A 70,635-nucleotide genomic window follows, 5' to 3' on the forward strand; every position below is an offset into this window, starting at 1 on the left:
CTAAGTAAACCGGTCCAAGTCAGACTACAGTTTCATTGTGAGTTTGAATTATCGCTGTCTGTGGGGCCCATGAAGCGGAAGTTTAATAAGTCCTGAGAAAAGCTCGGTGGGTCACCAGACTGAACCTTGCCTTCAGGTGACTCTTTGGTCATGACTCTGGGCTGAGGTTCAGGTGCTCCACCGCCACGGAGCTGAGGTCAGGAGTTGGCTTGCTTGCGGTCTCTAACTTTTGGTGGGGAAAATTTAGTTTTAAGGAAGTAAAACTTTACCACTGCGCCAGAGATGTTTTGCCCCTTCTAGGTGCTTTTTTAATTTTAATTTTTTTTTAAGAAGGGCTTTGGTTCGCAGTTGTCTTGTCAGGGAACCCCTGAGATTAGCCAGGGGCCACTAAAGGCTGGTGGGCAGAGACCCCTCACCTTCCCCTTTGCAATGAATGATGGGGAAGGGTTAATCTCCTCTTCCGGCAGACTGATTCAAGCAAACAACCACCCACACTTAATAATAATAAAAAAGAAAACCCCTCTTTCTATTTCTACACATGTCCAACTCATCATCCAAACACTGCAATGATTTACATCTCCTTCCAGACTTGCCAAAATGCATGGAGCAAGAGACATTTACCGAAAAAAGACGGCATCTGTTTGGTTACTATTCTCTCTTTATAAATTTTAATAACGATAGACCAACGGAGGATTATAATAGGAAATCCATACAAGTCCAAACATGTAGTGGATGTGGAAGGTATCGGCCATACTGAGCTCCACAGCTACATGCCATTGTTACGATGCTTCTGGTCTTGTATGGTATTTGACTCGATCAACAGCATGGGATCTTTCTGTAGTTAGTCCTGTGTGTGTTCCTCTCCCCAGTCTCAGTAGGAGGGCTGTACTTCATTGCTAAGTGCTCTATAATAGATCTCTTGGTGATTATAATTTCATAAAGAAGCAAAACCTGCAGAAAAAGTGTATCCTGCTGAAACTAACTTGATCCTCTCTTTAGCAATGACGTCTATATTTGTAGTTCACATATATGCCTGTTCAAATACAATATCTTGACAGTTGTTATATTTATGTTGTGTAATAAATGTTGTGCTGGGTTTATACTTTTGTTTTGACTAACTTTTTGTTTAACGTTGTATTTTTATTTTTATTTTTTATTTTTCTCTTCTTGGAGGCACAGTGGGTGGCTTTATGCACAGGCATGGAAAAGTAAAAGACCTTTATTTTATTATTATTATTTTTTGGTTTGTACTGTAACAGCCCGATTCTCTTTCAGAGCTTCTGACAGTTTTTGTCTCTGGCTGCTCGACATTCTGCAGACACCTGCCCTGAATCTCTGTTGTGTAATTGTGCCTCTCTCTTTATTTTCTGTTCTTCTTCTTCTTCTTCTTTTTTTTTAAAATCGTTTTTCTCTGTTGTATCAACCAGGAGTTGGTACCACAGCTCTGCTTGTAACCACGTTAGTCTGATTATGTTTATTGATTTCAATATCAAAACAATAAAACCATTAGCACCCCAGTCTGAATCTTGTTTATTTAACTGACTGAGTGTATGTGAGTTTTCCAACCTGATTTTTATAAATGATTTTTGAATTTTTCGTTGCTTTAAAAGGTATTTTAAGCAAATGAGTTCATAAAGAGTTCAACAAGATATGCAGAAGAGCATTCCTGAGTACACAACAGATCCAATATTACAGCAGCAGAAGACTACAATCAGCATGGGCTCACTAAAATTGCAGCGTAAGTATTTGGTGCAATCAGCATGAAAGCATGGATCTACCCTGTCTTATATCAACAGTGGCGGTGCTGTAATGTTGTAGGGGATACTTTCTTGGTACGCTATGGAATAGAATAGAATTGGAATAGAATTCAACTTTATTGTCATTGCACATGCACAGGTACAGGGCAACGAAATGCAGTTTGCATCCATCCAGAAGTGCTTTAGCCATGATATAGATATATTACAATATATATTAGCAATAATATAGATATGTAAGTATATTACAGAAATGGGTCTATTGTGATATGTTATAATGTACACGGTATGAAGTATGTTATGAATATTCTATAACTATAAGTATGTACAGGCTGTAGTGAGTACAAGCTATGTACAGACTATGAACAGGATATAAATATGAAATAAAAAACTATACAGAAATCTGAGATATACAGTTATACAGAAATGTGAACTATGCAAGTTATAAACAGTTGTAGGATTAAAAATTATTGCATGTACAGAATGATTATTTACACAGAAGTGAAAACTTAAGATCTTCACCAGTGTTTCTGGTTGATTTTTGAGTAATGCCATATTATCTCCTCCACTAGTAGTGCCTGTGAAATGGAGAGACCCCTTTATCCAGCCAAAGAGAACCACTGATAGGAACACTTCTGCTGATGGCTCTAAATGTATTTTTACCACCAACAAATGTCATTGGGAGACTACAACTGAAAGCAGACAGCTGCTTCTACTACATATATAATTTCCTTGATTCTTTTTTAAAAAATACTTTAATATAATTTGATGCCCTACATGTACACCACAGTGGTGTGTGGGATGGCGTTTCTCCCCCTCCCAACCTTTTCATCATGAAAGAAAATGTTTCCCAAAGCAACAATGTGGCTCACTGATGTGTTTATTAGGTTTGGACACATTCAGAAAAGGGCTGCATCTAAACAGGAAGTGCTTATGATTAAGTTCATGGTTTTATTGTCTTTTGTATATAACAGTATCGAAAAAGACCACATTAAAATAGCTCTTCCACTATTGTATTGTACATATTTTGCTGGTTTGCTGCTGTTTAGACAAAGCACAAAGTCTATCAGAAAAAGGGAGACATTTCTGTCTGTGTCTATTCTGTTATCTTGACAGGGTTACTGCTGGGAACACGGGGCAGACATGGGCCTCCTTTTTCCTTTACAGGATTTCCACAAAATTAGCTGGTGTAAAAATGACACAAGACCCCCCCTTTTCAGTACGTACTGTTAATACTAACACTTAGTAGAAAAAGTAATAGTACAGTCTCTATCCATGATGTTGATGATGTTAATAAAAAAAAAGAGTATTTATATTAGTAACAGTCGCGGCTGAATGAATTTTAGTAGCTTTTTTTTTAGTTAAAAATGCCACTTTTGAGTCTCTAAGTATCCTATTTCCTATTTAAGTATTTTTTTTTTTGTTCCATTTTAAGTAACATATTTATTTATTCCACGGATTATTAACATCCGACTACCGTTGGTCCTTCGTCTTTACCTCTTTTGGACCTCCAGCTTGCCATACAAAAACAACAATGGCGTCTTCTGCGGATGTTCACGTCCGAATTTGCGCACAAGAAATTATCAAATATGATCTGGAAATAAAAGCTCTCATTCAGGTAAGCAATGAAGAACGAGCGCCTTGTTTGTCCTTTCATCCTGAGCCATTTCTGAACCGTTGGTAACTCTGGAGAGCTGGCTGAACATGCGCACAACAGGTCTTCAAGTTGAGCTAAGAAGAAGCTAACGTTAACTTTCCGACAGTCAAAAGACACAAAACATTCTTGATTTTGTTTATTTTAATTAGGCAACAAATCATTCCTGAGACAGTTATAATACTTTTGAGTAATAAATCTCTAATTATTCAAATAACCGAGAGAAGAAAATGATCATTTATTATCAAATGTTATTTAAAATTTTTTTTACGACGCACTCTTTGTTTAGTTCTGCGTTCGTGATTACCTAATTAGTAAGGGAAATTAAAATAAGGTAAAACAAATTGTTTTAGAAAATGTAAATAATATGAATATAAAAAATATGTGAAGTTTTTTTTTTTAATGGAGAAAAATGTGCTAAAATGTATACTGTATATCCTGAGCCAGATGGTGGAACGTGAGCTGAGGTGCAGAGACACCTGCCCTATCAAAAAGTGACCGCCAATGTTTCTTTGTCTAATGTCTTTGTTATATTGCTAAATAGCTCTAGTCAACAGGATTTAAAAATGGATTTCATATATAAAGTAATAAAAAATGACATATTTTGCAAGTATTTTTATGGTTCTACATTACATTGCAATCAATCAAGTTCTTTTGGCCATTTAAAGTATCTTTATACAGCTGTTATATTTGTTTAGATTTCTGCTGCCCTCTTGGCCAGATCATCACTGACAGCTGATGTCCATTGGTGAGGGCCAGAATGTAGAACAACCACTAAATCTCTTTTCACCACAGCAGGCAATTACAGTGCCACATCCCCTACTTCCCCTTCCCCTCTCAAGACCCCGAGTTGCTTTGAACTCCACCACTTGGGGGCAGCAGCTCATGTGTAGTGGACACACCATTTCTCTGCCGCAAACTGCTCCACTGCAAGCTGGAGGTCATTGCTCGATTCAACCACCAGAACCACATCAGCAAAAAGAACAGAAACTGTCTTCCAAAAAAACTTGTGAACAGAATCAATGATAAAGGGGCAGAGCTGGTGGAGTCCAGGATTCACAGGGAATGAGTCTGACTTGCTGCCAAGCACTCAGTACACTGTGTACAATGACAAAACACTTTATAACAATGGACCAGATGTCTCATACTCCTAAAGCACAAGCTCCTTTGCTCACACAGAGATATGTGCATTTATGAATTCACATGATATATGTCTTACTCGATGTGATATAATTATAAAATATAACTAATACATTATATTTAACTCAATGTGTGTGTGTTGTCTGTAGGACATCAGGGATTGTCCAGGACCTCAGTCTGCTCTTGTGGAGCTCAATGCTCAGGTCAAAGAGAAATTCAACAAGCTGAGGCTCAGAATTCAGGTCAGGCCTGAGCTACACATCCACCCGGTGCTGCATCTGACAGTTTTGGGTTTTTTTTTGCTTAATATTGGATCTGTGTCATGTGATGCCATGATGTTGTTGTTTTTTTGTTTCTTCCAGGATCTGGAGCAGATGGCCAAAGAGCAGGACAAAGAGTCAGACAGACTGGCCATCCAAACAGAGACCGAGAGCCAATGGAAGCAGATGCTGAGGTGTTTAGACACAGACGCACACAGACACATCTAAAAAAAATAAGCCTGTGCAGCACCAGTCATTTTATTTTCCCATTGAATCACTTGCCTCGTGTCCCAGTGAACATGTTGTTGGTTTCTGTTTTGTTGCGATGATAATGTAAATGGGTAATGCAGACACAAGCGAGCACTTAAGATGGAAAAAAATCTAAAACAGAAACTTTCAGTCTCAAAATTGTTCGCTTTTTCTTGTCTGTTGATTTCAGCAACCAGACAGCGTGGAGAAAAGCTAACCTGGCTTGTAAACTTGCCATAGACAACATGGAGAAGGACGAACTGCTGCATGGTGGGGAAAACCACAACACCAGACAGAGGTAAATGTAGTCTCTGCCAAGGCTCTGCTACAGAGCACTGTACTACGAAGACAGTTCAGTGTACCCCGAGTTTGTTTGCGTTATGTAGATTCTCGTACTTCTACACCTGGTTAGAACTGCTGATATGCAGTCTGAACTTTGATCAGTGTTTTTTGAATACCTGCAGCCAAACAGGAGGAAATTAATGTCACCTGTATTAATTTACCTGGTTTCTGTTTAGCTGTAAAAGGCTGATGGGGTATTATCATTACCCTGCTGGGCAGAGGCATCATACACACCTTGAGAACAAGGCTGCTTAGGATTTTCAAACTGATACCATAGTTTCTGTCAGTAACTTCTATCCTCTACTTCCTGTAGTTATTACCATTACACTGTTTTCTTCCTGTTTTTAAGCCCAGGCCACCAATAATATTTCTGTTTTACACAGATGTGTGTTTATGTTTATGGAGTGTTATCAGATGAATCACAGTATGCCAACTATGTCAAAACAGCTAATCTGATGTACACTGAAATACAGATACACTTGTTAACATCTGTAAAACTATCTTTTGTCTAATGTCTGTGGTTTAAAATGCTTTCATGAACGATTATTAAATAAGATTTCTTTAATTGTTGCTTTTGGTAATTTGGGATTTTAAAAAATTTGATTAAAAACTGGCACAAATGAACCAAAAAAGATAAATGAATATAAAAATAGAGTAGCTAGTTGCACTGGTGGTAGAAACACAAGGTTCTAAACTACTTAATGAGAAAAAGATTCCTTCTAGTCTCCAATAAATCATTTTAATATAATCTAATAATAAATTAGGCATGTCAGGACCCATCTGCAGTACTTCACCTGCTCTGCTCTGTGTGTGTGTTTTTGTCTCAGGAAAGCAACCAAGGAAAATTTAGTGGAAACCAGCAGCAACATCACAGAGAGTCTGATGTCTATCAGCAGGATGATGTCTGAACAGGTGAAGCAGAGTGAGGACACCATTGGTACTCTAGGTAAAAATCTAATTTTATGTTTCAGTCTCCTGTCCACATTTCCTAACCGATCCTCCTAAACCCTTAATGTCTTTAATTCTTCGTCCTCCTTATTCAGCCACCTCATCCAGGACGGTGCAGGAAACCAACGAGGAGTTTAAAAGCATGACAGGAACCATTCACCTGGGCAGGAAGCTCATCCTGAAGTACAACCGGCGGGAGCTGACAGACAAGCTGCTCATCTTCCTTGCACTAGCCCTCTTCTTTGCCACCGTCCTCTACATCCTCAAGAAACGTCTCTTCCCCTTCATTTAGTCGGCCGCCTGGGTCTGTCACCCGCTGGATCTGTTTTTCCTCAAGGACGTGGGGACTGGCTTGGAAGGAGTTACCACAGTGAATTGTAGGAGGTATGAAGTAGAAGCATGAACCACATGGACTCTTAGAAGCAGCACTGAAACTGGACTGTAGCACACAGAGGCGGCGTGAAGTGGGAACGTGTTACTTCTTACATATAATATGCAATATGAAGGGTTGGAAAATATCTGAAGCTCAAGATCCACTTCAGCAGTGAAAGGAGCAAAGTGAGTAAAACTGACATCCAGAGTTTCATAGAAAACATTAAGAAGCCACAGCCTGCCTCGAGTAGATATGGTTATACAATGCATTGTCAAAAGTTTGAACGCATGTTGCAAATGGTCACAGTTGAAGAAGGGATCTGCTGCTTTTTAGCCTTTTCCTTGATGCCTCACACTGCCTCCCTGGTGTTACAGTAAGGACTCCGTTATCTTAATGTGACCATTTCTATCATTCTGGATGATGGGTCTTTTTCAGAAAGCCTGAACTTGAGGAAATTCACGTGTTTACATTGAAATTTACATTAAATTGAAGTAAATACAGAGAGCTTAAAGGTTCAGATGCTCATATTTTCCAAATTGTGTGCAATTTTTGAAATGTTGATACCTTAAAGCACACTGTAGGTTTAATAATGCAATAAGACAGATCAGATCAGAAGCCTGTATGCTCATGTAATATCTCTTTGTCCCCCTTCAGTCCAACGTAAAAGGAAGAAAACAGTCTGTGATTCTGCCCTCATGTCAGTCATGTTGAAAGGTTGGGAGTCAGTGACTAAAGCAAGGTACCACTGGAGGCTCGTTTTAAGCCTCTATTGCTGCAAATAAACAAAATCCATCCAAAGAGGTGATCTGCGTGACAAAATGTTTCAGCTTATGCAAAATATTCACTTCCAAGCGAAGGGCAACCTTATTTGAATTCAGCTGGAGCTTCACTTTTACACAGACTGGAAGAAAAAGGGGGACAGAAAAGTGAGCAACATTGTACGACTTCATCTACTCCTGTTGAGTCATGGTTGGTTTCTGTGCTGTAGTAGTGTCTTCTGACTTAAGCTGTAGAATTAAAGAAAGGCCGGTTGAGAGAAAAAAAAAAAAAAAAAAAAAAAAGTTGCCCTCCTAGAGTCCATTATTCTACATATTTCACCTTTAATTCAGAACTAGTCAGGGTCATGGTTGCAAAATGCACCAACCTTTGTTTTTGTTTACTTTTGTTATAAAGTGCGAATGTGCTCAGGGGAGTGTATCTTTTTATTTTATTTTTTTTAAATTGGTTTACTTCGTGCCTTCCTTCCAGACTACTGAACCAGTAATCCGATGAATGATTGTTGCCCTGAAAGGCGTCAGATTGTGTGACTGTTGAACAAAAGCCCTGTGGGTTTAGTTCATTTAAAAAAAAAAAAAAAAAAAAAATCTCAAGCACCAGCAGATGTCTTAAAACTCAAAATATCACAGTTTGAACTGCAGTGCTGTTAAAAGACTTGTTCAGCAGGATAGGACTGATTTAAACAGATTTGTTCATCAGTATCACTTTATTTTAATAAAATTCAAATAACTGTTCACAGAGTTTGATCATTTAGATACAAAATGTACAACATTCTTGACACCAGGGGTCTGTATGAAATGTGAACATTAAAAATACATTTCTAACACATTGACCAATGAGTGCTTTCCTTTCTGCACACTGCCCCATATCTGTTATCTCCATGGTACACAATATGACTTTCTCCATAAATACAAAAGCAGATTCATAACTCTGTTCCTAAAATGTTGCGATGCTGTGTAAAAGTTCAAATTGAGCAAATGTTTTTCATGAAACAGTAAAGTGTCCCAGTTTAAACACTTGGTATGTTTTCTATGTTCGATACTGAATAAAATATAATGCATTCTAATGTTATTTAGATTTTACACAGCATCACAACTTTTTGGAACTGGGCTTGTAAACAGGATACCGACTTGGAGCCACGAGCTACACTTGACCTACTGATTCCTGGTGTGTGTGTGTGTGTGTGTGTGTGTGTGTGTCTGCTGCTGAGCTGCTATGGTCTACTGTGACATTGAAGTGAGGTAGATAATTGTTCTTCCATCCTTAATGGAGCACAAATGCCCAGCAGATTGAATAAGTTATGATGCATTACTACACTGAATACTTTTAGCCACTACTGCTAGTATTATAGAATTGTGTACTCATTTTCCATCTGTCTATGGAGGAGTGACACTGGATTTCTCAGACACAACTGAACCAGATTCTGTTGTGTTGTCTATATGACTGAGCCTGGTCCTGTCCTCTGGTTTAGCCTCTCTGATTGGTTGCTGCAGGGGTCCCCCAGCAGTGATGGGCCATGGTGCACTGGTGGATAGGGAAGTGCTTTGGTGGAGGGTATCGGATTGGCAGAGGGGGCAGTTTCCGGCAAAGCTGCTGCAAAGCGACCCCCAGTACTGCTCGCATTGTTCACGCAAACGGCGTCCGACCCACGTCCTGACCTCATCTCCGCACTTCAGCAGGAATTTCGTCAGCTCCACGTATGGCCTGGCAGGATGCGAATACATCAGGGTCATCAATAAATACTTGGCTGTTTTGTCCAAATGTACATTTAGAAAAAAATGTCACTTGCAGGAAGTGCCAAAAAAACAACAATAGAATGTCCCAGTTTTATTCATTTTTCCATTTGAGCAATTAATGACACAATTGTGAATGCATTCATTTGTACATACGGCTATATCTATATATCGAAACAATAAAATTGTGGCTGTTAGTAGTTGATTTGTGTGCGTTTCTCACCCGGGGGGAAACAATAGGTGGAACTGCACCAGGTTTTCCACGGTGTGCATGTGATCCCGCAGTACCAGGCAGAGCTGGTGTTTGGTGTAGCACTCCCTCTGAAGCACGCACACCATCTCCTTTATCACTGAACACCGCCGGCTGATGCAGCTGAAACGCTGCCGCAGCCCCAACGCCATGCACCGCAACGTGTCCTTCACAAATGATTTGCCCTGCGAGAAAAAGTAGAACAGTGAGTGGACGATTACAGGGAAACCTATATGATTTTTTCCCCCCCCCCCACAATGTTTTATTGCAACCATGTTTTTATTTGCAATAGTCTTTTCTATCAGACTCAAACACTTCTATTTAGTTTTTCTATTCTATTATTGATTTATTATTTAAGTCAATGTTTGACTTATCATCTTTTCAGTCATCTATAAAGTACTTTGAGTTGGTCTAAGTTCTATGAAAGTGCTACGCAAACAAAAACAATTTATGACAGCCTTAAATCAAGCGGTTTACCTGAAGTACTGTTTAGGAAATACAACCATTTTTATACATAGTCCTTGATTTTTAGAGGCTGAAAAGTAACAATTTTAAAATAAGGATTTTTTTTTTTTTTTTAAATAGTTTGATTAAAATGGTTTGTAGTCACCGACTGTGACGTCTAGAACTGTCGGACATCACCAGATGCTGCATTTCCTCCCTTCAGATGGCATGTCAGTCCTATACTGAAGCCACCTTCAGTTTAAGCTCGTTTGTGGCTCTCTTTAACTTCAGTTTTATCTTCAGAGGCTGAAAACTTGCTTACTTGGCCATTGAACAACATCCCATTTCTTTGCATTGAAGAACTCTTGTGCTTAATTGCTAACGCGACAGCTAATGCAATACTTTTGTTAAATCCCTTGAATTAAAGCTAAAATCTGCATTTGAATGATTTGAAATCTGTGGTGGTGTCCAGAGACCAGAAAACCAAATGCTCTGAATGGGGTCACTGTGAAAAACATTAATTTTCGCTGTGTTGCTGTATGAGCTTTACCTCACAATATAAAGTGCCTCAAGGCAACTGTCTTTGTTATTTGGTGCTATGTAAATAGAACTGTATTGAAAAATAACTTATGACTTACAGAGAAGGGGTGAGGTTAAATAAATGTCCACTTCTTCACACTCCTTTTTAGTATGCAAACTAAATATCTTGCAATTCATTTCACTTCATTTTTGTATACTTTAAAAGGAATATTTTTCCTAAATTACATTCTGTACACTGTTGGCAGTTCTAACAGACGCTTGGGGTAGGCTCTAAAAGCCAGACTATCCTCATCCACTTTTACAGCAGGGAGCGAGAGAAAACAAAAACCAAACCCAAACCACAACATGTTGACAGCCTGGCACAAAAACCGTTTGACCTCTGTGGATGCTCTATATGGATCTTCATGATAGCTGGTGAACTTGCCCAATCGTCAGTGTATTTGTCCAACTGCTCAACTGGAGTAAGGTCATTTGGTGCTGCTAGCGCATAAGTACAGTATGTGAGGAAAAACAAAGTAAGATATAAGAGAGTGGCTGTGCATGTACAAAGACAAATTTGAATCTGCGAGTTAAGCAGTGACGAAAACAGAAAAAAAAAAAAAAACAACAAAACATGTGGCGCTGACCTAAACAAAATTTCAGATTGTCATCTATACCCTCAACAAGTGACCCAGCAATAAGTGGTGCACACTAAGAGAATGGTAAAGGCCTAAATGCTTGACCCCTACATTGAGGGGATCCAGTGGCTCTGTAATGCTGTGGGGGGCTTTTTGCTGGCACGTATTGGGTCTTAGGGATCTGCAAATCTCTACAAAATTCTTCTGGGTGATCATCTCTATCATGTTATGAAACATTTCTACCCCAAAGGGAAGAAGCACTGAAGATGTTTCCTGCAACACTTTATCCTTTAATCCACGACCATCTGTATCAGGTACATTCACTCAGAGATCCTCAAAGAACATCATCTTCTGTTTCTGCTCAAACTGGGGACACATTAGGCCTGCATCATTTTCTCATACATTTCTATTCTAGTAATGTGGACAGGATGTTCCTGTTCTCTCCTTTCACTTCCCCTCTCATGCTGTGCTGTAACTGTGCTGCCATGCATAACGATACACTGCTTCTTATACAACAAGCATTCCTCACAAACGAGCGCAATGATTGAAGGGATTAAATGAAATAAAAACACGTATCCAGATATGCCTTCTCCAACCCTGCCCAGGCAACTTCTGAACTTCCCCTCAGCCTGTCAGTTAGTGCCCCACAGGCGTAACGACACAACTGACTTAATGCGTTTATTTTGAGTGTGAATGAATGGGAGACATACAGGCTTATCCTCACCTGCAAGTTGTAGTGTCCAGCATTGTGCAGCAGAGTAAGACATATGTGGTGCAGCCCTTGGATTTCACAGGAGCTGTTGCTGAAACACTGAAACATCCCACAGCCAACATCACCTGAATTCAACAGGCAACTCTGGATCTCCTCTATGAGACACAGTGAGAGATCAGCATTAACTTTCCAGGTAAATGTGCCAAATAATATAATATTAAAAACAATACACATCCACTGTCAAGCCTCCGACCTTTGGCCCTCACTTTTCAGAAATTAGTATCGTGCCATACTGCAAGTTTTTCATATCAAGCCAACACAAAGGACATGCAGGGCCAGTAATAATAATACTTTTAACTTAAACAGGCAGCTTATGTAGGGGAGAGGAGTGTGTCATGATTTAGTAGATGAATCCTCCATTTGCAAATTCTGATCCCATTTTAATGACTGCTAAATTACTGTGTTTGTTTACTTCCCACAATAATTAATTAAACAAAGCACACCTTTCAGCTTTTCATATATTTTGACACTCATGTTTTTGGAGAGGTATACATTTTTCCATTTCCAAAACAAATAAAAATAATGTATTAAAAACAATTCACTGGGCTACATACTGAACTTAAGATAGAAAAAGTATCGATCCTGTCGAGCTAATATCGATCCAATAGCAACGTTGGTATCGACAGTATCATGTTTGGATCGATCCCCTCAACTCTATCAGAAACCCATCTGTAAGTGTATGGAATGTAAATAAGAGGATTTAGACATTTAAATGTTAAATAGTACTTTTTGATCAGCTTTCCTTACAGATTAGACACAAAAGCACAACCAGAATTCATACATAAGGCACACTGTCGATTTTTGAGAAAATGAAAGGATTTTAGTGAAAGGTTATAGTCCGGCAAATATGGTATACGAGTTATGCAAGGTAGTTTGTTTCGGGTCAGGAGGCTGGGAGACAGAACACAGTTTCACACACTCTTCATTTTGCACTTTATGGCGCTGTTGGTGAAAATACTAGAGCTAGTTGCACGGCGTCAACACGTTAACGAGGTAACCGCTAACGCTAACCGCAACGCTAACGCGTTGACGCCGTGCAGCCCCACGCACTGGGCGATCCGCGGTAACTCGTTAACGGAGATTTGTCGCGTTAATACAGCTATGGCGTTAACCTCGTTTTAACGAGTGTCACGCTGCAACACTAAAATAGTAATCTCCAAATGTTTTTTTTTTTTTTTTTACCGACCAGCGCCTCTTTGATAGCTGCCGCGTCCATCTTGTCGTTAACTGCAGGTGAAGCGATGGGGGAGGGGAGTTGAGATATATCGCCCAGTCCTAGCTAGAAGCATACTTTAACGGCTAAAAGCAAGTGGCAAATCATCCTACCGTTGGTAATAAGAGCTAGAAACATACTTTAACGGGTAAAATGAAGTGGCAAGCCGTCTTGGCTTTATGAATATGAGCTACAAGCATACTCTGATGGGCAAAGTTAAGCGGCAAACCGTGATACTAACTTAACTTTGTGCTGGAATTACTATGACAGCAGAAATGTGCATAAACTACTTACGGTAGGACGTGTTGCCAAAGTAGGATGGTTTGTCAGAACACCGGGAAAGGGATACAGAGGGAATGTGCATGGACAGGGTCGAACCACCGGAGTCGCGCATTGAATTAGTCACCAACAGCACAGGAGGTTAGAGAGGCGCGAGCGGCCAACAGGTTGTCTTACAATGAGATTAAATGTGCAATAAGGGGGAGCAAAAAGTAGCACCCCTCAAGCTCTTTTTTTTTTTTTTAATAAAGGGCCAACAAGGGCCTCAGGCATGCGCGTCATGTAAAGTTTTCTTCAAAACGCAGTTTCCGACGCTTACACGACCTGTGAAAACTTGCATGTGGCGGCTCACCTGTGCTTTGCGAAGAGAGGCGCCTTTTCGTCTGGCTCACTTCTCTCTCCTGAACATCATGCTGGTCGATGGTCAGCACATGACACACCAGCAGCAGAAAAAACACAGTGGAGACAGCGGACGCGTTCACCGGCATGACTGAGGTCGAGTCAGCGTATGTGCGGTGCTCTTTTCTTCTCTTGGTAGAAGTTCGCGCTGATAGAGCTCGAAGCCTTCGAATAACTTTACTCTGTGACGAGGAGATCGAGGCTATATATATATATAGAGCCGCAGGAGACCGGCGCGTTCACGAAGGCTGGAGCTTGGGTCTCCACCAATCACAGCCTAGCGCCGTGACCGCGCAGCACTTGCGCAGCTGAAGGTTTATCATTGATGAGAGTAAAAGAGGAACCTCCACCCCCTCACCCCAGCAGAAGATCCATGAATTTGAAAAGAAACAGATAAAAGTAGTGATTTCGGGGTTGTTGTTTTTTTGGTTTCTTGGTAAAAAAAAATAAATAAAAATAAAATAAAAAATAAAACCACGAAGAAGGACCCACGGAGGAGAGAAATGGGGTCAGGCAGAAATGTGAAGGATCACGTTGAGCGAACACAGAAAAGAAAGTGAATCCCATTCCCATCAGCTCTCTCCAGAAGTGAAAATGTTCTTATAGTGGCCCCTTGTTCCTCCAGAGTCTGCGGGGGTGTGTTTGACGGCTTGCAGCTGCTTTCTTGGCGAGGCGCAGAGACGTGCAATAAGGAATGTGTCAGACGCGCCCGGGCTGCAGCACATGAGAAGAGCACCGCGTTTTTTTCAACTGTGAGGATATCCTACAGTTTTCCTACATCATATTAGCGTGAAACAACTTCTGCGTAAACACGCAGCATTTTTATACTAAACATCCAGGGACACTTTCACACGCGAAATACTTAATCTTTTATAGATCTCACAAAAGCCACTAAGAAGCAGCGCAGGTAGTATGACCCGTTGTCCATGAGGACTGCTGCTGAGACTGCACAGCAGCCCACTCCGCTTTTTAAGACATTGTCCCACATTGTGATGTGCTGATCTATGGCTACATCTTTACTGACAACCAAAGAAAATGAGCAAACAGAAGTAGAAGTACCAGTGCACTGCAATAACTTCTAAAGTAACAGTTTTAGAAGTTCTTTTAATAGAAAGTGAAAATATAGATGTGCACAAAAGAGCTATTGCATAGTCTCCATTTACATTCCCAAGACTTCAAGTCACAACTGATCTAAAGTAAAATAGTAGCTATAGTTAATTCTCCTTCACATCTTTGATACTAAACCTATAACCTGCACAGTTTGTGCATGTTAGGAATATCAGACCACCTTCCAGTAATCGCTTCATATTATTTCACCCTAATGTCACCAAAGAGACTACTGGAGCTGGAGGCAATACTTAATGATTAATTTGAGAATACTTAGATACGTATCTGTGTGAGACTTAGTTACACATTCAAATTATGAACCTTATGCAGGGTTTGGCTGTGAATATAGGCACACATTTGCTGGCAGAATATACATGCCATTCTCTTTGAATTTTGCACCCAACAAGACTAATTAGTGTTTAACTGCAGAGGCTAGTCAGGTTGATAGACTGAATGTTGCCACCTATTATCAAGTTTTTTGTTTGCTTCCCATGAACAACTGGCCAATCAAAATTGGGTCAGCAGAGACTCAACTAATGTTTGATCAACTATTAAAGAACAACTTCAACTTTTTAACACCTTTAAGCCTAGAAGAAGCAACTTTTGAAACTTAGGGAACAAAATAACTGGGTTTGCATCAGAGGTTAGTGAGGGTGGTCTCTGCCTATGCAGTCACCCTTGGATAAACCCACCAAATATTCAACTTGAGGTCAAACCACAACTTTATTGAGATAAACTAAGGTGTCTAGACTTTACATTAAGAGAACAGGCAAGGTCGTCAAATGTCATTTTGACATTGGGGAAAGAGTTAAAGAGAAATAAATCCACCAGCACTATCTGATATCAGTTAGAAAATAGTGCCAGTGCTCATATCATGTAAAATCACTCAATATAGCCAGACCCCCTTTAACACTTTATACCAACAGTAACCATAACCTCGTGTTATTTGAGCAGGAAGGTGGAGGAGAAGTCAAAAAAACCCCAACGTGTAACAGAAAACCTGAAAAGCTGAATACATGCATGAATAGCCTGTCATTCACAGCAGTCATGCCCTTACTTTTAAGCCTTGATACAATTTAAAGAAGTGAGTTTTAGCTGCACATGAATCTGCAGAGTTAACAGACGTGAACCAGTCAGCGTAACTGCAGTGGCACCTTTGCATATGCATGTTTAAGAATGTGTACAGCTCTCTCCTTTTACATTTATTTTTGCAAAAACTTTCAGCTGTCAGGACAGATTTTTTTCCTACAAAATCATCGTGGCCAAATAGATTTGCAATAATTGTAGTAAAGATTAATACTACAATATAAAAATGGATATGGATGGATATGAGATAATCAAGGAGAACCTGTGCAGTCCTGTGTGGATGCAACTTGGTCTAAAATTTGTTGGACAAAGGAAATTATATTCGATTTTATTTACAGTGGCTTGCAAAAGTATTCGGCCCACATTTTGTCACATTACAGTCACAAACATGAATCAATTTTATTGGAATTCCACGTGAAAGACCAATACAAAGTGGTGTACACGTGAGAAGTGGAACGAAAATCATACATGATTCCAAACATTTTTTTTTTTTACAAATAAATAACTGCAAAGTGGGGTGTGCATAATTATTCAGCCCCCTTTGGTCTGAGTGCAGTCAGTTGTCCTTAGACATTGCCTGATGAGTGCTAATGACTAAATAGAGTGCACCTGTGTGTAATCTAATGTCAGTACAAATACAGCTGCTCTGTGGCGGCTTCAGAGGTTGTCTAAGAGAATATTGAAAGCAACAACACCATGAAATCCAAAGAACACACCAGACAGGTCAGGGATAAAGTTATTGAGAAATTCAAAGCAGGCTTAGGCTACAAAAAGATTTCCCAAGCCTTGAACCTCCCACGGAGCACTGTTCAAGCGATCATTCAGAAATGGAAGGAGTATGGCACAACTGTAAACCTACCAAGACAAGGCTGTCCACCTAAACTCACAGGCCGAACAAGGAGAGCGCTGATCAGAAATGCAGCCAAGAGGACCATGGTGACTCTGAACGAGCTGCAGAGATCTACAGCTCAGGTGGGGGAATCTGTCCATAGGACAACTATTAGTCGTGCACTACACAAAGTTGGCCTTTATGGAAGAGTGGCAAGAAGAAAGCAGTTAACAGAAAACCATAAGAAGTCCCGTTTGCAGTTTGCCACAAGCCATGTGGGGGACACAGCAAACGTGAAAAAGGTGCTCTGGTCAGATGAGACCAAAATGGAACTTTTTGGCCAAAATGCAAAACGCTATGTGTGGCAGAAAACTAACACTGCACATCACTGTGAACACACCATCCCCACTGTCAAATATGGTGGTGGCAACATCATGCTCTGGGGGTGCTTCTCTTCAGCAGGGACAGGGAAGCTGGTCAGAGTTGATGGGAAGATGGATGGAGCCAAATACAGGGCAATCTTGGAAGAAAACCTCTTGGAGTCTGCAAAAGACGTGAGACTGGGGAGGAGGTTCACCTTCCAGCAGAACAACGACCCTAAACATAAAGCCAGGGCAACAATGGGATGGTTTAAAACAAACATATCAATGTGTTAGAATGGCCCAGTCAAAGTCCAGATCTAAATCCAATCGAGAATCTGTGGCAAGATCTGAAAACTGCTGTTCACAAACGCTGTCCATCTGATCTGACTGAGCTGGAGCTGTTTTGCAAAGAAGAATGAGCAAGAATTTCAGTCTCTAGATGTGCAAAGCTGGTAGAGACATGCCCTAAAAGACTGGCAGCTGTAATTTCAGCAAAAGGTGGTTCTACAAACTATAGACTCAGGGGGCTGAATAATTACGCACACCCCACCTTTCAGTTATTTATTTGTAAAAAATGTTTGGAATCATGCATGATTTTCGTTCCACTTCTCACATGTACACCACTTTGTATTGGTCTTTCACGTGGAATTCCAATAAAATTCATTCATGTTTGTGGCTGTAATGTGACAAAATGTGAATAAGTTCAAGGGGGCCGAATACTTTTGCAAGCCACTGTATTTATTTTTAACACCACTAGTGGATTTTAAATCAAACAATGAAGATGCTGAATTGCAGACTTGCAACTTTAATTTAAGCAGTTTAACAAAAGTATTTCATTGACTGTTTAGGAACTATGAATATTTTATTACACAGTCAGCCATTCCAGAGGCTCAAAAGTAATCGTTCAGACATACAAACATAACTGAATTGTTTTAAAAGGTTGTTTGAAAATCCTTTGCAGTCATTCCCTGCCTGATGTCTAGATCCAACGGACCAATGTCTTTGTGAAACCAATTATGGACCTAACTGTACGCGCCCACTCATGTGTGTCTGTGCTATGAGCCATAATTTATATTTCTTGTTAAAATATTAAGCAATGAAATTAATTCCTAAAAAAAAAATCAGATGGTACATTTTGAATAAAGACCAGCCTCCGATGTCCTATTTTTCTTTCCTCATCTTGCACTCTATTGGTTGTGGTTAAATGTTTTGACTCGTGTCTTGGAGTTTCATCAGAGTCTCCATACGAGCTAAACAAATACCTCATCCCTCTTACTCTCACTCTACTGCTCAACTACTGGCAGCTTAGCTTCATCTTCACTGCATTCAAGTGGCCTTCAGCAAGACTGACTGAGAAACATTGTGTGTGCGTTGCAGCAGGAGGTCAAGGAAAAAAGCACAGAACATTATTTGTGTGTGTGTGTGTTCATGCAGGGGCCCAGTATAGGAAGACGTCCTCTCACACGGGGTAATATTTGGACATTTGAAGACTATTTTCATAACTTTTCAAGCTGATTCGGCCTCCCACAACTTGTGGTGACCACCCACACAATGACCCTTCACCGCCAACAACAAAAATGCACACTCGCATGTTCAAAACAACACCAGTGCACACACATCGCTGTGCAAATAGTATGTATGCAGGGCTTTCTTGTTCTTGCCCTCTCATGATAAACACGATACATGTCTGTCTCATTGCATACACAAATCAGACTCACTACTAGATGTACTAGACTTTAGGGGTGATATAACTGGTTTTAAATGTCCCAAACCACAATGACTGCATTTTTTAATTTATGTCACTAATGTAGCCATAATATAATTCAAAAAAGTCATATTTTCAGCCAAAGCTTTTATTTTTAATCATTATTGTTTCATCAAAACACCTTAAAGTGAGGTTAGATGTTCCAGTTGGCTCTACATCTCTGTCGCGTTTATCTTCTTTTGCTTTGATTTCTACTAGATATCAATAAGAAAACATGTTTTTTTATGTTCAGTTGAACATCTATAGATGATCACACGTATCACAAGTTCTGTATTGGTAGACAGGAGGATGGTGGAGGATGACCAATGGATCTTACACAGTGCAAACATACACACGGTGCAAGTGTGTGGATCACTCACCTGCCGAAAACAAGGAGTAAAATCAATAATATTAGCCGCAGTGACACACAAACACACTCACACACTAAGCCGGCTGACTGACTTTAGGATTAAAGCCAGAGTTCATCAAGGATTTCAGAGTGACGGGGCTTCTCTTCAATGAAAACTGTAAGCACAAGAATCCCAGAGGAAGGGACACTGCTGCATAAACTTGGATGCTGATGATGCACATGACAAAAAAACATGTTTGAGTTTTTTTTCAATTTATAGTTTTGATGGTGTTTTTCCAGTACAGAAAAACCATTCATGGTTTATGTATGTACCACACATACACTGCTGCATTTTTTGGCAATGATTTTCAATTAACACAACCGAGTAGCAGTTTAAATGTTGGGAATGGTGACAACCCGTGCACAGAAGACTATAGTGGACAAAAATATATTACATCCGTAGTGGTTTAACACTCCCATAGAGAAGGAATTGGAAACAGTTTTGGTAAATGGTAGGTGGATTAGTTCTTATATAGCACTTTTCTATTCTACCTGAGCACTCAAAGCGTTGTCCAGGGAGAGTTTTAAGCTACAGTTTAGAAAGGTTCAGTAACTGTCATGTGTTTGAATATTGTTTAATTCCTGAGTCTGTTCAAGGAAACCCTGAAACACTAAGGACCTTCCCAAGGATGTCACAGTCTGACCTTTAACATTAAGGTAATGCCTCCCCGTCGGGGAATATTTTTGGCCACTACGGTCTTCCGGCGCTGTTGCGAGTTTGAGATGCGGCGGCACTTTTACATTTCGGGAGAGAACAAGTAACTCACCGCTCGCAACACATCTCAACGATCCTCGTTCATTGATCAAAGGTAAGAAACGTCGTTTAAAATAAGAGTAAACCAACAGAATACATTTACAGGTGTATATTACAGGTAATAGGCGTGTTGCGATTGCTTTTACGAAGCATCCATCGCTTAGTTGAAGACGGTGGGAGTTTATCCGCTGTTGTAAAGTGGCACAGTAAATCATGAATGAACCTGCTCCTTAAATAAATTGCGTGTTCCATTGACGTGTTTTACTGTTAAATAAACTTTGTAGGTTTCTGACTGCTGTGACACTGACATTACTATAACGTGGTACAATTAAATAACCGATAAGTGGCTTGTTATGAGATGACATGCTAAATGACTGAACCTGCTTTAAAAAAATGTATTGCTTTCATGTTGTAATGGTCAGTCACCTTATCAATGCCAAAGTCTGTCTTGATATCTCACTAACATGAGCAATGCCCATTCGTTTATGAATAAACACGATAGCTTAAATAGATATGTTGTTAATCTACCAGCCATTCTTATGTGCCATGACTACTAAGCAGTTATCACAAATTTTGCAGATATGCCAATAATCATTCAACCACGAAAGGTTTTTATTTACAGACAGAACAGTTTGTTATACCTGGAGGAAAAAACATTTTTATTGCAAATGTTGTCAATGTTCTTTCAAATTGTGTCTCCTGCTGTTAAACCCAGCCACAATGTGCAGCAAGATTATAACCTGAAATGTCTTTGTTTGTGTTTGGAATTAATTTTGTTTAATATAATTGTTTATTTTTTCACTGCATGTCAAGATGCACAAGAAAGTTGCGCCATATCCAGGGAAAATCTCTGTGGCGTTCCGCAAGGGGCCATTTGGATACCTTTTCCAGGACCCGTCAAAAGAAGCTCGACAGATTAAAAATGACCTCAAGCTTCAGGACAAGTCTGCACCTGTTAGGGAGGACGATGCTCTGACTGTCATCTATCAGAGAGGAGGGGATGCCTCTGACATGAAGGAAGTGCAGGGAGAGTACATCCTGCAGTTTGAAAAATATAAAGGGAAATCTTTCCGGTGGCTTCTGGAGAATGATGTCGGGTACACCATGTACCTGATCAAAGATCTCCAGAAGCAAGAGGCTGCAGGGACCTCTGTGGAAGAAGGGCATGGCAAGGAGAGCTTGCATTCATTTGTACAGTATACCCTCAGTTTTACAGAGTTAAAGACTCTTCTGGACTAGGAGACCAGCAGAGTGAGTGTTGCAGCAGAAGCCTCTGAGGATGATCAGCTGGTTGGCTTTGGCTCACGAGCCAAGAGCACCTGGAAGGAGATTTGGGACGGCAGAGGTGACAGCTATGCAGACTTTATCATGAGGAAGAGCTGCAGTCAAGGAACATGGATGCATAAGCTGCAGCAGTACCTGTGGAAGAAGCAGCAGTCTGCGCCTTCTACTACAAATGCCCCAACTAAACAACCTCTTGGTAAGTTGTTTTAATAATATTTTAATAACATTGTTGACGTGAAATATAAATTCAGTACATATTTGTCTAATTATTGCCTCCATCACAGGGATGGATGAGGATAAAGACCTGGAGGATGCAATGCTGAGCATCTCACCTGTAAAACTACACATACAGAGCTGTAAGTACTGCGTTATTACTAAATGTCAGACGTGATAATGGCTAAGACTGTTTCTCATATGCCCCTGTCCTCTGTCTCTGCATAACTAGTCGCTGTGCCAGCAGCAGCAGAAGGGTCCACACCCAGAGGATCTTCAGGAGCAAACAAAGGTTTTCAAATGAAAGGTTTCAGAACTGGAGTAAAATAGTTTTACATAAATTGCTCTGCAAAGCTGAGCCTGAACGTAAACTTTTATATATTGTCTTGTTCTTGTGTGTTCTGGCCATGTTCCTCTAATAGTATAGTTGTATGCTGGCTGTATGGTGGAAGAAAACAGTTGATATTGTACATGAGACAGTTTTGTTCTAGTTGTGAATGTTTCTTTTGTTTATATAAATAAAAACTGATTGTAAATATAAAAGTGTAAATAAATAGTTTTCTGCAAAAATATCAACAGTTTTCTTCTTAAAGTTCACCTATATGTTTATATAGCTGTGTGTGCTCACCATCAGGTAATCAGTTTTAATAAGTTGTGAATGCTGGCCTTAAAGCTTACATATTATTTCTAAATCACTTCATGTAATGTTAACAAGCCATCCTTTCTCTAGAGGAGTCTCACAGCTTTTATCTTCATAATCTTTCTGTTTTCATTTATATTATTAGAAACATGACTGCTGTCTTTTATCTGTGTGACTGTACAGCCTGTTTCAGAATTGACAACCACACAATGTCTGAAGTTATCTTTAATGAATGCAGCACACAGCTGGAGCTGCAGACAGTTTCTCATTTCTGGTGATAATATTTTTGATTTAGGTATTGTTGCTTGCTAGCTTGAAGCTTATCTACAAAAGCAGTTCAATAAGGAGAGTGGAAAAACTGAACATGATTTATTGAGATACAGAAATAAATGGAACTGTTTGGCAGTTAAGACTTCAATGATCCATCATAGCAGAAAGAATCACAGCAGTGACAGGATTTTGCACAACCACCACCCAAGAGTCAACATGCTGATAGTAATGAAGATGAAGGTGGAGGCTGGGACAGGGTTCTGAGTGACCACAGTGAGGAGAAGAAAGGAGAGGAGGCGGGCTGCATGGCTGCGGATCTGAAACGCAGAAGCAGAAGAGCAACAGATTTAAAGCATGCTCGGTGAAGGCAGGCAAGAGCATGACTGGAATAAAGTAATGATGTCAGTACTGAGTTTGTGCTGGAAAATGAATAGATATAAACTAGCAGTTTATAGTTTTAGCTTTAGTCTTTGTATTAAAAGTTAGATGTGTGCATAATTGTAGACTATATGTCTGGTATGTATCATCTCAAAACTGTGATGATACAGTTTAGTCTGAGTTATGTACTTTGTAACAGTATAGGTATGCAATGCAGAAAAATTGCTCCACAGGCCATAACACTATATAATATAAATAAAATGATAATCAAATAATAAGAAAAAGCAAAGTGAAAAATAAATGTTATCCACAATAAGTAAATTGAAAATGGTGTTTAACTTTTGATAATGTAACACAACCTTTGTCCCAACCAGGACTCGAACCCGCGCTCAGACAGTTCAGTGTAAAAAAAAAAAAACCAGCCCATTTTTTCCAATGCCCGAAAAGCTGCCATTTAATTGGCTGTTTCTCCGTTACACCATACGCGATGCCCCCCCCCCCGCGTGACAGCCTTCGGACTCGTATGTTGCCGTACCGATCGTGACGCAACTATGTCCATAGTGGGATAGTATTGCCGTTTCCCCGTTTTGATACGTTAAGTTGTGCACGCCTGTAATGTATATCAAGTTTTATGGTAGATGGATTCGTTCTTATATAGCACTTTTCTATTCTACTTGAGCACTCAAAGCGCTGTCCAGGGAGAGTTTTGAAGCTACAGTTTAGAAAAGTTCAGTAACTGTCATGTGTTTGAATATTGTTTAATTCCTGAGTCTGTTTAAGGAAACCCTGAAACATTAAGAACGTTCCCAATGATGTCACAGTCTGACGTTTAACATGAAGAATAAAAAGGTAATGCCTCCCCGTCGGGGAATCGAACCCCGGTCTCCCGCGTGACAGGCGGGGATACTCACCACTATACTAACGAGGAAGGTGTTTTCGGACTCGTATGTTGCAGTACCGATCGTGACTCAACTATGTCCACGGTGGGATAGTATTGCCGTTTCCCCGTTTTGATACGTTAAGTTGTGCACGCCTGTAACGTATATCATGTCTTTGCGGACAGAGATTAGAATGACTAGAAGCCTCAACGCAAAGTTCTCTATCGTCAACGAAAGAGACAAAACCTCTTCCAAAACAACCATAATGAACGTATCACGTATAAACTACAACAGCGCCAGAAGACTATAGTGGACAAAAATATATTACATCCGTAGTGGTTTAGGACTGCCATAGAGAAGGAATTGGAAACGGTTTCGGTAAATGGTAGATAGATTCGTTCTTATATAGCACTTTTCTATTCTACCTGAGCACTCAAAGCGCTTTCCAGGGAGAGTTTTGAAACTACAGTTTAGAAAAGAGCAGTAACTGTCATGTGTTTGAATATTGTTTAATTCCTGAGTCTGTTCAAGGAAACCCTGAAACATTAAGCAGTTGAGGACGTTCCCAAGGATGTCACAATCTGACGTTTAACATTAAGAACAAAAACGTAATGCCTCCCCGTCGGGGAATCGAACCCCGGTCTCCCGCGTGACAGGCGGGGATACTCACCACTATACTAACGAGGAAGGTGTCTTCGGATTCGTATGTTGCAGTACAGATCGTGTACTACAGATCGTGCAGTACAGATCGTGACTCAACTATGTCCACAGTGTGATAGTATTGCCGTTTCGCGTTTTGATACGTTAAGTTGCGCACGCCTGTAATGTATATCAAGTTTTTGCGGACAGAGATTAGAATGACTAGAAGCCTCAACGCAAAGTTCTTTATCGTCAGCGAAAGAGGCAAAACCTCTTATAAACTACAACAGCGCCATAAAACTATAGTGGACAAAAATATATTACATCCGTAGTGGTTTAGGACTAGAGATGGCACGATACCACTTTTTTATGTCCGATACCGATATCATAAATTTGGATATCTGCCGATATCAATAAAACTGTTTTTTTTTAATATCTTGCTGCATTTTGTATAAGTTCATACTCAAATTTAAATAAACAACAACACTAAAGTTATTCTGTTATACCTGTATGTAAAAAATACACTGCACCCAAAATATTTCATAGTTCAGCAATACTGATCAATTTAATAAACTTAAACCTACTCCATCCTCCCTATTCTTGTATTTTAAAGAGTACTTAGCAGAAATATTAAGCAACCTAACTAATAGGGTTGCAAACTCCCAGGAAAAAAAAATAATAGGGAACCACCCTCATGATGCTTAATTGACATAATAAACTTTAATTTGATGCAGTGTGAAAAAAAATGCACAGAAATATAGCATTTTTCAAGAATAATTAAATAGATTCAACATCTTTCTTCAACAGATTTGCAGACTGCACAGATGGTATCTTCCCAAATGAAAAAGTAGTATAGCTTACTAGGGTATATTAGACTTAACATTTACTATATACAGTAATGGGCTTCTATACATTTTACATCAGATTAAAACTTTGAGTGTAAGATTCAGATAATTATTTATTAAAAGCTTGACATTTTAAATGAGAATAAGAAAGAAAAGTATGTCTTTGTGCCCCCTTTTCCCTGTTAATGCCCTATCGGCCCCCCTGGCTAAACTTTGCTAGATCCGCCCCTGCACAGTTACCAGCCGTCAGCTATGTAGAAAAAGATCAAGGTGTAGATAGTAATATTAAATAAATTCTAACAACAGCTTATCAAGCTTAAACGTGCTGCTGCTGTTTAGCCGCTCGTTTCTTCTTTCTGGTGCAAAGTGGGCCAAAAACAAAGAAGAGAGACAGACTTGCGACAGAAAAGCCGATCAGCTGATCATTGATCAGTTACACGATTGAAGTAGCAGCAGGAGAGGGAGAGAAGAGGCAGTCGCTCCATATATCGGTTGTTGAGCTTAACGTGGGAATGCTTTAAAAACATTCAGAGATGAACTTACACACTTGCTTTACTTCTCTCTGGAATCACTTCCTCGGAGATGAAATGCCGGTTTGGTAGCAAGGCTACAAATACACACAGCCGCTCTATCACGTGAGCACACTGCTCCACATGCGTAACTGCTCCACAGGCGTAACTCGGCCCATACGGTTATGGGCCGAGTTACGCCGTGTTGTAAGTTTTGTGAGGTGCTTTTTTGATATTTAATGGATCGATTACATTTTTTATTTCTCTATGATATCCGATCCAGTAATTTACGTCAGTATCAGACCGATACCGATACGTAATATCCGATCGGTCCATCTCTATTTAGGACTGCCATAGAGAAGGAATTGGAAACAGTTTTGGTAAATGGTAGGTGGATTAGTTCTTATATGGCACTTTTCTATTCTATCTGAGCACTCAAAGCGCTGTCCAGGGAGAGTTTTGAAGCTACAGTTTAGAAAGAGCAGTAACTGTCATGTGTTTGAATATTGTTTAATTCCTGAGTCTGTTCAAGGAAACCCTGAAACATTATAACGTTCCCAAGGATGTCACAATCTGACGTTTAACATTAAGAACAAAAACGTAAAGCCTCCCCGTCGGGGAATCGAACCCCGGTCTCCCGCGTGACAGGCGGGGATACTCACCACTATACTAACGAGGAAGGTGTTTTCGTACTCGTATGTTGCAGTACCGATCGTGACCCAAGTATGTCTTCAGTGTGATAGTATCGCTGTTTCCCTCGTTTTGATACTTCAACTTGTGCACGCCTGTAATGTGTATCAAGTTTTACGTGCAAACTATAGCGGACAGAGATTAGAATGACTAGAAGCCTCAACGCAGAGTTCTCTATCGTCAACGAAAGAGACAAAACCTCTTCCAAAACAACCATAATGAACGTATCATGTATAAAGTCGAAACAGCGCCAGAAGACAATAGTGGACAAAAATATATTACATCCGTAGTGGTTTAGGACTGCCATAGAGAAGGAATTGGAAAGTTCGGGACCGTTTAGGTACATGGTAGATGGAAGATGGACCCGTTCTTATTAGGGGTGTGTTTAAATAATCGATTTTCCCATTTAAATCAATCAATAAATCAATACGCGACAGTCAATGGTATAAACCATCGACTGTAGAAAACATGGACGACGCGACCCCGCCTCCTACCATTGTGCAAAAATGAAGCCAAAATACCCCGCTTGTGGAGGCTGCCATCTTGCAAATTTGGATCCAGAGTCTGCGCAGTAGTGACTTGAGGTGGAGCGACTGTGTAACGCTCCCGCCCACACACCCGCTGGACATGACCGCAAACACGCCCCCCTACACTTTTTACGTAGCCCGGCTGCTCGAGTTTTTTTCGCTCGTTTACCGCGACTGACGACTCGTTTAATTAAGGTAAATACAACCATGTCACTGGTATAAAAAAAGACACACAGCTTATCATCTTATAGTTCTAAAATCACTCTGTTGTTAATTCGTTAGTTAGAGCCGCTAGCATACGCACTGTGTTGGAGGCTTGTTGCTAGCTAGTTAGCGATGCTACACACCTGCTACTCTTAATTGACTATGTGCACGTTAGCATATGCTACTTCCGGTGCGGAAACTCCTGTGGGGAGCTTTGTTTCCGGTGTCCTATTCGCGCCTGGGTTACGGTCCAAAACAAGTTAAGCAAGTGAATGAATCAAGCGGCGATTTACATTTCTATAGATGTCTTGGGCATTTACCCAATATATCTGTAAATAATGTTCATCAACTTGCCGATATTTTTCCCCCGCACCTCAGGGCAAAAGAGAAAATGGATTCAAATGTTATATTTCTCAGCTGTCCCTCGTTTATCGTGGGTGTTATGTTCTAAAAATAACCAGTGATAGGTGAAATCAAGTAGCCAATTTTATTTTTTGACGGTGCAAAACGTGTCGTGGACATTGTGGACATACAGCACTGCACTTCAGAGTCACACTGCTAGCGATCGATGCAGAGATTCTGTATTGTACAGGAGAGACGTCACGGAGGAGATCGTCTGCAGCGATCAGGACGCAGGACAATGTGATGTAAAAAAATAAGCATGCAAACTTGCACGAAAAAATCTCACAGCCAGGTGAAAGGTGAACTGCGTTATTAGCGAGGGACCGCTGTAATTTTTAAGGTAAGTCACAACATACCCTTCGTAAATACTAATGTATAGAAAGCCTTACCAGCAATCATTCATTTTTTGTGTGGCTTTTTTTCCACGGTTTGTTAACATGCTGTGTAGGTGTGTACTTGACTAGCTGATATCGACATAATGGGGGAAACATCTGGTTTGACTATTCTTCACCTGTAGTGTGAATGCTGAACATTTGCCTGTTTAAATCATAAGACCAGTCACTATACAGAGATGTGCTTCTGAATGTGGACGATGTGTCTTCTGCATGCAGTAATGCAGTTCTGCTTGTGTTGAGTGATGTAAACAGCTGATTGATCTAAACTCTTTAAACGTCAAAATTGATCATTCGATTTTTTATGACACAACAGTGGTGAGTGTTCCCACCTTCTCCTCTTTGTAACTTAACGCGATCTTTCCGTTTTCGAGTTTTGGACATGATTTTGGAGTATATCTTTGCAGTAGCGATTGACCGCAAAGTAAAGCTACCGGAAATGTACAACCCCACATCCGGTCTCAAACCAGGAAGTTAGCATTTTCTCGTGCACAGGGTCAATAGTCTTCAACACTCATGGTTTTTTTTAAATCCATTTTTAGACAGCGATGAGATCAGCTGCACACTCTACAGAGGCCCAGAGTTAATATCAAAAATATAATGCTGTCCTTTGAGATTTTAACATAAGACTGCGAGTGTAATGGATCTAACACTGTTTAAATCTTCAGAGCCCTCTACAGCCTGGTAACATGGAGACTTTAAAAATATCAGCAGAACGTTTCAGTAGTGTAGTCTAATTTGTTCTTTTCATTTAATAATAGAGTCCATATTATATCAACAGCTACATTCACCCTGGAGAGAAACTAGTGAGGGAGACCATCAGGACCAAGCTGGGTTTCCTGGGTCCAGAGGTTTGGAGAAACTTCTTCCCTTTCTTTCATCACAGCTGTCCTGTGCCATAAGTTCTGTTGACCCACTGAGAGAGGCATCATTTAAGAAACACCAGGAAGACTGAAGCTCATGGCATTGATCAAGCAGGACTCATGATCTTCACCAGCAGCTCCCTCACAGGGAAATCTTCAGCACTCCTCCGTAGGCCCGCCCCAGGAGATGGATAAACCCAGCATTTCATCAACACTGTGATGAGACCTTTGGTTTGTGTAATGTTATAAATACTCGGATACTCACCAGAGGCTCCGGACTTTTACTTAAAGATATTATATTCAGTCCTGTAGAAAGTTATATATTTAAAAATATATGATCCTCTCTGGTTACTCTGGTATGAATAACTCTGAATCACTTTATGGTAAATAACACACTATCTGCAAAAAACTGTGAAAGAATTCCAGATGACAAGTTTGTAGTTCAACATACAAGTGACGACCTTTGACCTTCATCAGGTTTTATTTAATTGAGTTAGAGAAAATCTCATATGCTCTTCATGCAGCTGAGTACATCAAGTGTTTAAATCGGAAGCTGTGCAGGTCTGAGATCAGCAGCTTTGTGAAACACCAAACTGAGGTCCTGTTAATGCTAGTATATGAACTAGCATTAACAGTGACACAGTAACATGAGTGATTAATCCTTTTGTTTTTGTCTTTAACTTTATCAATAAAACAGCTGCAGCTTTCACTACAGCACGTGTGCTACTTTAACCTTTGTACTGTTTTCATCAGTTCATTTTGCAGTTAACATGTGAACATGTTGGATGATCTGTCTGCTGTCACTCGATGGGGCTGAGGTCTGAATCTGAGGGCAGCTCCTGTAATCGCAAAGACAACAGAACCATCAAACTCAGATATAAATGTTATCCCTCAATATTGAAATAAAGCTGATTCTTCTGTCCTCACACACTCAGGATCTGAAGTTCTTCTCTTACATTTTTTTCAGTATTACAGTACACTACAGTACTTTAATCAATAGTTCCTGATTAATGAGGAGTTACTGAAGTACAAGCTTTTTAAAAAAATTGTTACCGTCTTTACAGATGTGGCAAGAGACTGAAAACATGCTGTTGTTTGCACATATTTAATATTCAGCTCTGCACAGGAGCTGAAGCAGGGTGCAGCCTGTTGCTTTTACAGTATAATACTTGTAATAAAAGTACAGTAACAGTAATTAGTGACTGAGCAGCCCGGGGCGTTTCTCTTGATTTCTTTAGTAAATTCATTCCCCTGCATAGATTAGCTAAACGAACCCTGACAGCCGAGTGCTCATTTTAGCTAGCTAGGTCTCAGGAGCTAGCTAAGGACGGTAGTTACGGATTAGCTTACAAACACGTTTAACTTACCGAAAAAGTGCAGCGGGGCCTCGGGTCCTTATGTCGGGTAGTCCAGTTTTCTGAAGAACACCTCAGGCTGTCAGGTTAAAACACTTTCGTAGCGTAAACGCAGGGCGTCCTCTCAGAGCCTACGCTCTATCTGCTATTCGCGAACAGAGATACGCAAGTTTCTCCGTGACTGCAGCTGTCAGTCAAAGCTCTTATGATGACGTTTCACCCCAATTTAACATCACCGCGGTAGGAATTAGAATCAAACTTATGGGAAAGGAGACCCCTTGAACATCAATCAGCGTGATGACAACTATTGAAAACAAAAGAAAGAATCTTTGGAAAAAAATTATCTAAGGAGAATTAATTTATTTTAGTCTGACCCCAGTCCCATCCGCTAACATGGAGGAGGCGGGGTTTATGACCTATACTGCAGCCAGACACCAGGGGGCGATAGAGACGTTTTGGCTTCATTTTTGGGGAGCTGTCGCGTCGTCCATGTTTTCTACAGTTGATGGTATAAACTCGCAACAGCGCCAGAAGACTATAGTGGACAAAGAATATATTACATTCGTAGTGGTTTAGGACTCCCATAGAGAAGGAATTGGAAAGTTCGGGACCGTTTAGGTACATGGTAGATGGAAGATGGACCCGTTCTTATTAGGGGTGTGTTTAAATAATCGATTTTCCCATTTAAATCAATTTTAGCTTGAATAACGCCATATTGATTCATTGAATCCTGAATCGATTCATGCTGTGAGGCATTGGCACTAACTGCTGTGTATAAATTCTTGAAGTAATAGTATTCCCAGCTCAGAGTGCTTGTGATAATCATGAATCCACAAGATTAATTTACTCATTTTATTTGCACTAGAGCTGGGCGATATATCGAGTTTTTAAAAAATATCGATATATTTTTATACGAGATATAAGATGTGACAATATCCTTTATATCGATATAGTCTATGTTACGTTATAACTATACTTGTGGAGCCGCAAGTTTTCCTCTCTTTCATTCACTTTTGTCTTTACACTTGGCCTCTCCCCTCCTGCACTGAACACAACTCCCCCTCCTCAGTGTTGCCAACTTAGTGACTTTGTCGCTATATTTAGCGAGTTTTCAGACCCCCTAGACGTGAAAGACCCCCTAGACGTAAAAAAAGACGTGAAAGCGCATATCGCTTTTACTCTCAACAAGCTGCGCAGTCAGTTCTTCTTTTACTCTTTTACTCTTATGCTGTTTTGTGGATCACAAGGTTTAAAAGTACTTATAAACGCACACACACAAAGTAACTCCACCAGAGTGCCTATTTCGGGTCACTTTTGCCGGTCCAAGCCCGGATTAAGGAGCAGGGTTGGAATTGTGACATTAAAAAAAACAATAATTGCTAAAATAAATTTAATTTGTAGTTCTAAATAAACTCTAAATGCATTTAGGAGGTTTTTTACTCACTTTATGTCTCTTCCACGATGTTATTTCTCTCTCCAACAACGTAGGTTACAATTACATTAGCATGACCAATTATGCAAATTATGTGATGACATCATTTAGCGACTTCTAGCGACTTTTAGGACAGCCAATAGCGATTTTCCTTACTGAAGAGTTGGCAACACTGCCCCTCCTCCCCCATCGCTTCACCTGCAGGAAGCGACAAGATGGACACGGAAAATCTCCGTTAACGAGTTACTGCGCATCGCCCCGTGCGTGGGGCTGGACGCCACCACGCTAACGCCATGCAGCCCAGAGACGCTGCACAGCCTAAAATCCTTTCATTTTCTCAAAAGTTGACAGCGCGCCTTATGTATGAATTCTGGTTGTGCTTGATGGCCGCGAACCGATTTTATGTGGTACACAGCGCTCAGCAATCTGTCAAAAAATGTTTTAGTACGACTTTGGTAAGCTACGGAGCTGCACCGCTTGATGGATTGTCGGAGCATTACGGCTACCGAGGAGCCTCGCGGAGTGATAGTACTGTGCTTCAACGTAATATTACCCTACTGTGTATAAGGACCATAAATGGCACCTGTTAGGAGACGTGGTTACGAAGAGGATTTCAAACTCAATGCTGTCAGTCACGCAGTAGAAGTTGGGAACAGAGCAGCTGTGAAATCTGTCTTTGTTACTATGCTCAGCTCTTTTAGTTTACATTTTGACTGCCCAATTGTGAGCTTTTTGTTATGCACAAAAACAACATTGTTTCCTTTTATTTATGGAGCATTATTATTTAATAAATGCTCAATTTATTTTTGAGTAAATTTTATGTACATCTATGCTCTATGTTAATAAAAGTGCCTGTGTGACATCTGGGACACAGCTTTGACTAAGAACTCTCTTTTTGTTCTTACTTTATGGCTTTAAAAAAAAAAAATCGAGATATATATCTTATATTGCCGTCCAGGTAAAAAATATCGAGATATGAATTTTGGGTCATATCGCCCAGCCCTAATTTGCACTAACAGTTTGTTTGTTTCAGACAGTCCTTAGAAATCTCCATCAACCGCTCTTTTGATCATGTGTCTGACTGAAGTACAGGGTGGGCCATTTATATGGATACAACGTAATAACATGGGAATGGTTGGTGATATTAAAGTCCTGTTTGTGGCACATTAGTATATGTGAGGGGGCAAACCCCTCAGGATGGGTGGTGACCATGGTGGCCATTTAGAAGTCAGCCATCTTGGATAAAACTTTTGTTTTTTCAATAGGAAGAGGGCCATGTGACACATCAAACTTGGTGTGCTTGGTTTCAACGTAACTTTATTCTTTCATGAGTTATTTACAAGTTTCTCTTTGTTCACAGCCATTGACATGTTGAAGAGGTTAACACGTGAGGAGTGGATCGAAATTGTGTTGATATCTGGTGAATGCAGTAACCGGGTCATTGCAGCCAGGGCTGGACTGGGACAAAAATCGGCCCGGGCATTTTGACTAGAGACTGGCCCACCAGGTATTATAGGAAAAACCATAAATCCTTTGAATGAAAACAAACGCTGTTGTCACAGTGATGTACACTGTCTTGTTGGTATATATGTATCAGTCTAATAAACTTAAACCTACACCATCCTTCCTATTCTGGTATTCTAAACAGTACCCGAAAGTAGACTGCTTGGTCAAGTTAACCTCCTGAACTATCTACAACACATGGTGAAAACCTGAAATTAAGACAGAGAAGACTAGGGGTGAGACATGATCATTACTGATTACTGATGACAGATTTAGATATATTTTCATAAACCATTCATTTGCCACATCAATAAACAGCATGGCAGGGCAAAATATTTTTTCTAACATGGCAACCTTTAAAAAGTGAAAGGAGACAGAAAGACAGGTGAGAAAGAATAAAACTTAATTGACTTTTTGATGGCATTTTACACACAGTACTGGTACAGTATCTAGAAAATGTGGGAAAATACTGGCATCATATACAGTACTTAGCTACTTCTGAAGAAATTATGATGGTACCCTAAAAAAAATTACTATGTACAATAATGGATTTCTATAAATTTTACATCAGATGAAAACATTTGTTGTAAGATTCAAATAATTATTTGTTAAAAGTGAGACATTTTAAATGAGAATAAGAAAGTATTTCTTTGTGCCCTCCTTTCCCTGTTAATGCCCTACCTGGGCCCCTGGCAACACTTTGCTATACCCTCCCCTGCACAGTTACCAGCTGTCAGCTACATAAAAAAAGGATCCTGGTGTTATTTCTCAGAAACAGTTCATAACTTCCCTTCAACTCATTCATGTCACCTAAAAGGTAAACCTGTTTCTCCATCACCTGTTCAGCTCTGATGATTCAGTAAGGACATCTCCTGGTTTCATCTTCATGTTTCCCTCTCACCACATATCCAAACCGACATAATGACCAGCAGCTTTTACAGCTGTGGCTCCAGTAAACATCAGCTGATACTAGAAATTAATATTAAATAAATTCTAACAACATCCGCCGGTTTCCCCATTCTGGCGCAAAGAGAGAAAAGCCGATCAGCTGATCATTGATCAGTTTAATGATTGAAGTAGAAACAGGAGAGGAGGAGAATGAGAGAAGAAGAGGCAGCTGTGCAGCAAAGACAAAGAATAACTCCAGCTTTGTGTCTTTTTCATTGTAGCTGAAGTCCGGGACAAACTGTGTTCCTTTTCACCTCAATACGAAACGTATGTTATATATATATGCAATGTTTTCTCTGAATACGAGAGGGATATTAGCTACTCACAAATGGCACCCTTACAAACTCCAGCTACTGCAGCATCTCAACGAGGATGACCCAGATCGGCGCACAGAATTTGCAGAATGGGCAAAACAAAAATTGGAACAGGACCCTCAGTTCACGCAGAAGATTTTGTTCAGTGATGAGGCAAACTTTTATGTGAATGGAACAAAACTACCGCTATTGGTCTGACACTAACCCACATTGGATGGATCCCTCCAAGACTGTTGGAACAACAAAAGTGATAGTTTGGTGTGGTATATGGGGTACAACGATAGTGGGTCCATTCTTCATCAATGGTAACCTCAATGCCACTGGATATTTGAAATTGCTACATGATGAAAAAAAACTGTCACTAATGAAGAAACATCAGTGGCTGTCCTAGCTTCATTCAGCAAGAGCCCACAGCGTAGCACTCGCCGCATGTCACTGGAGAGTGGCATTCGGCTACATGATGATGTGTTTCCCTCTTTGTGCACTGAAGCTGGCACGTACCCTGAGTTTTTCCAGCAAGATGGTGCACCACCACATTATGGGTGCCAGGTCTGAGCATTCCTAGATGAAGTTTCCTGGAAAGTGGATTGGTCGTCATGGGCCAGTTGAATGGCCCCCAAGGTCTCCCGATCTGACCCCCTTAGACTTTTATCTTTGGGGTGATCTGAAGGCAATTGTCAATGGTGTGAAGATACGAGATGTGCAGCACCTGAAACTACGGATACTGGATGCCAGTGCTGGCATTTCTCCTGCGCTGTTGCTATCAGTGTGTGAAGAGTGGGAGAAGAGGGTTGCATTGACAATCCAACACAATGGGCAGCACATTGAACACATTTTATAAGTGGTCAGAAACTTGTAAATAACTCATGAAAGAATAAAGTTACGTTGAAACCAAGCACACCATTGTTTTTCTTGTGACATTACCAATAAGTTTGATGTGTCACATGGCCCTCTTCCTATTGAAAAAACAAAAGTTGTATCCAAGAGGGCCGACTTCTTTTTTTTTTGTTTTTTTTTTTGTTTTTTTTTTTGTTTTCTTTTTCTGCCTGTCCCGTTTGGCTCTTTTGCCATCAGAATTATTGTCTAAAGGCGAAGAAAGATGCCCAACGGATTTTCTTTACCAAATTGACCATCCCAGCTTTGCCGTAATGGTCCATTTGATTCACCTTTTATTCTTTATTTTATTTTCACTTGCTGAATACGGGACAGACTTGACTGGGGGAAAGAAAAGGGAGAAAGAAAGAGGGAAAGAAAAACAGTTGAGAAGAGGGACGGGGGAGAAGGGCAAAAAACAAAAACCAACAGAATAAGCAGAAAAAAAAAAAAAAAAAAAATACATATATCGATCACCTGGATCACCTGTTGAGAAAGAAAAAAGAAAACAAGCAGAAGAAAACGAGAGTAATACAATAAACCACATCACAATGATATATGGGAATATGACAGTAAATACTAAATATTAAACATTATTGTGCAGCACGTAAGATCGACAGCACAGTGTGCATTGAGGTAGGAGCCAAAAAGGGTGTAGTTTGTGTGTGTGATCACCCGTGTGTACACCTGTGAGCATGGACGCGCTTGTTTTCTTAAAAGGTTCCCTCATGTAATGATCTGCTAGAGGGTGTGGGGGGCCACTGCCCCGTCCTCCAGGGCATGAAGCAGGTATGGAGGAGATCAAAACTCCAGACATCCAGAGGCCCCCAGAACACAAGAGACCAAGGAAGACCAACAGAGGGGCAGCCGTGCCACCGTCCCAGAAAGAGCTGAGGAGAGTCCCAGATGAGGGGTCACCCAGCAGCCACGGAGCAGAAGCCAGGGGGGGCTGCAGTGACGTGCCCGTGAGCTCCGCCGGCAGCCAGCTGTGCCTGAGTGACCAAGCCCCAGGGCCGACTTCTAAATGGCCACCATGGTCACCACCCATCTTGAGGAGTTTGTCCCCTCACATATGCTAATGTGCCAAAAACAGGACTTTCATATCACCAACCACTCCCATGTTATTACAGTGTATCCATATAAATGGCCCACCCTGTAGATCGCACTCGACTGATCCATTTAGCAAAGAAGAGCGAAATGCTGCGTCAGACAGCATGTTAGACTTAACAAAGAAAACGAATAAACACCATACACCAGCTTTCTTTACACAGAAATTGCTGCAGAGGTTTCCATCATTAAAAAGCGTTACTGTCATTTCCTCTCTGTTAACTGTATTGCCATCTCCTTTAAAGACAAACTGATAAAAATATGGTGTATCAACTGATGAAAGCTTAGCAACTAAGAGGAGGTAGAAAAAGACAAAGAGGGACATGGTGGCAGTTGTTTTTAATGTAAGCACATGAGATGGACAAACTTCATATTAAGCACACACACCAAAGAAAAATCTGACATGATGAAATGAAAAATTATGGCCTGTAAACATGAAACAAATTCATTCATTGCATTGCTCTTCAGTAATTTAGTTTTTTCCCCCTCAGTCTATCAAAAATGAGTGCAGACAAGCATAAAAAATAAAAATAAAAAAAGTAACAGGAAACATAATTACTGGAAAATGTCTATATCATAGGCATAAACAGAGTGAGTGAACAATTGGCTCTGTATTAAAAAAATATAGAATTGCAAAAAAAAAAAAAAAGAAAAAAAAAAAAAAGTAATGCACATTGGAAAAAAACCCAAACAAACAAAAAAAGCCAGTACCGAAATTTTTTTTTTAACAATCCACACTCAAACGACAACAGCGCACCACTCAGCGTTGGAGCCCTTCTCCTGCAGCAGCCTCACGCAGGAGCAATGACACACTCCTGACTAATCCATTGAACTAGAGGCACAAAACAGCCTCCTCTTTCCTCCTCTTCATCGTCCACCCGTCCGATGCTGCACCTTTCCAAAGGTTAATGCAGCCATACAGAATGTGCAGACCACTAGAGACCAGCATGTGTGCCTGTATCGAGAGAGAGAGAGACTACTCATTTTTGAGCTGCTGTCGACCTTACGCTGTGCTTTGGGTTTTAAACACACACCTCAGGGGGTTTTGGGGCCAGAGGCAGACGGAGCCTCTTGTGGTTCTGTCTGTTCAGATGGAGCAGAGTTCAAACTTGAGGTGCTTTCCTCCTTCCTGTCCCCTGACAAAAAGTCGTGGATGGCTGTTTCTATGTGCGGTCGGAAAGTGTGGTTCATCTTGGGGTCCACGACCTGAGTTATGATCCTGTCCACACCAGACTCCAGCATGCCCGATCTTAAAATACATAAATAAATTATGGCTGAGTGCATGGTCGTGCAAAAGTCTTCAGTCACTTCCTCATTTCTTTATATTTTGCTAGGAAAATGGGAAATAGGTACACCAATTTATTGAAGCATGTGTAAACATAAACTGAAATACAATGTTTAACACAAAAACCCAAAAAGTGAGTACTTCAAAAACAGATCATTTCTTTATTTTATATATAACCTGTCCACTACAGTCTTTTTACTAATTTACGTAAAGAAATTAGATGTAAAAACCCCCAAAAACCAACATGTGAGTGTGCACTGCAGTAGTGCTGTCGTGGAAGGAAAGCTCTGGTTTGCACAGTCTGCATTTAACTTTATTTGTTTTATTCGTCCTGTTTTGTGGTTGGCGCTACGTTCTTCTTCATTAATATTGAGCGCAGTCTTGGGAGACGATATAGGCGATACGCCCTCATACCTCCCTGTAGTGTGTGGCAGTTACAAAAACACATTTATGTGGTTTTAGTGTATGACACGTCAACAATGAAATTCCATATCAACTAATTTTTATAGGTGACATCGTCAATTGTGTTAATTAACCCTATTATCAGGCAGACAACTGAAGATCAATGCTGTTCATGTGCTGTAGACAGTTTTTAAGGCTTGCAACTCATTCAGTGTCCTCATATTTATAAGGACACACTGCACACCATGCTGAGCTACACCAATTTTTCAGTTAATGACTGTTTGGCAGTTAGCTTGTTGTTGCAAAAATACCATTTTATGTCTGTCAAACTGCATTATCTTTGGCATTTTTCATAGGTTGAACTAAAGAAACAGGAACAGATAATATGCCAAAAGATACAGTTTTTGTCTGTTACGTGTCAACAAGAAAGATTCATTCCTTGAGTTAGGTGCCCATTTTTTCCTTGAAGGATTCATAAGCCAGTGTTACAAGGCTTAACAAACAAAACAATAGTCAGGTACAAAGGCTGGACTAAAAACGAGTGAAAAAGCAGCCAATGTTCAAAGAAAAATTTTGAAAGACCTTCTGAAAGCCTGCAGAACTACTGTTAAACGAAAAAAAGGATTATGTAAAATTTTGAGAAAGTCTGGCTCCTTGGAAGCTCACATGTGTAGTACATTCTGAACAGGAGCTGAAAGGTTGCAAAAAGCTCAAAGGAAACACTCACTGAACAACGCTTTGCCTCAGTCCGTTCCTCATCTGGTTCTTGTTGATGGACGGGTTCCAGTTCTGCGTGCTCAGGTGCGATGTGACGAAGTTGTCCACTTTCTGTCGCAGGTTCTGATAGGCCGGCTGACAACAACAGCAGCGCGGTAAACATGCAGCAATAGCGCACACTAAGTAACGGAGTACACTGTGCGTTGAAAGTATACTGTAGTATACTGTAGCCAGCTAAAAGACACTCGGATAGATTTAGGACAGTTAAAGTGGCACTGACACGGATAACTTTGTTTGTGTCAGGTTAGCTAAAGTTAAACACAAACAAAGCAGAGTTAGTAGATTACCTTTGTATCGACGTCGGCTAAACAGTCCCGACGGAACTCATCAAAAAGACCCCGGTTTTTCAGATGCTCCACAATCATCCCGATGAGCTGCGGGTCTCCCGGTGGGAGGTTGGCCGGATTGACGTTAACATTACCGCTTCCCTCGGCCATGCCAAACCCAGGAGACTATTTTATTACTTACCTGTTAGCTGCATTGAACTAGCCAACCACTTAACTATCCACACTAGTTATTCTACAAGACGTACGTTCGATTCATTACCCTCGAACAAACTGCGGGCAAAGTGATCGTTAGTCTTGCTGAACAGCAGACGCTCTCTTAAAAAAGGTAGAAGCAGAAGTACAAATCGAATGCCTCCTTTTCCCCCTTTTCTTCCACGCATGCGCACAAGTGGCATAACCTCGGATGTACTTCGTTTTAGTGCCGTTGTTACTAACTGAGGGTAAATCAAAACGTTAGCGGGCTGCGCTGAAACGTTCATTTAGAAATAAAATAGAATAATTTAAAACACATTCAAAGCACAAAGCTGGTTCTGTGGCGGGGGTCTGACTAAGATAATCTGCACCGTTAACTTTCGCACCAGCCAGAGCTCACTGTGCCTGGACTATCGCTGTGAAAGGTAACGCTAGCCATGCTGGCTAACATCAACACACTTAATCTAAGTGTTAATCACGGACATAAAAATATAGCAGAGGTGAATGACTGAATTAACCTGATATTAGCTCAGATACACCTCCTTTTGAAGACGGGCTGTAGCTTTAGCTCACATTGAGTCCAGCTGTCGGTTGTTATCCTTGACATTGTGAAGGATTAAAGCAGCTGGCTGACATTTTCGGCAGTTACAGTATAGTAACAATGATGGTACTCATATGTGATTAGTTGGCTAGTGGCAGTTAGATGGGTGAGTAATATCCAGATCATGACCCTGTGCAAGACTCCAGAGCAGGATATGAAATCCAGGCTATTTCGGTGTGATGGAGTTGTCATACAGTGTCTCTCTATATGTCTGAACATGGTAATCTAATGTGTCACTTTCTTGTCGTAGATGAGTGGCAAATCAGATCCCAACAAAGAGTTTATGGAGCAGCTGCGGCTGCAAGAGCTCTATGGTCAGAGAAATGAAGATGGCTCAGACCCATACACCTACACCGATCCAGAGGATGGGACTGTGTATGACTGGGATCATGAAAAGAAGGCCTGGTTTCCCAAAGTACGAGCTGTGTAGTTTTCTTTTTTATATAGCATAAAAGCGCAGACTAGTAAAATTAAAGTGAAAAAACAAAGCTATCATTTATTTTATGATTCAGAGAACTTATTAATGCCAGAGATGGGCAGTTTGTTTGTAGCTTACCGGCATACTGGCCTGAGAGCAACTTCCTGAATGTGGATATGACCAAACATGGTCATAATGAGTTTTTACCTCCTTTATCATCTGATTTCTTCTGAGTGAACACAAGTGTCTCTCCCTAACCCAATGACTTTGACTAACAATGCTGTTGAGGGAGTTTTTATCACTAGTAGATGCATCAATTAACCAGCAAATGTTAAAAGACCTTCGATAAATGAACAATAAAAATTACATAAGAATTCCTAAATGACATTAAGAGTTCAGCCTCCCTAATAAATGTATTTTCTGTTGACCCTGATTTATGATGGACTCCGTGTTCACATCAGTCTTGGGTTTGTGGTTAAAGACTGTGCTGAGATAAGTGTTCGACTGCACTATTATGTGTTATCATTTTGTTTGCATCCAGAGCAATAATGATGTAATATCTTTGAGTGACAGAGGATCTACTTAGGCTTATTTAGCTGTTACAATAACAGCTTTTATTAGATGTGTCAAAATTGGTCAGAGTTTATTTCTGTGTTAATATTAAGTAGGTTTGATTTGTTCCTCTAGATAACAGAGGACTTCATGGCAGCCTACCAGGCCAACTATGGCTTCACTGAGAAATCGGCTCCGGATGGAAAGAACACTTCCCTGACCAGCACCAACCCAGCAGCACCCGGGCCTGACAGCAAACCACCACAAAAACCAACAGAAAAGGAGAAACCAGAAGATCCCGCGCCAAACTCGGCCTCAGAGCAGCATGAGACGCCAGGCAAAGAAACCAAACAGAAAGGGGAGAAGAGGAAAGCTGAGCAAGGTAAATTGACATCCAAACACATATGTGCAATTTTTAAGTTGTAAGTGGAATGTGGCTTTTGATCAGTTTCCCTTTTTCTGCCCGTAGGATGGTTTGATATTGATGAAAGTAAAAACACGAATGTCTACGTGTCAGGTTAGTATCACCTACATATCCTTCTTCTGAATGCCAAGAAGCTGGCGTCCCATAAAGTACCTGACTCTGTTTATCACGTGGCGCTCTCTTGCTCTAATCTTTCTCTCCTCTCTTCTTATCAGGCCTGCCTCCTGACATCAGCTCTGAGGAGTTTGCCGAGCTGATGTCAAAGTGTGGGATTGTAATGAGGGACCCCATCACTGAAGAGTACAAAGTCAAACTTTACAAAGACAAAGAAGGAAATCTGAAGGGAGATGGTCTTTGCTGCTATCTAAAGGTTAGTCTGTCCTGCTTCACCATCTGCCCGGTCAATGCCCCAGACACGCACCATAACTGTGCAAATGTTGTCACTTGATATTGGCAATATTGGCCGTAGAGGGTGCCATAGAATACATGGAGCAACAACGTTATTTGTAGTCCTCTTGTTGAGTGGATAGACAAATCTCCTGCTCTTGCTTTCTTTACTCTGGTCAAATGACTGTGTGTATTTGTTTGTGGTTCTCTGCAGAAGGAGTCTGTGGATCTGGCTATACGCCTGATTGATGAGTCAGAGGTCCGAGGTTATAAACTGCATGTGGAAGCAGCACGATTTGAGCTGAAGGGGCAGTATGACGCCAGCAAAAAGAAGAAGAAAAACAAAGATTATAAGAAGAAGCTACAGCAGCAGCAGAAGTAAATTCTGTTTTTCTGTTCTTATCTGTTTATTTCTGTGTAGCAGGAATGAACTCCTCAGTAAAAGCACTACTGGCCCCTGTTTCTTTATTCTTCGTTTTGTTTTGTAGACAGTTGGATTGGAGGCCGGAGAAAAAAGGAGACGCGAGGAAGAGACATGAAAAAGTTGTCATCATCAGGAATATGTTCCATCCCAGTGACTTTGAGGTGTGAGAGAAACACGTATACACACACACACACACACACACACACACACACACACACACACACACACACACACACACACACACACACAGCATTGTGCATTAATGCATTAATCTCTTTGCTCTCTGTAGGAGGACCCACTGGTGCTGAATGAGTATCGTGAGGATCTGCGGAGTGAGTGTGAGAAGTTTGGGGAAGTTAAGAAGGTCATCCTCTTTGATGTGAGTTTGATTTCTGTATTTTGAAGGTTGTGGTAGGAAATTAGTTAATAAAAAGTGGAGATGAAGTGGATGCGTGGCTGTATTTGTGCTGCAGAGACACCCGGACGGCGTGGCATCAGTTGCTTTTAAGGAGCCTGAGGAAGCTGATGCATGTATTCTGTCGTTCAACGGGCGCTGGTTTGGAGGAAGGCAGCTATCTGCTCAGCTTTGGGATGGAACGACAGACTATCAGGTAAATAAAGACAACAGAAATATTGAGGTTTTGGGGGTCTTGATGATTCACAGTCAAAAGTAGTAATACCTAGCCTGTCATATAATTAGCTCCCTGACAAGTTGGAGTAAGTTACACAATTTCTAAGTGACGTTTTGGTTCCTGCATAAAATGAAATCTGCGAAAGTTTTAATTGTTCCAAGGGACAGATTTCAGAATCTGCTTCGTTTTCTGTGCTTCTGTTTGCAGTTAAAGCTTTACTTGGTTGTTCTTTCACTTTCATATATTAGTTAAAGGAGATCCCCTGAGCTTTTCTGACAGCTGTAATTGTCTTTAGCATTCTGTTGTACAGTTCAACATGTGCTTTGTGCCTGAAAGTTAGTCTTTTTTTCTTTTACTGTTGTTCATGTACATTATTGTCACTTTTTTGGGTGCTAGCAGCACTTTATTGTATGAGGTGCTGATTAAATTTTAGGGAAAATATTTATTTTATTTTAAATGTCCTGTTTCATGACCCAGTTTAAGGTCAGATTTAACTATCAGACAGATAGCCTGACATGTATCTCTAGAATAATTTGGTACACAGAGGAGTTCATGGTAGACTCAGTGATTGCACAGTTATATTTGAATTATTTTGATACGTTAGACTGCCTTAGACTCTCCACGTGGTAATATCTCTCACCTTTCATGTTCTGTACATGCAGGTAGAAGAGACGACACGCGAGCGAGAGGAGCGGCTGAAGGGTTGGTCACAGTTTTTAGAGGGTGGAGATGGAGAACAGCAGAAGGACTCCAAGCCTGCAGAGAGCAGCACAGCGACAGAACCTAGCGAGCCCTCCAGCACCACTGAGCCAGAGCAGCAACCCAAATCAGAACCGCAGTCCTCAGAGGAGCAACAGGAGGAGGAAGTGGACTCCACTGACAGCAGCCTAGCAGGAAGTGAGGATGAGGAAGCTTAGATACTCCCATCCTCCTTTTATGGCCCTGTGTCAACCAACTAGGATGTCCTGCTTAAAGTGAACTTTGGGAAAACTTCCTGTTGAGAAAGGGAGGAGGAATTTGGACAGTTTGAGCTGTTTTGTAATGTAGAAAATAAAACTAATTTTCTCTAACCTATTTTCATCATTGTGGTTCACCCTGTAATTAGACGCGCACTCAACCAGCTTGCTACACCTTACAGCACTCCCATAATTCAGTGCAGTTTGCTGACACTATGCATTATGCTGACAAAGCTAAATATTAATGACAAAAAACAAGAGAGACTGAAACTGTTGGATTTGAATGTGTTTGGCTTAATTATGTTTTTCATTTTATTTCACTTTGCTTTGTTTCGTTCTTTAATCACTGACGATTTTCCGAGCAGTATTGGAACATAAAATAATCACATGATGGAAATGTGAGATTGCAAAGGGAGAAACAATCAGCGTTTGCACACACTGCAAAAATCATTGAGCAAAAGTTGTAAAGAAAAAAGATAAAAATGGCATAAAAATTGAAAAAACGGGACTCCTTGTACATTTATTTTACTCAGCTGCTTGGTGCAAATTGTAAGGTGTATTTATATTCAGCATATTGCCAAATCTTCACTACAGCTGGCTACTAAAGACATATTTACACTATAAACAGCAAAAAGATGATTGCTGGTTCTAAAAAATACTTTTATTAAAGTGTTTTTCAAAGTTTCATCAACGGCCTTAATATGAGAGGAATTTTAAAACAAGAACCAGCTAGTGAAGACAACGATGGTGGGACATCTGCTCACCCGCCTCTGTTTAAGAGTCTGATCTGTACTGCTGTGTCTATTTAGTTTGAGACATCTTTGTGAAGACAGGGTGGAGAGTCACAGTTAAAACCAGATAAAGGTAGATGCACTGACAAGTGTTACAGGAGACATGTCAGAAAGATAGCAGCGATAGATGGGAAGGTTTACAAGATGGTAATGAAGACCTGCTGTGATCTATGGTTTGGAAACGGTGGCACTAATTAAAAGTGACCGGGATGGACATTATTATATCATCGGTGCATTTCAAGTTGAGTGTTTTGAAGGCAAGGCTGAGGTGGTTTGGACATGTGCAGAGGAGGCATGAGGATCGTTGATGTATTGGACAAAGGGTGTTGAAGATGGAGCTGCCAGGGAGGAGGAAAAGAGGGAGAGCTCAGAGGAGGTTCATGGATGTGGGAGGACATGGAGAAGGTTAGTGTGACAGAGGAGGATGCTAGGGATAGAGTGGGATGGAGGCCACTGTGGCAACTTCTCAAGGGACAGAAGACAGAGATCAAACCAGAGACATGCTACATGGAAAAATGGCTCTGGAGGATTCCCCGACATGTGAGAAGCGAAGGAAGAGCTGCAGAAACATTACGAAAACACAGAAGAAATGTGGCTCACCAAGTAGAAAGAGTGGATAAAAAAGGAGTCCAAGTTGAAGGATGAAACCAAACTCCTGTTACAAAATGCTAAACTATGTCACATCAGCTGATTTCAGAAGCTGGCCTTAAAAAGTGACAGAGAAAAAGGGCAAAATGAAAGAGGAGAGAGGTTCTTCTGCTCTTTTGCTTTCTCCTCAGCCCCATCAATCATTTTAACGCTCCAACTTTTTCTTTTTCGCCACTCTGCCACTTTCCACATGCCCCACTTCCTGTCCATCCTTCCTCCTCTCGTACTCTACCAACCTACGCTCCAGTCCTCTCCTCAGCCCTCTTACCCCATCTTCTCTCCTCCCATCATGTAGTAAATTGTTAATATTACAAGTCAATATGTAAAAGGCATTAATCAGTTAGGACCCAAAGGGTTCACCTTGTACAGGCTATCACAGGGTGTGTGTCTAGTCTATTTATTTACTGCAGCTACTTTTCCTGCAGTAAAAAAATAAAATAAAAAGATACTCCCTCCAGTGATAAAAGTACAGCATCAGTCTAATAATACAAGGCTTGTGGTAGTTTCCGTCTTCAATCACAGACTACATAACAAACACGTATTTGACGTAGATCATCTCTGGCAAACTGTGGCCACTTTAAATCTTTAAGAATGCAAACTATATTTGTTTAAAGGCACCATCAGCAGTTTGGGAACACACAGGATTATTTAGAGGGAATCATGCCGCTGGGAGTACACAGGCTATGTGTTTGCTAAGTATTTGATTGCACTTACATGTTGTGCACAATATGTTAAACCAAATGTTTCCATTTTCCCCTGTTTTTTAAATTCTTTTTGAGCCCTGAATCACTGTGAAGGTTTTACATATGCCTCGTGTGAAAACCAAACTTTATGGATGGATTTATTAACAGCAACGAGGACAGCATCATACAAACATATTCTTTGTTCTCATCATATAATCATGGTTAGTGTAGAGCGTCTGCGTGCTACTTTGCCTCACCACTAGATGGCACTGTAACCCTGTCGTCGCCTCTGTTAGCGGACTAACCTCATTTATCGTTGCACTCTCTCAGTTATGTCACGGTGAAACAAAACAGCGCTGCTTCTTTAAAGAAGAGATTTAAAGTTTTGTAAACAGAAACTATTTCCACTGTTTCAAATCTGACATGTAAAATTTTATGTCGGGACTGTAAATCCACTGTGAGACTTACTAAATATGGCTTTCAGACAGTGGTAGTAAATACTGTACACGAGTAAAGCTTTGAGGTAGTTTGTTGTAATTATGCACTCACATACAGCTACTTCATTAGGTACAACTGTTCACTTGCTCATAAATATCTAACAAGCCAACTACACTGCAATGCATTTAGGCAAGTAGACTACTGAAGTTCAAATGGGAAAGAAAGGTGATTTAAGTGACTTTGAACATAGCATGCCTGATCTGAGTATTTCAGAATCAGTTAATCTACTGGGATTTTCCTGCACAACCCTGTCTAGGGTTTACAGAGAATGGTATGAAAAAGAGAAAATGTGTATTGTTGATTCAACAGTAGGCATCAGCAACTCAAATAACCACTCGTTACAACTAAGGCATGAAGAAGACCATCTCACCTCCTTAGACCTTGGAGCACATAGGCTGTAGTTCCACTCATGTCAGCCAAGAACAGGAAACTGAGGCCACAGTTCACACAGGTTCACCAAAACAGGACAAAAGAAGATTGGAAAAATCAAAGCTGATGAGTCACAATTTGGCATAAAAACATGAAAGCATGCATATATCCTGCCTTTTATCAGCGTCTCAAGCTGGTGCTAGTGTAACAGTGCACTTGGTACACTTCACACCCCTTTGTAACAACTGAACATTGTTTAAACACTGAAGCTTACTTGAATATTGGTGCTGACCATCCCCATCGTACTTCACAGTGGGCCCATCGTCTGATGGCTGATTCTAGCAGGATAACTTGTGATGTCACAAAGCTAAAATGATCTCAAACCGGTTTCTTGAACAGGACAATGAGTTCTCTGTGCTCAAAGGGCCTCCACAGTCACCAGATCTTAATCCAGTGGAGCACCTCTGGGGTGTGATGGGATGGAAAATGTGGCTCATGGATATGTAGCTGACTAATCTGCCATAACTGTGTGGTGCTATCATTTCAATATGAACCAAAATCTCTGAGGAATGTTTCCAGCACCTTGTTGAATCTGTGCTATGAAGAATTAAGGCAACTCTGAAGGGAAAAGGGTTATCCGACATGGTACCAGTAAGTGTCTGGTGAGTGTATCTTCAATTATATACACTACATTTATTTGTTAACTTTACGTACAAGTTATAAAGTTTATGCATTACTGTGAACTGTAGATTAATTAGACAGCACTAGAAAGGTAGCTAATAATTACCATTAGTTGTTGTTGGTACTGAATAATGAGCGCTTGTGGTTCTTTTGGTTCTTTTGGTGCCTTATTACTATCACTTCTTCATCCTTGTGCATTTGTTTGCATGTGCAGTTGATCTATTTGTGAGAAAATGTGCTGCCTCAGTTGGAGCCAGGTCTCCCTTGTAAATGAGATGCCTGACTCCAGAGGGACTAACCTGGATAAATGAAGTCCTAGAACAGGCCACAAAGCTTGTAATGTACCAGCGAGTGCAGAAAGTTCACCAGGCCAAAAACACAATACTTGATTTTGAACACTGTGTTCTCTTTGTCTCAATAAAGCATGACTGCAACACGTTTTTTTTTTTAAAGTAATAAAACGATGAATGAACAAAGAGGTGCAGACAGGAGATGGCTGTGGATCGCAGCAGAGACAGAGGAGGAAATGGACAAGAGCATGTGAGGGCAGGGCCCGTGTTTGCGAGTGTGTGTGTTTTCTGTTCCCTCGAGTCCACCCTGGAGATCGCTTGGGAAAAAGACCTCTAGGTCTGACTGAGGTCTGACTAGCAGCCAAGAAAAGCAAGACTAAAATAGAGAGAGAGAGAGAGAGAGAGCGAGCGAGAGAGAGAGAGAGAGAGAGGGAGAGAGAGAGAGAGAGAGAGAGAGAGAGAGTTTAAACCTGAGAATCAAAGAGAGAGCTGGAGGATGGCAAGGGCGTGAGAGGAAGGAGGAGCAAGAGAGATGGAGAAAGAGTGTGAACAAAGAGTTTTGTATCTGAGGAGTAATGTATGGAAAATAAAAACATTCACATGGTGTCACGCACACACGCACACACTGTTGATTGGAACCATATGCTGACAGAGAGAATAATGGGAAACTGTGAATTGTTTGATTTGTTTTTCCTCTTTGTTGCATTGGGACGGGGAGAGGGCAAGATGGAGGAGTTGGAAGGCACCCATGACCGTAGATGATGATCAGCCATGGGAAATTCTGACCACTGCCTTGCATAGACAGGTCCGGTCCATTAACAGCGCGAACAGGAGGGCACTTCCATTGAGTAAAGGAGGAATTTTAGCAGCCGAGTGCCCAAGAAGACATGCAGTCAATTTAAAATCATGATTACAGGGAAATCTTATGCCAAGGCTGAGTCATTTAGAAGTCATTTAGGCTGGCATCAACGACAGAAATACAGAATACTTGTTTTTACTGAAGGAAAGCAGTACATGTGATTACACGCAGCCACATTTCGATGGTGAATTAAGCTCTGTAGAGAGCCTGGGAAGTAAGGAAATTAATGCTCTAATATTTTTTTCCTATTTCACCTCAGCTCTTCTTTCCTTTCTCTTTTTTGGGGGTTTTGGTCAAGAAAGTGTGATTGATGAGGCAGGTCGAGCTGAAGACAAGCACCTGTTCATGACAGCAAACATGGATCAGAAGCCTGTGTGTGTTTTAGAAAAATAGAAAGGAAGTTCTGGCCAGTTAAACTTGTTCCTAATCACAGAAAAATGCAAAGAGGGGAAAAATAGAGGAAGAGGGGGGAAGTAAATGAGTGGGAGACAGAGAGAAAAGTGGGAGTGATTGAAAAGCCACACTGATTTGCTGCAGATGCTCCAGTTTACTGGGAAACTGACACAGGGTTGATCTTTTATAGAAGCGGGTGTGTTTATTATTGGTGCGTGGGTTTGTGAAAAAGACATTGTCTCCCAAATCTAAACCAAAGTTGGACCAGCGGAAAGACTAACAGCAGCTTAGCATTCACAGAGCGGAGGCTGCGGACTTTGAGCAAGGCAAAGAAGGTAAAGACGGGGAGAACTGAAGATGCATCAGTTTGAAAACTTTTGCAAATGCTTTTTTTCTTCTCATCGTAGTGCTGAAAAACATGAAAGCCCTTGATTACATATTGATTTGAACTCAAAACACTATGAACAGACCAGCTTTTTATTATTTGCAAGTACTCTGATCACAAAATGCTTCACAAATCTTAAACTTGATATGAAATAATGCCCCAAAAAAGTCCCGTCTTCTGACTAATGTAAGTCTAATATTCGCTCTGTTTTTGGTCTCCACCAGCCTATTTAGCCTGATCATAATCACTAACAAACCTCCAACTTCATGTTATGTTGCTGAATATGAAGTACGCATCAAAAGCTGCCAGTCACAGCTGAAAAAGGAGAACCACATGATAAAGTTTTGAAGTGCAAACAGTTAGACCGTGTAATTGCAAAGTTAGAACTGCCTGTGTTTGCTTACAAATAACATTAATATGAAAATACAATCAGAGTCGGTTAAAGGTTCATAAACAGTTTATAGAGGACTTCTGATGCTATTGGATGTGATAAATGGTGGTCTTCAGTGATTAGATGTCTCTTTCCAGGACTTTTTTTTTTGCTAAATGAATGAGATCATGGTGTATGCAGAACTGAATAAAAATACGTTAATGAACAGGAGGTACAGGGGTTTGGACTCAGCATGCAGTAAAGAAGGAATTTCGTGTTTATAAATGTGCGTGGTGTGAACTATTTGACAACAGCCATGTGAACGTTCAGTCATGACTAAGTCTCTCTTGCCATATTCTGTTTTCTCCCATGGGAAATGTGGTGCTGCATCCTGTGTGATGATGCATCCACTTTTTACATGGAAACTATGTCTGTAACACACGCAGACTTGTTTTTGTCACTTTGAAGGACACTGCATTACATCAGTCTTTAGCCAGCAACAAAGACTCAACCCCGATGTTTCACGGTTTACCGTGCGAGCAGCAGATCTTTCGTGTCCAGTTGGGGAGGAGAAGCACAAACTCTCACTTGGGCAGGTTACAGAGTATATAACTGTTATACAGTTATATAAAGCAAAAATAGTCATAGTTTATAATCTTCTCCTGGGTCTATCCATTTGTTTGCCTTCCCCGTGGTCTTAAAACAAGGCCAGCAGCATTTATTTATAAAATGCCTATGCAACAACTTTAATGGGCTGTATTTTTTAATTAATATTCCTCATCAAGTCAGCATTAAATACAACCAGAGATCTAATCCAAGTGCTAGTAACCATTTTGGCATTGAATATTCAGACACTACAACAGCGTCTCTGTTTCTCCTGTGAGCTGGAATCATAACTCTGACCCTTATTATGTCTCCTCTGCTTTAACACTGTGCCTCGGGCCCTCGGTTGTTATTTTAAATCTTTGCTAATTGTTGGACTTTGGCTTGGTTCCTTTCCATCACCTTATGAAATCCAGTTCATGTAATGAATGTGTATTGTGTTCTCTCCCTTTCTTTCTGTGTGTGCGCACACGTGGTGAGTTTTACTGGCTGGCGATATCAATGTATTCGGGGCATGCTTGTGTAAATAGAGTGAGGTCACAAGTGGGGATCATTTCCACTTTCCCTTACATGAATAATATTATTGTAAACTATCTGTGACCTGACCTTTCTGCTATAACTTTCCTGCTGAATAAAAACACATGTGGCCGATCTGGGGAAGGTTGGCCGCCATTCGAACGCTGTGTTGCTGATTGATGACATCACAGCTTCCCAGCGTGAAAGTGGCAGATTAGGGTAACTCTGGACGCTCGTAAAGCGGGAGTTTTGTGCTGTATTTTAGCTTCTAGTCATGAAAACAATAGGTGGTTTTTCTCAACAGATAATTGCATGTTTGAGGCATTTATGTATTTATATTCCACTGGTGATTGTCTCTGCCAAGTTTCTCTTTAATTTTGGACACTTTCTAGCGCTTAACGTATGTTGGGTTTGTCAGTGGATGAGCATGTGGATGTGTGTATGAGGAAAAAAAAGTATGTCCTGTCTTGAAAACACACAGAGTGTGTAGGGAAATGGGGGATGAGGATGTATTTATGTGAAGTGACGGTGGTGGCTGGGGGCATGATTTCAAGGTCGGACAGGAAATGCCTGTGCAGATGGAACAGTAATGCAGACACACTGAGAATGGTATACAGGAAACAGCCTACTCTGCAGCTGTGTGTGTGTGTGCTCGACATTACCAGCAGCAGCTTGCTATTATAGAAAGAAGAAGCAATATATATGTATGTAGTAAGAGTGCACAGATCTGTGGCATTACACCATGTCACAACTGGAAATGTGAGGCACTCTCTATCTTTCTCTCTTTTCATCCTAAACTGTAGAACAGTTTGACCTTTTTGAGTTTAACTGAACTTCTTGATATTTATCTTATAGTAAGGTCCATATGTTTTTTGGACACACATTTGGGTTTTATTTTGGTAAATTTGCTTCTATACACTACTGCAGTGGATTGGAAATAAATTAAATGAGCTTAAGTTCAAACTTCAGTTTTAATTTGAGGGGTTAGCAAGAATTTTTTCATTAACTGTTAAGGAATCACAAGAATGTTTATACACTGTCCCCCTTTTTCAGGAACTTAAAATGAATCGGACCATTGACCGACACAGCAGTTTCACGGGCGGGTGAGGCCTGTTCTCTCGTTATTTCGTGATATATTAAACAGATTAAAGATCTAGATTTGATTCAAAGTATTTAACGTCTGTTCAGTGTCTTTTCACTGGAACTCTCAATATGACATCCAAGGAAATGTTGATGCAAGTAAAGGAGGCCATCTTTAGTCTGAAAAAACAAAATAAAACTGTCAGAGAGACAGCAACAACTGAAGGAGCAACATCTAAATGCAGCGACACAATTCGGGAAAAATTCTTCTATCAGACTCATGTGAGGAGAAAAGTATGGCGCTCGTGATCATCATCATTCATCATCATTATCATCTGTCAAACATGGTGGATACAGTGTTATGGCATGGGTATGTATGGCTGCCGGTCACTAGTGTTTATTGAAGATGTGACTGTTGGCAAAGGTGGCAGGATGAATTGTGAGGTGTACATGACCATACTGTCTGCTCAGATTCAGTCAAATGCTGGAAAACTGATCAGAGTTTCACATTACAAACCTAAGAGTTCAGTATATTCTTCAGTGGCAAAGTCAGTCACCTGATCTCAACACTTGAAAGAGCGACGGTGAGTTTAACAGACTGACAGTGGCAGAGTGTCCACACTGCAGATTATATATATAACTTTACAAATTTAACATGTCAGTTATAATAAAATCTATCTCCTTATAAAGGGGCTGTGAACGGGGAAATTTGCTACAGAGGCAAGAAATCTTATTTGTACCACACTGTAGACAGGTTTATTTCTGATGTAACAGTGGCTATTTTAATATGGGAGACTTTCCTTTAGATTGGCCATTGGAGGACATTCGAGGATGCTTTTTCTCCTACTGTTCTGTAGTTCTCACTGTGTACATCTAACATGTTTAGTTTTATGTCTAATGCTTGAATTAAGCTTTCAAGAAATGTAACTACAGGACACAGCCTGCAACTATTGTGATTGGCCTGTTCAGTACTCTCGATTCCTCCTGTGTGTTTGCGACTACTTTATCGCCACAGATTTTATATTTATCAGTGAGAGAATAACAATCGTCATCTCATATAAGGAATAATAATAATAGCATCAATATAAGGACTCACAAATGTCAGCAAACTCCTGGAGGGAGATGACTGAAACTGTCGCACCGGATGTGAGGCATTGTGCAAAGGACAAATATGTTGGTCCCCCCCACAAACTGACCACAACAAAGAGTGGGGACCTAGGAGGGACCCCCCCCCACAAGCCTTTTATTTATTTTTTCTGCCGACTGGCCACATATAAAACACTGGGACATGACCGCAAGGTAATTAACACATAATGCACCACACACAAGCATAAGAAGGCGATGACGTAGGTTAGGTCGTAGGCGCTACGAAGACTTCCCTCAGAAGTCCAAATCAGACCTTAGTCTGCAAACAGTGTGGACTCAGCATCAGTTCAGCAAGTAATGTTTGGTGTGATTAAACATCATGTCTTTTCCACCATCTTCTAATAACTATCACAGTGTGGATGCAAATTTGGGCACATGTTAAGCCAGTTGTTTTTCGTCTTCCTTTTTCTATCTATGTAATGGACTGAAATACGGGTCACTCATGCAGGAAACCATACATCTCCCCCTGGGGCAAAGGGGACTTCCCCTGTTAAGTTAGAGAAGCATAGTGTAGTGGCTGAACACTTGAGTGGGGTTCACAGTTGACAGATTTTCATGTATTTATACAGTGAGTGTTTGCCAACTTTAAGACTGGGGCCATGGGACATTTAAACAAAGGTGCTTTCCATTATAACACCCATGACTCAAAGGGAAAATATGCTAAGTTTTCTGCACTAAAAGGACAGTGTAAAATGTGAATTTTACCACTAATATCAGCTGGTAATGTACAAATTAAACACGTGATATATTTGATTAAATTATTTCAGGAGGTACTTAGTAATTTAAAGGGCATGCACGCAGACACACAAACATTCCCTCACTAGGTCACTGTTTTGATTGACAGACAGACAGGTAAACCACAGGGCATTCCAAGGCTGCTCAGGTGTGTGCCTGAGTGTGTGTGTGTGTGTACATGCTGCAGGCTCATCACTATTCATCAGGCTGCGCTGTATTTGCGTCTCATCTACATACTGGTCCAACAGGGAACAGATTAGCATTAGAGAGAGAGGAAGATGGAGGAAAGTAGAATCACTTTAATTTTTAACAAGATGATATGAAGGAGACACAAAGACCCAAGTACTGCTGGTGCTGCTGCTGACAAAGCCAGGAGAGAGAGAGAGAGAGAGAGAGAGAAGGCCGGGTGATGCGTGTGAGAGTGTGGGAGATGGGGGAGGTTGGGTGTGAGACGGCTGAGGTAAGGAGCACCGCTGGCACCGATCACGAGAGAATGAGGGCTGTGGAAGTGGAAATAAACAGCGGATCTGTGTCTTCCAAATGAAAATAACTTTAAAGACAATCCCGTGTTAATGTTGCACATTGATCTCTCCGTCAGTGTGCCTCATTCGTTCGCCACTTGCGTTTGTAGGAACTAGGCAGAACTCACATATTAAACGTTCATAAATAAATAAGTGGGATAAACAATGTAGCACAGTCGCAATGGAGTCAATATCTCATTAGTGGACTGCACACAGGCAAACATGCATACATAATTCCCGAAACACGTTATTTACCATAAAATTTGAGAGCCTCGTTGGCTGCATTGTTTTTGTGTAACCTTCTTTCTTTTTTTTTTTTATACGTGTTTCATTAGATTCTTGTCAAAAGAAGCCAGAAGTAGTGACAGTGACAGTGTGTGCATATTTTTTTCTCCTTTTACAAAATTGCAACTACACACTGAAATTTATATATATATATATATATATATATATATATATATATATATATATATATATATATATATATATATATATATAAAAAAAACAAAAAACAAAAAAACACCCAGCACGCCCCTGCGGGCGGTTTATCCTTCAAGCTCGGGTCCTCTACCAGAGGCCTGGGAGCTTGAGGGTCCTGCGCAGTATCTTAGCTGTTCCCAGGACTGCGCTCTTCTGGACAGAGATCTCCGATGTTAGTCCCGGGATCTGCTGGAGCCACTCGCCTAGCTTGGGAGTCACCGCACCTAGTGCTCCGATTACCACGGGGACCACCGTTACCTTCACCCTCCACATCCTCTCGAGCTCTTCTCTGAGCCCTTGGTATTTCTCCAGCTTCTCGTGTTCCTTCTTCCTGATATTGCTGTCATTCGGAACCGCTACATCGATCACTACGGCCGTCTTCTTCTGTTTGTCTACCACCACTATGTCCGGTTGGTTAGCCACCACCATTTTGTCCGTCTGTATCTGGAAGTCCCACAGGATCTTAGCTCGGTCATTCTCCACCACCCTTGGGGGCATTTCCCATTTTGACCTCGGGACTTCCAGGTTATACTCGGCACAGATGTTCCTGTACACTATGCCGGCCACTTGGTTATGGCGTTCCATGTATGCCTTGCCTGCTAGCATCTTGCACCCTGCTGTTATGTGCTGGATTGTCTCTGGGGCATCTTTACACAGCCTGCACCTGGGGTCTTGCCTGGTGTGATAGACCCCAGCCTCTATGGATCTTGTACTCAGAGCTTGTTCTTGTGCTGCCATGATTAGTGCCTCTGTGCTATCTTTCAGTCCAGCTTTGTCCAGCCACTGGTAGGATTTCTGGATATCAGCCACCTCCTCTATCTGCCGGTGGTACATACCGTGCAGGGGCCTGTCCTTCCATGATGGTTCCTCGTCTCCCTCCTCTTTCTTGGGTTTCTGCTGCCTGAGGTATTCACTGAGCACGCTGTCAGTTGGGGCCATCTTCGTGATGTATTCTTGGATGTTCGTTGTTTCATCCTGGACTGTGGTGCTGACACTCACCAGTCCCCGGCCCCCTTCCTTCCGCTTAGCGTACAGCCTCAGGGTGCTAGACTTGGGGTGAAACCCTCCATGCATGGTAAGGAGCTTTCTTGTCTTTATGTCAGTGGCTTCTATCTCCTCCTTTGGCCAGCCTATTACCCCAGCAGGGTACCTGATCACGGGCAGGGCGTACGTGTTGATGGCCCGGATCTTGTTCTTACCGTTCAACTGACTCCTCAGGACTTGCCTGACCCTCTGCAGGTACTTGGTGGTTGCAGCTTTCCTAGCGGCCTCTTCATGGTTCCCATTCGCCTGCGGGATCCCCAGGTACTTGTAACTGTCCTCTATGTCTGCAATGTTGCCTTCTGGTAGTTCAATCCCCTCAGTTCTGACTACCTTCCCTCTCTTTGTTACCATCCGACTACACTTCTCCAGCCCGAACGACATTCCAATGTCATTGCTGTATAGCCTGGTAGTGTGGATCAGTGAATCGATGTCTCGTTCACTCTTGGCATACAGCTTGATGTCATCCATGTACAGGAGGTGGCTGACAACTGCTCCGTTCCGTAGTCGGTATCCGTAGCCAGTCTTGTTAATGATCTCACTGAGGTGGTTCAGGCCTATGCAGAACAGCAGTGGGGACAGAGCATCTCCTTGGTAGATCCCGCACTTGATGGTGACTTGTGCTATGGGCTTGGAGTTGGCCTCTAGTGTTGTACGCCACATCCCCATTGAGTTCCTGATGAAGGCTCTTAGGGTCCCATTGATCTTGTACAATTCTAGGCATTCCAGTATCCAGCTGTGGGGCATTGAGTCATAGGCCTTCTTGTAATCAATCCAGGCAGTGCACAGGTTGGTCAGTCTGGTCTTGCAGTCTCGGCTGACTGTTCTGTCTACCAGTAGCTGGTGTCTTGTATTTAGGTAGTTAGCTTTAGCTTACCAGCTAAATATATATATTTATATATATATACATAATAGATTTCTTTGATAACTTGAGCTATAAAATATGTAGCATAAAAATGTAGCAAGTGCACACTAGATGTGTACAAACATATGCATCATGAATGCAGTCATAAGGTTGCTATTCGGTGTTTTATTGAACTGTGATGTTCATAAAGCCTCATCCACAAAAGTGAAATGATTTGCTCATTCACATTGCTTTGTTTCTGATAGGTAATGCATTTCCTGCCCAGTCATGTGCCAGTCAATGGTACTCTGCACACTGAATGAGAAGCATGTTTATTGTTCTCCTTGAAGTTGGGAAGAATTTAACTGTCGACCTCACTGTTTCACTTGCCAGTGGTTATTCTGTCCATCATCACTTGACTTTGCTGCATCCCATTCACTTTCCATAGTCTCTGGTCTCCATGACACTGCTCATCACTACCCGTGGCTAACGGGCCTTTAGACTCAGCATAATTTACTTGATTGAATTCAAATTATTTATTGTTTTTGGGATGACAGTAAAAATTGAGAAAACACAAAAAATATTTTACTCAAGTAAATATGAAGAGTCCAGTTCAAAAAGTGCATGTATGTATTCACAGTATTTTCATCAGTGATGAAAATAGAGCTCAGATTCTTGTATGCATTGCGCATAGATGAGAAATTTCAGTCGAGAGTATAAAAATAAATGAAATCCCAGTTTGCTCCTGTCACTTCTGAACGTGCAGTAATAAAAACTCAAACTTCTGACCTGTCAAACTGTTGTAGTCTTGGACAAAGTAAGCCTCTTGGGTTTGTGCGACGTTAGAAGCATGCTCATATTTCCATCATGAGTGCATGAGGCCCTGGTGTGTTCACATCACTGCCCTGGAAATTATTAGTATCCGCCTCTCCCCTTCTCATCTCTCTTTGACTCGCACTCCCTCCATCTTTGCCACACCATCGCTACAGGCCCTTATGATAGACCTTGATCTCCTTTCTCCCTCCCTGCTACCTTTGTGCCACATTCAAACCTTTTATCAATATACAGCACGTCTCGTCTTCCTCTCTTTCTCTCTTTTCATGTAGTTTAATTCCCCTATCTATTTGTGTTTCTTTCATCCCTTTTTGCTCTCAGCTCAGTTGCACACTCTTACCATAACAAAGTGAATAGTTTCTCCAGTTAAACCCAAAATTACCATGCAGGCTTGTTGACCGGCAAACTGTCAGAAAGAACATTATTTCAAGAACATACCCGTAAAAACAATTAAAAGTGTCGGAGTAAGGTGTGGGAAGTGACATTGCAGTTCTTCCCTTGTTACTTGTGTCCAAAGGAACATGAAAACAGGCTCTCCAGTGATTTCTAGCCCTGTTTTGTTACTATTATATATTATGAAGAAATAAAGTATGTGTAGTAGTACTTATATAGTTAATGTTTCTTTAAAGTTCTGTGTAACTTGTTATATTGTTTTTACTGTGTAGCCAAAACAAAACATTCATGTTACTGCTGCGGCAAAACAGCAGTTCTCTTATCCTCAAAGAAATATTAGTTTTATCAATATCTGTGAATACATGTGAGCAAGATTTTAAGGAAACTAGAAGATGAGTAACATCCTTGTTAAGTCCTGTGTCATTCTGACAAAAATGTCTAAGCATCTTGTTTGCTTATGTCAAAGGAACTTTGACATAAGCAAACAAAGTTTGTCAAAGGAACTTTGACATAACATTTTGGTGGCAGCGACTTGTTCACTGACAAAAATGTAATGGATTTGAACTGCATACAGACTTTTTGGATGTTATATATAAAGTGTTGATTCAAGAACTGCATTAGCTCAAAATGAATCTTCAGAATCTTCAAAACATTGTGACCCGAGCCACTGAGGAAAAAGCAAGTAACTAAAATGTATTTATTTAACAAGAAGCTGAGATATATAGCCTGGAGCTTTTCCATTTAGTGCTCTGGATGTACATGTGAGAATGCTTATAACAAATTCTAATGTGAGCTCACTTACTAGAGTGTGTTAGGAGTCAGCATTTTGTTTGTTTGTTTTGTTTTCCTTTCAGTTTTGTCCATTTAAACTGGATCATATTTGTGAGAGACTACAGACCTGCTGAACCCATAGCCGTGTCCAGACCAGGTGTTCACAAGTAACTACATTTCCCTCCGTTTCTATTGACATGCTTAAAGTATGATCTAACTTCTATATAACTATATATAGCTATGACCACTTACATGAATTCATTGCATACATGTGTCCTGATGTGTATCTTTAGCTCCACCCCTTAAGGAAGCTGTGCAGTAAAGTGCAAATATGATGCATATTCACATCATTCATAGGGATTTGCATGGATTAGACTGTCATGCAGAAAATTTACAAAACATTTTTATGCTCTATCCTAATTTCTCTCCACATTTATCACTACTTCAACTGCAGCTAACAAAGCACAGATTAGAATTAATCAGTCTATTTGTAGCTTTTCTATCATTAAGAATATTAAACCAGGAAAAATGGTTTCACTTTGATCTTTGAGTGTTTTCCACATCTCTGTCATCACCTTTGCAGTTTTCCAGCTCTAATGTGCAGCTGTCATGTTAGAAATAGACATCGCCACAGAGAGCGTGCTGAGTGGGAATTAATTACATAACTTATGGATTAATCATTTTCTGCAGTATTGCTCTTTTATTTGCAGCTGTTCATGTCTTATTCTTCATAGACATGTTTCCCCTTCCTCTGAGAGTCAGATGACTTGCCCAACTTTTACGGTTAGTGCACAGATGCTGCAGAAGAAAGCCTGAGGTAACAGAGACAGTTGAGAATAACTGACCAGGGTTTTTGATTTGTTGAGTCAGCTAAACTGTGCTTCAGCAGTGGTATTGCGCCAGCAGTCCATCTGCCGTCCGTCGGCGTGCTCGTCTACCTGCAGAGAGCTACTGCTGTCAGATGGAGACAGTGTCAAAGATATGTAGTGCAGTCTGTCTTCGGGCTACTCTCGCTTTTGCAGTGGAGAAGATTAAAGTTTTAACTTACAAGCTGAAGTAGAGTGTTACAGTGAAAAGTATCCACTGCAGCCGATTTCTGTGCTTTCCATTTGGCCTTTTTTAAAGCTTCTCACATACCTGGTGAATTCCAGTGTCACTCTATTTCCTGTTGTCAACCAATCAGCAACACCCACTTTGAACAACATGTTGGGATTTTGGAGGATGGCATGGGACCATGTTTACATCGGTTGGAAACATGACTCCATGGACTTTCCGTCTATATAAATGGAAACAATTTTGGTACAATAAATTAAACACAATGCAAAGAAAGTCTGGCTATACTGAACTCGATTTGTAGTACATCACTTTGCAAAGTACTTCTCTTAATCTCTGGTGATACGAGACTTTGGGTATCACCAGCACCAGACAGAGTTATAAGAAAACTATATTGCCAAAAGTATTTACCCGCCTGTCTTCACATATAAACAAACTTGAGTGACATCCCATTCTTAATCCATAGGGTTTTTTTTTTATGTCGGCTCGACCTCTGCAGCCATAACCTCAGCTTCAACTCTTCTGGGAAGGCTTTCCATAAGGTTTAGGAGTGTTTAAGGGCGTTTCTGAGCATTTTTCCAGAAGTGCATTTGTGACTTGCTCAGTGCACAGTCATGTTGAAACAGGAAGGGGTAACCCTCGTCCCCAAACTGTTCTCATAAAGTTGGGTGCATGAAATGTTTCAAAATGTCTTGATATGCTGAAGCATTAGGAGTTCCTCTCACTGGTTCTGAGGGGCTCAGCCCAACTGAAAAACAACCCCAGACCTTAATCCCTCCTTCACCAAATTTTACAATTGGCACAATGCAGTCAGACAAGTACGGTTGTCCTGGCAACCGCCAAACCCAGACTAGTCCATGAGATTGCCAGACAGAGAAGTGTGATTCATCACTCCAAAGAGGACGTCTCCACTGCTCTAGAGTCCAGTAGTGGCATGTTTACAGCACTGCATCCAGTTCTTTGCATTGTGCTTGATGATGTGAGGTGTGGATGAAGCTGCTCAGCTGTGGAAACCCTTTCCATGAAACTCTGTGCACTGTTCTTGAGATAATCTGAAAGGCACATAAAGTTTGGAGGTTTGTAGGGATTGAAATTTCCACCTCAGCCCTGCTTTGGGATTTAATGTGGCTTACCACTTCTTAGCTGAGTTGCTGTTGTTCCCAATTGCTTCCACTCTGTTATAATCCCACTAACAGTTGACTGTGGAATATTTAGTTCTCTTAAACTCAGTGGGGTGAGTCACATGCTGTCCCTGTCTAAACACACAGCATTTAATATGTAAAACACCTCTGCAATCACCAGCAGACAAACCTTACCATGAAGGAGTGTCTTGGAATTGTGAAAGTCAGTCCTCCTGTGTCCTCTGTGGAAGTATTGGATTTGGGAGTTTACAAACAATATCCTGCAGCAATGATGAAAAGTTCCATTATTTTGTGTGTTTGGCAAATACATTTTCATAATACGGGAATGATGGCAAAATGAGGAGTTAATGGGTGGCTCATATTTATGAACCAATAGAAAACCCTCACCTGATTCTCTGAAGCTCCTCTCAGCTTTTGTTAGTCCACCGTTAACAGCCACAGAAAGCAAACATCTTTAATGAAAAACTCTGAAACAAGCAAAAACAAAAACCTGCCTAGCAGCAAACAACAGCCAGACGCACTGAGTGGTCCTGAACTTGCTGAATGAAAATTTCCTCTCAATTTTGCTGAATCACTATTGCAGCTTCTAGCATGGTTGTAAACACATAAATGGCCAGTGGTGAGTCTACAGAGTCAGTATCCAAAATACATAAGTTTTGGAGGAAAATGTAACAGTGTGGGGACAGATTTGTTATGAGTTTTAATGCAATGCCTGATCTACTGCTGAAGTCAAAACAAAATCAAACCTTTCCTGTTTTTTGTTTACTTTCACTACATTTAAACCTATTAGTCTGCTTTTTGACTTAAATTTATTATCAAATTTGATTAATTTGCAAAGGCATAGCTAGCACCTAATGTGGCCTGAAGTAAATAACTAGCAAACAGTTTCAGGTATTGTAGTTCTGTGATTCTATACGTTCAATAAAAAACATTGTATTATTGTGAAATGGAAAGTTAAAGCATGAAATAATCATAAATGGCCCACTGTGGATTAGTCACACATGGTAAAAGATATAAACTTTACGCTGACAGGCTCATTTATACTTAACAGGCTGAATCCTCTTCATTAAGACACAACAAACATACAACAAGTGGCTTAAATAAGTAAGCTATGATATATATGACTCAGATATGTTCTGTGGCTCCTTACAGATTTCTTGGATTTAAATAGCTTAAAAGTGTCTCTTATGATATGAAAGCATATCAAGCCTGGCCTATAGCAGCTAAACAAAACACTACAAAAGAACAGTATTATTATTGCATGATTCAAATGAATCACGAGGATGATAAAATAATAAAATTGTAAGTTTCACTGAACCCACTTTTATTTTGCTTTTCACTCGCTTGTAATGTTTTCTCAGGTTTTGTTTGTTTTTTTCATGCTTCCATTACGAGTAAATCTAATATTATTGACGGTATAAGTGACGCGTTTGACTGCAGCTAAATTTGTCTTTGATATTGTGATACTTTGGCAGCTTCACATTCACTCATTCTCCATTACATTTATAATCTTTTTCCACGTCCCACATATCAGTCCGTCTTCCCTTTGGGCCCCTTGATGATGATCTAGACCTCATCCTCTCCACACACACACACACCCACTCACACACCAATCATCCCTGTGGGCCCCTTGGATGTGGTGCTACCCCGCTGTAGTGCCACTCCTAAAGCGTCGAGGCTCCCTGAGGACATGAACTGGATGGTTGTCCTTCAGGGGCTGGCACCAGCATGTTCTCATCTCGCACACACGCACACACACACACACACTCACACACACATGAACACTTTTACCATCCTCTTCAGACAGCAGTGGTCTCAGCGGGGCTGCCCCAGAGCATGCTGGGTACCTGAGAAGCCAGCGATACCAGGGCAGGGCCAGAATGTTAAGTGGTGCGAGTATGCATGTGTGTTGCCTGAGTGGGGTCAAAATGCTAAGTGGTAGATTAATCAGTAGTAATTGTGTGTATGGTCCATTAAGGCAAGGGCTGGCTGACAGACAAGGGTGCGACAAAGAAGGGTGAAAAAAAGGGAAAAAAATAGCGATGGGTGTGTTTCTATATGAATGTGTGCGCGTGTCAGCTAATAGAGAAGTGAAACTAGTAGAAATAGCATTTTAACTGTACAATCCTTTCTATGGTGCTCCATGTCTTTTTATAAATAACCGTTCTTGTTTGCTTTTCGTGCACCCCCATCATCAATCTTCCTCTCTTTTTTAGAAATTCATCCAGCTGTGCCCAGAGCTGTTGCGAAGTTGCTCTCCTACTTTTAGAAGCAGGAGTTACTGAACAACGGTCACCACTGGAAAAACAAGGCTGCTTTCCGCTATCTGTCTCACTCCTTCAGAAACACACACACACACACACACACACACACACACACACATGCACACACAGACTCTCTCCCACACACACACACACACTCTACACCTTTCCCCCAGTGATCTCTGCTGGCTGATTTGGTATTCAAGTGCTGTTGCAGGCCCAGCAGGCCTAAAGCTCTCTTTGTATTGTTTTATTACCCAGGGGCTTGGTCTTGCCACACACACATACACAAACACATGCACACACACTTTCTTTCGAGCACAGATAGCATACAAGTGCAAAGCAGGATTAGCATATTAGTGTATTAGCATCCTGTCTGTCAGTTGGCTCTGTCTGGTTTTCTTTCCTTCACACGCTGTAAGAATGGAGAGGAAGAGTTTCATCATGAGGAGGCAAAGAAGGAGAAAATTTAGGGAGATAAGGAGGCTAGTCAGGAGGAGGAGGAGGAGGAGAAGAAGGTGGAAGGGTGTTCACTCCTTTCCAATAGACAGATGGTCGTCTGACTCCTACTGAGTTGTCAACAGGCCAAAAGAGAAAGACAGAGAGGAAGGGATTGAGAGGACGAGAGGGAGAAAGATGAACCTTTCCTCTACTTTTTCATCTCCTCTTTCAACCTCTCACTCACTTTGGCTGCCAGCTTCAACTGTTTTTATCCATCTCTCCCCTTCTACCCTCCATCTTTTTTGCAGCCAGCCATCAATCTCTCCATTCAGGCCTCTGTTTTTGTCGCTCATCTGTCAGAGTTTACTATTTTTCTTCTACACTTCGTCTTCTTCTTTTCTGCGTTCATCCATCTCTTGCTCCCTCCCTCCTCCCCTCTCTGTTGATGAAGCTCTCTGCCCCAGTAGTGAGTCATCTGGCCAAGTTTGGATAAATTTACCAGACAAACAGAGAGCAAAAGAAAGAAAGAAAGAGAAAATTGAGAAATGTAGGGTCAAACAGTACAATCTTGTGGGAGAGTAACTTCAAATCTAAAATGAAAATGTTACAAGCCACAGTTGCATTTTTATGTTAGTGATAAAACACTATTTATACAGATCACCAGTTTGTGGAAAGCAATTATAGTTCCTCAAATACTGTCCTTAAGTGAAATACGGAGGCATTTGTTGCTGAGTTAAGGACTTCAGTTCCACTTGACCTTTCGCTTCTCTATGAATTCACAGTTTGAGTTTACATTGATATTAAAAACATACACTAACAAATATAAATACATGACAGGCTAATAAATAACACAACGTTTTAAAGATTATAACAGTGGCTCCTGATTGAATTTCAGATATATTTTAGTTTCATAGCCAAAGTAATCCATTATTTTAAACATAAAAAATGTAAACTGTAGAATTCTTTGCCCTCTTCTCTGTACAGAGCTAACGTCTTCATAGCCCTACATGTGTGGACCCTTAGCAGAGGACCCAGCTCTCACGTTTCAAGTCTTTTTTGTCATATACAGATAACAGCATAACATCATTAGTTGTAATGAAACTCGTTGACTTCTCAAATTTAGCTCAATAAAAATACACGTCATACTTTTAATATATTGTTTTTGCAACAAAGAGCAGAAATCAACACTGCTCAGTGCAGGCAACAGTTTTCCAGTCTTCTATTACCTCATTTTGGTGATCCTGTGTGAACTGTAGCCTCGGTTTCCTGTTTCTTAACTGACAGGAGTCTAGATAGATGTCTACATAAACAAGCAGGTGCACAGGTGAACCTAAACACAGGTTCACTTGTCAGCATCAGTCCAGCATCAGGTTGGAGCAGTACCCTAAACTAGCCCAAATACCATACTTAATAATATATGAGTCATTTTTGTACAAAAAGAGTACTTTTACTTTGAATTGAATTTATTTACTTGTTCAGATTCATTTTCGTGTATGTGTGCTTTAAAAAAAAATCTTTAAAATTTTTATTACATTAACCTATTAGAAGCTTACTGGAGGATTCAAATATTGCCATTGCTGCAGAGAAATATGAACACACTGACACATTAAAAGCTCCTCTTGCTGAGCATTTGTTACCTTCATGAGGAAAGGCCGTGAGCCTCTTTACTTTAGATTATATACAGTATATGACTCTGTTTGACAACAATAACAACAGGGGGCAGTGTGGCTCTGTCCATCACACCCTTCAGTCTGCCAAAGCACTCTTTCAATGTACAAGACAGTGCTTTACACTGTAATAGAATACAAAATGATTTATGCATATTTTAAAGCAGCTTGATGTGATCTTTCCAGCAGCTGGAAATCTCAATAGAGGCAGCGCTAAAGAGTGACATAGGTCTCGGTTTGACCTATTTTCTACCCTTGTTGTCATAATGAAAAATGCAACAATGTAGTTTGGTAGTTTGCACAAACAAAGGCGAAAATAACACAGTTTTCCTTTGGCGCCCCCCTTGAGCTAAAAAGGGTAGAATTACTTAAGAGAAAATTTGAGCCAAAAAAGAGCCGACCTCTTTGTGATTCAGTGTCTTTCCATTTCGGGGGGGAGAAATGGATTTTACATGTTGCAACCGAGGGGTCAGAAGTCATAAAAGAAATCTGAAAAGCATTGTTTTAGAGCCAGTTCTGTAGCAACAGGCGCTTCGGGGAAGTTTGTGATGGTTTTAATCAAAAGATAATCACTCTTGTTTATACTGTGACTGCTCCAAACACATTTTGAGGTGATTTACTGCTAATTCACCAGCGATATTAGCTCAAGCAAAATAAGTTAAAGCAGTAATTAGTCTTGAGATATTGATTGGCCTTTGATTTATTTATTCTTTATTCTGTTACAGACCGTAGTCGTCTCTGCCCACAACCACATTTTGTTCATGCATTTAAACGTTTGTGACATATGAGGGGTGTTGGATGCTATATGATATTTACACTAAAAACCCATCATATTTATACGTGTGGTGTTCCTTTCCCTCGAGAGAACAGAACTGACAGTTTCTGATGCTAATATTACCCCATATGAACATACATCCTTTTATCCACCATATGTGTGTTTGTATTCATTAGCACTTGCTGTTAGAGCTTCATCACAGCTAAAAAGGCAGTTTGTTTTGTAGCAGTGCAAGAGGTTTTGTAACTCCCAGGTTGTGCACGCACACTGTTTGTGTTAAAGTGATTTTGTCAGCTTAGTATGGTAGCAGTGTGTGTGCGTGTGTGTGCTTGCACATGTATGTGTGAGCACTTTTTTTTTGTCTGTGTGATGTACTGATGAGAAACAATAAAATGACAGCCATAAGCAGTGTAATGACAGTGTGAGACTTCTGTCACTTTTCAAACAAATTTGTGTGGTGCGTGTGTGTGTGCCCGTGTGAGATTGTTACACGTGCGTATACATGGGCGTAGGTGTGTATCGATGCGTGTGCGTGCCATCATTTATTTGTCATCTGCCAAGTAAGACAGAGATATCTTTTATCCTTTTCCTCTCATCTCATCCCTGATAGAGAACGTAGTTGTGTTTGCACAGATTTACACACATGTGCACACACACACACACACACACACACACATACACACACACACAATACGATGGGTGTTTGTCTCGAAATGAGCCCATAATTATACTGCTTGTTTATACTTTGTCTGCAAACAGAATGCTACAAAGTGTTGAATCCTGTTTTGTTTTTGCTGAACAAAAATAGTTTGCTTTGTCTCTGTGTAATGATGCTCCACATCATTGTCACACATCACAGTGTAGCAGCAGCATAGAGTGAATATGTCTGTGTGTGTAATATGCACGTCATTTAAAGTGAGGTTTTTGTCTGTATCTCTGTGTGGTGCACATCTGTTTCCAGCAGTGCGATACTGTGCTGAGGTTAAATGTTGTGACGCTAATAAGGAAAAACTGTGGATACTCACCTCAACCCCCCGATTGTCTTAACGTGTCAGAGGTGTTTGCAACTTTTTCTCACTCAGCTTGTGTCCTGTGCGCTCTTGTTTCACAATAGGTGTTTATAGCTGCTGCACAGCTCTGCAGTCTTACCTAAAAGGCTAAGATACAGAGCTAATTGGAAACACAAGCATTGCCTCAATGTAATGATGTAATGATTTGATTCTGAAGTCTGCAATCATCTGCAAAAACCCCGACCAAAAAACCAAAACAAACAACAATGTGCAGAATGTTTGGACATTAAGTGTAATCGAGGACATTGCACAGAGAGAGGCAATAAAATTATACCGGTGTCTGCAGACAGCAAAGTCTGTGACTCTTACAACTGACCAGAAACTCTAATAGCATTCATGCCACTTCATCTGGTCAAATAGTTACTTCATGTAAGGAGGTAACCTGCCTCCAAACAAACTTAGGCTGACTTGTCATTCTCAGAAAAACTGGTGACTGTTAGCATCTAATTTCTAAAGGCAGAAAAATGTTAACATGTTGCAATCAGTCTGAGTCAGTCTGCACCGATGAGCACAACCCATCTCTGATGCATCTCTTTGCAATAGTGGACTCCTCTCAGCTGGTTGCCAACTGGTTGTGTTCTTGTTGTATGTTTATATAAAAGATTACCGAGCACCTATGTCATTTGGCAAAATCAAGTTCAAGTTCAAGTTTTATTTGTCATATGCAAGTTAGCACAGGGTCAACATTGCAATTAAATGTGTTTGACGAGCAGCAGTCACTCAGCAGCATGATACAGTACAGAAAATATAGTAAAATATAATAAAATAAAATATAAAAATATAAAAATAGTAAGGAGCTAAATATTAGAGAGACATGGTAAAAGAGAAAAGATGACTAAATATATATGTATCTATAAATATAAATATATGTACACTAGTGATTAAATAAGAAAATCTTGAAAAGAAATATGACGGGAGGGCAGATGGGATATTGCACAGGAATGAGCAGCAGAAAATTACAGTATTGCACTTTAAATATAAATATCAATGACAATAAAGTGAAATGACCAGTGCAGATTAAACAGAGTACTTGTGAAGCTGCAGGGTAGCTTCTGAGTGCTGTGTTGTGTGTGTTTAAGTGTTGTGGTTGAGGTGTCGTACGGCTTGGTGGTAAAAACTGTTTTTAAGTCTTGTAGTCCGAGCAGACAGACTCCTGTAACGTCTGCCAGATGGTAACAGGGAGAACAGCTGATGTGCTGGGTGGCTGTGGTCCTTGATGATGCTGTGTGCTTTACGGAGGCATCGCTGGAGGTAAATGTCCTGAATGGCAGGAAGCCTCGTGCCAGTGATGTGCTCTGCTGCCTTCACCACCCTCTGTAGTGCTTTACGGCTGCTGGCAGAGCAGCTTCCGTACCAAACTGTGATGCAGCTCGTCAGCAAGCTCTCAATTGCACACCTGTAAAAATTTGAGGTGATGTTGGCGTTCATGCTAAACTTCCTCAGCCTCCTCAGGAAGTAAAGCCGCTGGCGAGCTTTCCTGATAGCAGTGTCTGTGTGAAGGGTCCAGGAGAAGTCCTCGGTGATGTTGACTCCAAGGAACTTGAAGCTGCTGACCCTTTCGACCTTGACACCGTTGATGTGGATGGGCTGGTGTTCTCTGACTGGTCGTTTCCGGTAGTCCACTATCATCTCTCTAGTTTTGCTGATGTTGAGAGTCAGGTTATTTTCCAGGCACCACTCGTACAGTGCCATCACCTCCTCTCTATAGGCCGTCTCATCATTGCCTGTGATGAGGCCTATGATGGTTGTGTCATCAGCAAACTTGATGATGGTGTTGGACTCGTGTTTAGCAACACAGTCGTGTGTGAACAGGGAATATAGGAGGGGGCTAAGCACACAACCCTGTGGCGTACCTGTGTTTAAGATGAGTGATGAGGAGGTGTGCTTACCAACTCTCACCATCTGGGGCCTGTTTGTGAGGAAGTTTAGAATCCATCTGCAGATTGGTGTTCCCAGCCCAAGGTCGACGAGCTTCGTGGCAAGTTTCGAGGGGATGATGGTGTTAAATGCAGAGCTGTAGTCGATGAAGAGCATCCTTGCATATGTATTCCCTTTTTCCAGGTGAGTGAGGGTGGTGTGCGTTGCCAGGGCGATGGCATCCTCTGTGGCTCTGCTTGTCCGATAGGCAAACTGAAGAGGGTCCAGTGTGTCAGGGAGGGAGGAGCAGATGTGACCTTTGACCAGCCGCTCCAGGCACTTCATGATGACGGATGTCAGTGCAACAGGACGGTAGTCATTCAGACAGGAGACCACTGATTTTTTGGGAACGGGAATGATGGTGGATGCTTTGAGGGCCGTGGGGACCACTGACTGCCTCAGGGAGAGGTTGAAGATGTTGGTGAACACCTCTGCCAGCTCGTCTGCACACACTCTGAGTAGCCGGCCTGGGATGCCGTCTGGTCCTGGAGCTTTGTGAGGATTTACCTTTTTAAATGTCCATCTCACAGCTTCTGTTCTCAGAGTTAAAGTTGCAGCCTCACTGTCCTCCTGAGGGTAGAGGATCTGCTCTCTGTTGTCTGCATCAAAACGAGCATAGAAGTTGTTGAGCTCGTCTGCGAGAGATGCAGTGGGCTGAACACTGACTGTGTTGACCTTCTTGTAGTCAGTGATGCAGCGCAGTCCATTCCACAGTCGCCTGGTGTCAAAGCTGTGGTAGCTGGACTCCATTTTGTAATCAATGTTCTTCAGTAGTCTTGTGACGTAAATGTTTCTGTATGTAGACACAACAGATTTGCAGCTTTTGCTGATTTATCACAGTTAATTGTTATATTGTCACAAACACATTGTGTGTAATTGCCAACTTTACCCCATTCAGTTGCAAACTAACTTTAACAGACTTTAACAACTTTAGCAGACTTTAACAGCTGTTTTATAGCCATGCATCAAAGTTGACTGTTGACTGCAAGTGGTTGCACACCTGCTCTCTGTGTTAAATACAACCAGATTGTAAGTTCATTGTACACTGTTTCAATCATCAGAGTTGTGCTGTGATCATCATTACCATTGTCCTTAGTGTGAATGTAGCATTATTAAAAAGTCCACTGATTTTCTTTCTTAGCCAGAGAGAAGTTTAGCTACTGTAAAGCTAGTATACTATTTCCTATACTAGCTTTAAACAAAACAAGTAAAATAACCATAAGTGGATCGCTTAACCTCTTACCATTCACCAGTTCAACCCATCTAGGGTCAGGGTTAAGGGTTCCCACTACTTTCAAAGAACTTTAAACTCAGCAGCTAGCTGCATTGTCTAGTTTCTCAAAAATCTGCATCTTTAGCATGTAGCTAAAACAAGACCCAGCCCTGACCTGGTAGATGTTTAGGGGATACAACATAAATATTCCCACATTCTAAGAAGGAGAACATGCACAAGATCCTTCTTCAGTAGTGAATGTTACAATAAGGCTAACAACAAAGTTCACAAAAAAATGTGTGTGATGAATCTGCGACAGAAAGAGGTACTGGTAGAAATGTATGATGCTACAAGCCTCTGTGCGTTCAAGTGTTTTTTACTGCTCGTTCAGTGTTAGCATGTTGCTGTTGGAAGAGCTTGGAGAGATTTGATAGTGTGTTTTCAGCAGTGGAGAGTTGTTTCTGGCCTGTGCACAGTTTTCACAGTTTTCCATCACATTCTTGTTCTTTTCCCACAGTAAATTCAAA

At 40.9% G+C, this 70,635-nt stretch overlaps 4 protein-coding genes, 1 long non-coding RNA gene, 3 other non-coding genes and 1 pseudogene across 12 annotated transcripts; 3 read left to right on the top strand and 6 right to left on the bottom strand.

Annotated features, from left to right (window-relative positions):
• Positions 1-3,233: 3,233 nt before the first annotated feature.
• bnip1b (BCL2 interacting protein 1b) lies at positions 3,234-10,052 on the top strand. Of its 3 annotated transcripts, none has more exons than XR_014876436.1 (6): positions 3,234-3,372; positions 4,698-5,002; positions 5,248-5,355; positions 6,227-6,345; positions 6,443-8,029; positions 8,127-10,052. XR_014876436.1 is itself a non-coding variant. In XM_085174606.1 (6 exons), the coding sequence occupies exons 1-6, from the start codon at positions 3,289-3,291 to the stop codon at positions 6,637-6,639; spliced, it is 693 nt and encodes a 230-aa protein (XP_085030732.1). In that variant the 5' UTR covers positions 3,244-3,288; the 3' UTR covers positions 6,640-10,052. The 3 variants fall into 3 exon arrangements, 2 of the variants coding, with proteins under 2 accessions (XP_085030731.1, XP_085030732.1); XM_085174606.1 differs by having other exon boundaries at positions 3,244-3,372; positions 4,698-4,790; positions 4,911-5,002; positions 6,443-10,052; XM_085174605.1 differs by having other exon boundaries at positions 6,443-10,052.
• stc2b (stanniocalcin 2b) lies at positions 8,405-13,941 on the bottom strand. The gene is made up of 4 exons (XM_085174604.1): positions 13,698-13,941; positions 11,806-11,948; positions 9,454-9,665; positions 8,405-9,201 (listed from the first exon to the last, which is right to left on the bottom strand). The coding sequence occupies exons 1-4, from the start codon at positions 13,831-13,833 to the stop codon at positions 8,874-8,876; spliced, it is 819 nt and encodes a 272-aa protein (XP_085030730.1). The 5' UTR covers positions 13,834-13,941; the 3' UTR covers positions 8,405-8,873.
• Positions 13,942-20,100: 6,159 nt separating this feature from the next.
• Positions 20,101-22,452, top strand: LOC146510129 (uncharacterized; annotated as a pseudogene). Its single transcript, XR_014876435.1, has 3 exons — positions 20,101-21,515; positions 21,604-21,675; positions 21,765-22,452. The product of XR_014876435.1 is annotated as an uncharacterized LOC146510129 (transcript).
• A 1,224-nt stretch (positions 22,453-23,676) lies between these two features.
• trnad-guc (transfer RNA aspartic acid (anticodon GUC)) lies at positions 23,677-23,748 on the bottom strand. The gene has a single exon. It is a non-coding gene; the product is annotated as a tRNA-Asp (tRNA).
• A 565-nt stretch (positions 23,749-24,313) lies between these two features.
• On the bottom strand, positions 24,314-24,385 carry trnad-guc (transfer RNA aspartic acid (anticodon GUC)). Its single transcript has one exon. It is a non-coding gene; the product is annotated as a tRNA-Asp (tRNA).
• Positions 24,386-26,298: 1,913 nt separating this feature from the next.
• trnad-guc (transfer RNA aspartic acid (anticodon GUC)) lies at positions 26,299-26,370 on the bottom strand. The gene has a single exon. It is a non-coding gene; the product is annotated as a tRNA-Asp (tRNA).
• An 894-nt stretch (positions 26,371-27,264) lies between these two features.
• LOC146510133 (uncharacterized) lies at positions 27,265-30,982 on the bottom strand. The gene is made up of 2 exons (XR_014876437.1): positions 30,137-30,982; positions 27,265-29,608 (listed from the first exon to the last, which is right to left on the bottom strand). It is a non-coding gene; the product is annotated as an uncharacterized LOC146510133 (long non-coding RNA).
• Positions 30,983-36,621: 5,639 nt separating this feature from the next.
• bod1 (biorientation of chromosomes in cell division 1) lies at positions 36,622-39,347 on the bottom strand. Of its 2 annotated transcripts, none has more exons than XM_085174607.1 (4): positions 39,053-39,347; positions 38,716-38,840; positions 37,336-37,550; positions 36,622-37,256 (listed from the first exon to the last, which is right to left on the bottom strand). In XM_085174607.1, exons 1-3 carry the CDS (start codon positions 39,200-39,202, stop codon positions 37,337-37,339), a joined length of 489 nt encoding a protein of 162 aa, XP_085030733.1. In that variant the 5' UTR covers positions 39,203-39,347; the 3' UTR covers positions 36,622-37,256; position 37,336. The 2 variants fall into 2 exon arrangements, with proteins under 2 accessions (XP_085030733.1, XP_085030734.1); XM_085174608.1 differs by having other exon boundaries at positions 36,622-37,277.
• Positions 39,348-39,451: 104 nt separating this feature from the next.
• htatsf1 (HIV-1 Tat specific factor 1) lies at positions 39,452-43,752 on the top strand. The gene is made up of 10 exons (XM_085174602.1): positions 39,452-39,669; positions 40,096-40,260; positions 40,951-41,197; positions 41,285-41,332; positions 41,455-41,609; positions 41,841-42,004; positions 42,115-42,211; positions 42,340-42,429; positions 42,524-42,661; positions 43,345-43,752. The coding sequence occupies exons 2-10, from the start codon at positions 40,096-40,098 to the stop codon at positions 43,597-43,599; spliced, it is 1,359 nt and encodes a 452-aa protein (XP_085030728.1). The 5' UTR covers positions 39,452-39,669; the 3' UTR covers positions 43,600-43,752.
• Positions 43,753-70,635: the final 26,883 nt, after the last annotated feature.

This window comes from Neolamprologus multifasciatus, chromosome 10 (assembly GCF_963576455.1).
Source record: "Neolamprologus multifasciatus chromosome 10, fNeoMul1.2, whole genome shotgun sequence".
NCBI classification, from domain to species: Eukaryota; Metazoa; Chordata; class Actinopteri; order Cichliformes; family Cichlidae; genus Neolamprologus; species Neolamprologus multifasciatus.

Bases quoted from the DNA above. Each gene is read 5' to 3' on its own strand.
- bnip1b (XM_085174605.1), top strand. From the start codon at position 3,289: ATGGCGTCTTCTGCGGATGTTCACGTCCGAATTTGCGCACAAGAAATT. The intron at 5,356-6,226 runs GTAAATGTAGTC...TTTTTGTCTCAG, and splicing joins AACCACAACACCAGACAGAG to GAAAGCAACCAAGGAAAATT. The intron at 6,346-6,442 runs GTAAAAATCTAA...CTCCTTATTCAG, and splicing joins GGACACCATTGGTACTCTAG to CCACCTCATCCAGGACGGTG.
- stc2b (XM_085174604.1), bottom strand. From the start codon at position 13,833: ATGCCGGTGAACGCGTCCGCTGTCTCCACTGTGTTTTTTCTGCTGCTG. The intron at 11,949-13,697 runs GTGAGCCGCCAC...TGTGTCTCATAG, and splicing joins CCTCTCTTCGCAAAGCACAG to AGGAGATCCAGAGTTGCCTG. The intron at 9,666-11,805 runs GTGAGGATAAGC...TTTTTCTCGCAG, and splicing joins CTGGACACTACAACTTGCAG to GGCAAATCATTTGTGAAGGA.
- bod1 (XM_085174607.1), bottom strand. From the start codon at position 39,202: ATGGCCGAGGGAAGCGGTAATGTTAACGTCAATCCGGCCAACCTCCCA. The intron at 38,841-39,052 runs GTAATCTACTAA...TGTTGTTGTCAG, and splicing joins TAGCCGACGTCGATACAAAG to CCGGCCTATCAGAACCTGCG. The intron at 37,551-38,715 runs GTGAGTGTTTCC...ATGTATTTTAAG, and splicing joins CTGAGGCAAAGCGTTGTTCA to ATCGGGCATGCTGGAGTCTG.
- htatsf1 (XM_085174602.1), top strand. From the start codon at position 40,096: ATGAGTGGCAAATCAGATCCCAACAAAGAGTTTATGGAGCAGCTGCGG. The intron at 41,610-41,840 runs GTTAGTCTGTCC...GGTTCTCTGCAG, and splicing joins GTCTTTGCTGCTATCTAAAG to AAGGAGTCTGTGGATCTGGC. The intron at 42,005-42,114 runs GTAAATTCTGTT...TTTGTTTTGTAG, and splicing joins AAGCTACAGCAGCAGCAGAA to ACAGTTGGATTGGAGGCCGG.